Source organism: Medicago truncatula, chromosome 6 (genome assembly GCF_003473485.1).
Source record: "Medicago truncatula cultivar Jemalong A17 chromosome 6, MtrunA17r5.0-ANR, whole genome shotgun sequence".
In the NCBI taxonomy this organism is placed as follows: domain Eukaryota; kingdom Viridiplantae; phylum Streptophyta; class Magnoliopsida; order Fabales; family Fabaceae; genus Medicago; species Medicago truncatula.
In genome coordinates, this window is record NC_053047.1 from 34,137,912 (window position 1) to 34,198,859 (window position 60,948).

The following is a 60,948-nucleotide window of genomic DNA, read 5'->3' on the forward strand; positions in this document are numbered from 1 at the left end:
TAACAAAATCATCAAAATCCATTGAAATTTCCGCAAATCTCAGAAGATTTGTCAAAGAATCATCATCATCGACTTGTTCCTTTCGCAATACGAGTGCGAATCCGTCACCGGACTCCAGCACGATCACGAAAGGTGTGCGAATCCGAGAAGAAGAGGAACAGCGCGAATCTGAGAAGAAGAGAGAAAGCACGCAAGGCGCAAATCAGAAAGAAGAAACACGATCAAGAACAGTGCGAGCTTAGAACGAGGCCAAAGCCGTGAGTGTCGCGAATCCAAGTCGTGCAAACGACGGCTCCAACGACAACGGTTTCAACAACGCCGAAGAGGTATCCTCCTTCGTCTCCTGTTCCTTTTTTTTCCAAAATTTCATCGAAGTTCAAACTCAGATCTACTCCGATTCAAACTTTCTTTGAAAAATCTAAGCTCGGATTCGAGAAGTACGTAAAAAAGGATGTTTAAAAACGTAAAAAAAATTTGAATCGGAGAAGTTTCGAACTCCGGCGCGGAGGCGCCACCGCCGTCCGCCGCGCCGGAAAAGCCATGCAAATCGGAGAAGATGATCGGAAAGTTAGAGAGAAGAAAGAGAAAGAGGAGTAACAAATAAAAAAAAAACCGGATTTCACAGATATATATAGAGATTTGAACCGGTCCGGTTTATTTTCGGTTTTACTCTCTCATTCTCAGCCTTCAGATCAATCTAACGCTCCCTGATGCTCCAGATTTTCTTGTCATGGTTTGGGCCTTTCATTTTCGTTTTTGCTTCTTTTTTTTGCTATCTGCACCCTGTTTCTTTGTTATTGGAACCTCTGCATGCTTAAATTTTCTTAATAAAATTTCTAAAAATTATCACATGTTTCTTGATGTATTTTCATGCTTTTGTGATACTTTTCAATAGTTTTAAAAATGATAAAAAAATGCATGTGATATTTTTCGTTTAATTAGGTATTTTGATACAAATTTGTGCATTTTTTTTAGTAGTGCATTTTCTCAAAAGATGATGGCATATGTTGTGAATGATTAATAGGCAATTTTATGATAAATTTGTTGCTGATCCTATGTGTGGCTTGCTGCTTGTGGATATGAATCTTATTTTTCTTCTTGCCTTGCAATTAGTATGTGTTTTAATAATAAATAAGGTGCAAAGTGTCTTAAAAATGTGCCATGAGTTTTAGCTTGAATATGTCCTATTAATTCTCACCTTATGGCACAAAGCAAGACTTCTAAAAATTTGCCATAATGAAGGGATCATAGGCCATACACATGCTAGAGTTTTATGGCCACTTTCAGGCACATTTTGTCACTTTATTAGTCTCTTTTATGTCTTTCCTCTTAATATTTTTGTGCACTTCTTTTATTCTATGCTTTATTTTATTAATCATCTCACTTCTTTTGTTCCATTCATTTCATGAGCATTTCTCCATTTCACCACTATCTCCTCCACTTTCTTTAGCTTAGCATTTATTTTTGCAAATTTTAATTCATTTGGTGATGTAATTTGTTATCATTGGTATGTAGCTTGGCAAAGGGGCCATAGAATGTATTTAGGCAATTTTTGTAATATGGACTATGGACACTATGACGCACCGGCACGCACATACTCACCCTAGATGTATGCCTAGGATTGTATGTGTAGATGTATGGCTAAGATTGCATGGTTAGATAAACGCTTAGGTTTAAACACTTAGAGAAAATCCAACTTTTTCCAAAACATGCAAATAACCTCACTTGAAAACCTTTTTGAAAATAAGATAGGAGTCAAAACTCCTTATTTCCCTTTTATTTTCTTAAGTAAAATTTCTAATAAATTTTAACTATACTTGGACTTCATTTTGAAAAAGTTAAATCCACCTCACCTTTTTCCAAATCTCATGCCTTTGAGGCCTCTCATCTCTATTCTTCAAAATCTCTTTTCAAACTTAAAATCAACCAACAAAAACAAAAGCCATTTTTGAGAATGAACTACGATCGGTTTTGATCCCTTAAAAGGGTACGTAGGCAATGAGTCAAAACTCCTCCAAGCCGAAATAAAAATCCAATTCTACTTCTTCTCACCCCCATTCTTCACTAATCATACCTTCCCTTTTTTACAAATAGTCTCTAAAACTAAAGCGTAGAAATAAACTTAGGAGAGCGGTTCTTATGGAATACCATAATCGCTCCGGGTGCCTAACACCTTCCCGTAGTGAAAACGACCCCCGAACTTAGAACTTTTTAAGGGTTTTTCTCCTTTTACCCTTCCCAAGAAAAAAGAGATATCAACGGTCAAAAGGTTCAAGTCCAATTAATGGCTTGGCACCCAAAAACCATGATAACACATTATGAAAATGATTTTGAGTATGGTTTGACACTTAATTTGATTCATACTAAATATAAATATACTTGATTCATACAACATATAAATACTTGATTCATGTTAGTAGAAAATCACACACTCCAACAGCTGGAAGCCTCACAAATTCATGATGAATTTGTTCCTTAATTTCAATTTGTTCCTTTTTGTCCATTTTCATATGAATTTTTAAGCTTAAAATTCATGATTTTATTTTCTTATGGTCTTTCAATCTTCAAATTTATGATCCTCGTCTATGTTTGCATAAGAATATTAGATTTGAAGCTTAAAAATGTATATAAAAATGGACAAAAAGGACCAAATTGAAATGAAAAAAAAAAAGATAAAGGACAAAACTATTACTTGAAATTAAGTTAAGGAACTAAAAGTGTAATTTTACCAATTAGTTAATACCTTTGTTTTTGAAAGATTAAAGAATTAGAATTGATTTAAACATGCATCAAAATAAATTAAGAACAAAATATTTAATGGAAGCAAATGAAACAACATGAATTAAAAAATAGAGTAAAAAAAGTTGCACCGTTGTTTAAAGGTTGCACCATTTTGATCCCTCATTTCTATTTCAAGGTTCATATTGGTTCATTAACTCAAAAAATGTGCATATTAGTCCTTTAAATTGATTAAATGGTATCACCTTAGTCCTTTCCATCCATTCGTATAGTCAAATAAACAAAATTAACAGTTGAAACCATGTGGCATTGATCTTCTGAGATACAAAATAGGAAAATGAAAGGACTCATAAGCGTTTTTATCTTTCAAAATCAATCGTTGATTAAGACGATGGTGGAAAAATATTAAATCGTTGGCTTCCTAAAGAATTGTTGCCGATCTTTTTTTTGTTTGTTTTGGATTCGAGTGTTTAATAGTATATCGTTGTCTGATATTCATTTTTCTTCTCCGTTTTTAGGGTTTGTAAATGTTTTATTGTTTGTGAACATTTTTAAAATGAAAAACAACACAGTATATTGCATTTCTTGAAACGGATTTGAATATAATGTGTGTCTTAGTTTTTGTTTTTGTTTTTTTTGTTTTAGGGTTTAGGTTTTACAACGGATGAAAAACAATGACAGTCAAGATGAAATTTGTAATCAAGATAACACAATGTATATAGACTGTAACTAGCATTTCAGTAAGACCTACAATTGGCCTAGCACCTAATTTTGTTTCTCCTTATTCTTTGGTTGCAATAAAAACTATATAAATAAAATACAACGATCTCTATGAAGTAATGATAAAGAACTCGTTTTAGATTATGTTCCCTCAAGTTTTATTTATCTAATGATATTAGAGGTAGGTTATGAATTTGAATTTGCATAATATTTTTTTATCTCCATTTAGTATTTATTTATGAGAGAGATAGACAATATGATTGAATAATGAACTTCATTTTAATAAATAAATCACTAGTGATTTTAACTAACCTTTCATTTCTAATTCTACATATCTTTCTCGTAAATAGCAATAAATTAAAGATAGATAAATTGAGTAGATTCAAACTCGTAAATTGCATTGTGGTTCTTAGTTTTTCCTTTTCGTTTCTTATAAAAAAAAAAGTAAGTAGTTTACTTTAGATATAAAAAAAACTAGTGGTTATCTTTATCTTTATTATATATATTTGCCTTAATTTTTTTTGATAGTACACGTGTCATTCTCTCTATGCTAATTGTCATTAAATGTTTTAATTTGGGTATATGTCATGGTAGTATCATTCATGTGTTTGATGATTGATTTTATTAAGAAATGATTTTAATTTGTGAATTCTTATAAAGGTACCAGCTTGATCATTGATTTTATTAAGAAATAATTTTAATTTTTGAATTCTTAAAAAGGTGTATAAGGGATACAAAATCGGTACAATAATTATATCATTAATTAAAAATTATCTTATTTGGTATCATGCTTTCACAATCTCTAGAGTTTTGATCAATTATTGATTTAAATCAAATTGTAACCAAAACTCATTTGTGGTTGAAAATTCTTAATCATGTCTTTAAAAAATTATCATTCAATGATATTTTGACGTGTGTCATTATTGTGTAGTTGAATCAATCATATTGCATCGTTTTGTCTTTTTTGCATCATATTACTTATTTTTATATTGCTTTGCATAATATTTCATTTATATTGTTTACCTATATATACTCCGTTCTTATTCAATTGTCTCATTCATCTATTCCTCCTCCCCATCAATCTAAAAAACGAGATTATAATGGCATCAAGATCTGATAACATCTCAGAGATCAGCCTTGAGAAGGAATCATAGATCATGGTTGTTCGGATTATCCGTGTTTTGTTTGTTTGTGATGTCTCTCTAGATATTTTTAGGTTGTAAGCCAATCAAGCATTTTAGGATTAGCCAATTTTGTATCATATTTTTTATTTGTTCATGATGTCATTTGCTTTTATTATTTTTCCTATACATAGTATATGTTTCTTTCATCATTTCCACTTGCACATTTCTTCCAAATAGTGTTGTCAAACTCCAAAAGATTGTCATGACACCAATATTTGATAACATCTATGAAATCAACTCGATCAAAGAATCATGAAGTGAGTTGTTCGAATAATTCATGTTTGGTTTGTTAATAATATCAACTGTGATAGACACCCGTTCTATGTAGATATGATTCCCATTGATGCACCTATTTGTATATAATGAATGTAAAAAAACGACATTTTAAATTAATCTAATTTTTGTATATAATTCATGCCATTATGAGTAACTTGGGTGGTGATGTAAATCTTAGGATTGTATCAAACTAAAGAGAATGAATACAAACTCAATTGTATAAGTTTTCCAAGACTTTTTTTGATTTTCATTTGAATTTCAATATGGATGAATAATAACTATATTGTGTTTGACAAATTATGTATTTTAAAATCTCTTCTTTGTCTTCTCATTTTAATAATAAATTATAATTATATTGATACATTAATACATTGATATACGTAAACATCACTAATACGTGCGTACACGTTACCATCTAAATATATTTTGCTTATTCGCTATTGCCTAATCACATCCACATTGACACATATACATCTTAATCTCTATCTCTATCTTTATCTTTATTATATACATTTGCACTATTTTTTTTTTTTGTTGAAAAGTACACGTGTCACTCCTTCTTGCTTCCTCTCATTAATTGCTCGATCAAATATTCAAATCATCACATATTTACTCACATGCTATTTATGTCATTTGCATCACTCACACAAAATTGATTTATTTCAATTAATTTATTAAAAACAAAAATGGAAATTATAACATTTTAATAGCTTATCATGAATAAATTTTGTATTATCAGCCAATAAAAATTGAGATGATTTAAATTATTAGCCAATCATGATTCATGATTGAAATTACTAACCAATCAAAATTGAGATTGTAACGCCCACTTTCGTTTAATCGTTATTTAATCGAGTTTAGGCAATTATATTATAATTATATAATATATACATGATTTTGATATATTTTGATGATTTGTGGTGATTTTGATGATTTGATTGATGACGTGTTAAGTTATGAGTTTTGGAGAATTTGATAAGATTAGAGAATATATTTTATTGTTAAATAAAATAAAGATTTGAAAATAATATAAAATATTTAGTTGAGGGTTGTTTTGATATTTTAGATAGTTTTGGGGGAGAAAGTGAGATAAAATAAGTAATTGGAAAAAGATATAAATAGGAGAAGACCTAATATTTTAGAAACTTATTGTACGGGAAAACTTTTGGAAAAGGGAGAAAAAGCTTAGAGAGGAGCAAGAGACCAAGAGGGCTGCGATTTTCTTCATAACCAGGTAAGGGTGGGACTAATAACTCAGTAGCATTAACCTCTGTAATTCTGATGATTAGTTGACAAAGTTAGGATTGATTTAGAGAAGTTTTGGAATTAGGTCAAAACCCTAAAATTTGAGAATAAACGGTAAAACTTGTTTAGATTGATGTAAGAATTGCCCTGTAACCTTAGAATATGTTTAGGATGAATTCTGGAACCAAAACCAAGCTTAGAACCATGTGAAACGTCAGATTTTTGTGATTTTAGGGAGCCTGGCCGTAGCGACATTCATCGCTCGCCACGGCGAGCTAAGATCCTCGCCTCGCGAGTGATGATCTTCATCGCTCGCCACGCGAGCCCCTTTTCTTCGCCTCGCGAGTTGTTTGGTCCAACTCGCCATGGCGAGCAACCCTTTCTCGCCTCGCGAGCTCAGGCAGAGTGCATGTCATATTTTGTATTTTTGACTTTTTAGTTGGACCTTGAGTGCCTTTAAGTGCCTAGACATACCTAGAGATGATTAGGAATGATTTTAGGACAGGATTGAACCCAGAACAACATCAGTTTGGGAGATTAGTGTTACTCGCCATGGCGAGTAAGTACTCTCGCCTCGCGAGTACAACCAGAATGTAGTTGCTTGAGTGGTTGTGCGATCTGTGTCGCATGTGTTGATCAAGAGTGAACCCCTAAGTGGTGTTGAGACCTAGTGGAGACGTTTAATGCAGCCTGTAGAGTTGTTTAAGTTATGTTGATATTAAATGGACATGAACTAATGTATTGTACATTCATGCAAGATATGAAAACTTGATAATGATGTAATTTATGTGCTATTGATATAATGATATCATTTTGTTTATGTGATCTGTTTATGCTGCTTCCGTTGTTTAACTAAGTGCATAAGTATAAGATGAAGTTTAGCTCCAAATTATTGGATGCATGTTGATAAGTCGATTACGTTGTTTTGTTCATATGTGTCCATGCATAGCATAACATTGAGCTTTGTCCTCACCACGAAAATTAGGAGCTTTGTCCTCCGCACGTTTTATAGGAGCTTTGTCCTCCGCACGATTAAAGTATATTAATACTTATGATGACGATTGGTACCACATGCATATATGGAGTCTAGGAGCATTGTCACATTGTCATGATTAAGATGCCTTGTTGATAATGATTGAATATGTGATTACGTGATACGTGCTTATTGATTATGTTATGTTATCCCTAATTAATGGATACATGGTTACGTGTTAAAAGTTTAGCAATTATGCAAAGTTAATTAATGAAATGACCATGTTGTTAACTTATGATTCTTAATTGCATTGTTTAATGTTAATCTGTTATGAAATCTCACCCCTTCTGTTTGAATGTTACCTCGACCGTGGGTAACGTGCAGGTGACCGAGCTTAGTGTGCTGTTTCCGTCGTGAGTGGCCTTGCCTTCACTGTGTCTTCTAGGTCGCTCTGATACGTAACGGGATGGGGCTTTATGAATTATGCATGCTTCATTCTATTACGTGACTTTTATGCTATTTATGATTATGAACTGATTTCTTTTAAGAATTATGATGAGGCCTGCGTGCCAAAACCGGATTATGGATTACGAACTAAATTCCGCTGCAATGTTAAGGATATTATGTTAAATCATTATTTAACCGTCTTGGATTATGTTATATGTGATATCCCGTTGTTTATGATGCTACTCTGATAAATGCTATGTTTTTTTTAAAGAAATTTTGATGTTGGGAAAACGGGGTGTTACAGAGATAACATGTCATCGTTATAACATTTACTTTGTTAGTCAATATGTTTGTCATCATTTTCATCATCTCTCTCTCTCATATGTTTTTAATTCTATTTGTTTTCGTTTTCTTTATTCATCTATTGTGTTTTAATTTTGTTTTTGTTTTCGTTTTCTTTATTTTTGTTTTTGTTTTCTTTTTAAATATTTCAACGAAGGGAAAGCTCTCTAAATTTTTGTAATGTCTTCCATAATATGTTTATACACATTTTTAGTTTTTTTTTTTACACATTTAAATTAAATAAAAATATATTTGGTCAAAAAATAGTGTGTGTAAATGTCAAATACATGTTATCAATTGGTTTTGTAAAAAAAAATAAAAAAATCAATTGGTTTGAATTACTGCGATTTTGTTTCTAAGATCAAATGTATCGATTGATGAATATTAATGTACAATATTATTTTTTTCGTTATTGTTTGCATGAATCAAGCACTTGATTATTTTGTTTATTTTATGTCTTTGGTTATAAATATCGATTTTGACTCCCACACTTTTCACACCACTCTATATTCACAATTCATATTATTAATGCACATATAAATATCGATTTTGAAGTCGTATGTCACTATATGATTCTAAATCTCATTATAATGGCTATTACACTAATCTACATCATCATGTTTTTAAATTGTTTTGTTCAACAAGATTAATGGGAATTATAGCCTATCAACATTTCAAAAAACAATGGTCAACTTTTAAATATTAATTTTTATTAAGAATTTTAAATTTCAAAATAATCTCTCCTAATTTATGTCTTTTATGGCTATATATTCCCCCATGATTTTTCTCAGTTTCGTTCATTACGTGGATCTCGCTCCTTCATCATTTTCTTCGTTTTTGGTCACTTTCACAATGTTTAACTTCACTACTTTAATCTTTTTCTCTTAGTATTTAATTTTACATATCAATAATCATCATTCATGATTTATTTGTGGTGAAAGGTTATCTATGCGATGAAGATATCAAACACATATTTTGTCAATCATGTCAATTTGATACATCTATATGGCAATATAATGTTTTGAACAATTATTTGAGTGTATTTGGGTTTTTTTTTTTTTTTTTTTTGTGGACAAACCTTATTTATGGGTGTTGTAATGTTTATCAAGCCAATACATGGTTTTCAATTTTGATTGCATTTATGTTGTTGTATATAGTAAATATTTGGTGTGATCAAAAGATGATAACATTATAATTCAAGATTTGAACGATTATATGGTTTGAATAAAATCATCGACAACCAGAATTGAAATTCTTCCCTTTGATTTAAAAGCAAAATCATTGCCTTTTGAGGTGTATAATGTCATTTCTTTTACTTAACTAATCTCAAACTATGTAAAATCTATTGTGGTCTCCTACTTGAATCAATGAGATATTTACTTTATATTTTTTTTTATAGGATAGCTCAATATAATTATGAGGCATTATATCTAAATCATATAATTGTATTAAGATGGATCATTTTTATGTTGAAATAAGAAATGTTAAAATCCAACAAAATACCATCAATCTAAACGTTTTGATATTGAAATAATTTCTTTATATTACCAATTGATTCATGTGTCATTTGTGGTGGTAATTGTGACAAACATTGAAAGAGCTATCATGATAGAATGATACAGCTAGGAGGACTCATGAAAATAAAACAGGTTTATTTCCCTTTGTAAAAATAACATTTTTAAAATAGCATATAAGACAAAACAATTAAGAAAATAGCATAAAAAACCAAAATATTTCATCATAATGTTGGGACTTCGGCAAATGGGTGGGGTGGGGGCTCAACTGAGTTGGATAATCGCATTATGCTAAGAGCAACCACAATTAAATTGACAACACACATTCAACCAAAACCATAAGGCATTACGTATATCAATCATCTCACTTTGCTCAACATCTATTTTTGCATTTAATGTGGAACTTTAACCCACACTTGATACATCTAAATAAGGTCAAACAGATGCACAACATGCTAAAAAAGGTGGATTTGTGGTGGTTTCATACAAGGAGGTTTTTTTTTTTCATTTGTTTTAAGAAAAGAGAGAAAGGGAATTAGAAAACGAAAAAGATGAGAAAAGGGATTTGAAAATGATAGAAATTATAAGGGAAAAAAATAAGTATTGTGTACTTTGTCCGTGAGAGTATAAGAAATATAATGAATTGTAGGTAATTTGATGAGTTTGTTGAAGGAGTTCAAGATTTTTGGCTAATTATTTTACCAAAAAATTATACCCACTATTACAAAAAGCTACATCATTTTAAAATGTCTAATAAGTATGTATTTCTTCAACTCAGTATAACGCATGCATTTTTCCATTTTCATATTCAATCCAACACCAAATGTATTGAAATTTAAAATGATAGAGGTCGAATAAAAAAATTGCATGAAAGAAAATGATAGCAAAAAAACTAAATTTTAGGATAAGAAATTAAAAAAATGACATGAAAACACTAACAAAGATTTGTTCATCATAGTGTTTGGACTTTCAGATGGGAGCCTACACTGGGTTGAATTATCACATTATGATAAAAGCAACCACACAAATGAGATTTATACCACATCTTCACTTAAAATGTTTAATAAACATGTATTTTGTTAGCTCAATATAACATGTATATTTTGCCAATGTCATATCCCACAAAACACTAAAGTGAATGAATTTGAAATGACATATAAATACTAAAATTCAAGATGAAATAACTAAGTAGATAACATCTAAAAATGAAAAACAAATAGTTCATCATGATGTTGAGATTTCCCATGGGGTTAAAGTGGGTTAGATAATCACATTTAGGCTAAGAGAAACCACATAAGTGAGATTGACACCCCAATATTTAACCAAGACCTTAAAGCATTAGGTATTATGGTCATCTTACTATATGTTGCTCAACATCTATATTTGCATCTAATGTAAATCTTTAACTCACATTTGACACATTAACATCTCTCCCTTAAGCGTGAAACTCTCTGCATGCATGTGTAATAAAGAGACATAGCCAAATAAGATCAAAAGAAATGACATTTAAAAATTAAAATATAAGATAAAAGAATCAAGTAAATGACATTCAAAAACGAAGAAAACTACTCATCAAAATATTGAGACTTTTAGGGGGATGAGGGATGGCTAAACTGGGTTGGATAATCACATCTATATTATCACAATATACACATGCATCCAACGTGTAACTTTAATGGGTAGAATGCATTTAATTGGACTAAGACCAACCACACAAGTGAAATGGATATCAATCTTTCAATGAAAATCTTAAGACATTAGATATACGGACCACCTCACTATATGTTTCTCAATATTACTCTTGCATATAATGTGAAATTTTTACTCACACTTGACACAGTATCTGTGTTCCCCCACCAAGAACTGCTCCCCCACAATTTTGAATCGGGATATCATATCATCGTTATACTTTTTGTTGGAGCCAACATTTATGTGGATCGACACATTGGAGAAGGAACAACCACACAAGTGCGAATGCTACTACATCTTCATCCCAAATTTTAATGCTTACGTACGATTTTTTTTCCACTTATTTGTTAATCAACCTCCACTATTTTATCCAATGTTTGGTTTTAACTGATGCTCAATACATCATAATATTCTCTCCCTACACTATAATGTATTTTGTCAATTCAGCATAACAAATGACATCCAAAAGCTGACATAACACTTCATCCTAATTTTGAAACCTTCGAGGGATCATAGTCTAAGTTTGATCACCATATTCGACTAAGAAAAACCACACATGTCTGACTGATATCAAATTTTTGTCCTAAACCTTAAGGCATCAGATATATATGTCATCTCACTTATATGTTGTTTAAAATTTACCATATATCCCATCCTAACATAGAACTTTGACTCACACTAGACACACTAATATTTCTTAACCAACTGGGCAACTATTTGTGTTCGTAATCACGTGACATAGTAAAATAAGGTCAAGCGGAGGAACACCATGTTCCAGAAGGTTGGTTGGTGATTGTTTCATGAAGAGAGTTTTATATTCCTTTCTTTTATGTGAAGAAAAAAAGGAAATTAGAAGGAAAAGTAACGGATTTGAAAAAGGAATTTGAACATGAGAGAAGATAAGGGAAAAATAATTATTGTGCGTTATGTTTGTGAGAGTATAGAGAGTAGTGTGAGTTATCGGTGATTTTAGGAGTTTGTTAAAGGAGTTGGAGATTTTTGGGTAATTATTTTACTAAAAAAATTGATTCAATTAAGAAATGCCACATAATTTTTAATGTCTAATAAACATGTATTTTGTGAACTCAACATAACACATCTGCAATTTTCCATTGCCACTTGCCGCCAAAGTCCAAAAGTTGATGAATTTAAATTAATAGAGGTTGAATGAAAAAATTCAGATGAAAAACAATGACATTTAAAAACTAAATTTTAAGATAAAAAATGCAAACAAACGACATCAAAAAATTAAAAGACAAATTATTTGTGACTTTCGGGAGATTATGCATCGAGTTTGATAATCACATTAAACAAAGAGAACAATACACGTGAGTTTGAAAACACATCTTCACCCAAACCTTATGAAATTAGGTATATGGATCATAACACTTATATCTTACTCAACATCTATTCTTACATCCAATGTGACTTTAACTCACATTTGACACGTTAACATTTCTCCCTCAAGTACGAGACTCTCCGCATATGAGATCTACCACCATAAACCAATTCTGCTTTTCCACATAGTCGATCTGAGCTATGATATCATTGTTAGGCCTTACGAGGGAGCCAACACTGGCATGGATTGACCCATTGCACAGAGAACAACCAGACAAATAAGAATGATATCAAATCTTTACTTAATATTTTAAATATCACGAAATTCTAGCCCGTGCTTGGCACGGGTTTCTAAGCTAGTATATAACTAAATAACTATGGTTAGAATAATAAACTTTCCTAATCAGACATAGTGTATATTAATTATTGGCGGAAGGATATCACATCTTCCATAGTAGCTCACCAGACCAATTCAGTTGTGTCATACTCCAATTTTTGACCTAAGAACCTACATTCATACACCCTTTGATCCAGAATATTCACTGGCTTTTTAGAGAAAAATTCGGCAGAAAGGTATTTTAAAGTACCTCATCTTTGTACGGATTCCGACCTCTCTTCTCACTTTTTATTTTCTTAGTCTTTTAGTTTTATCTTGCCTTTTATTTTCCATCAATAAATTTTATTTTACTTTACATAATTTATTTTAATTTGTTTTTATTTTATTTTGTATTAGATTTATTTTATTTCTTTTTTAATTAATTAGTGTCCAAAAAAAACAAAGTGTCAATAGGTCCAAAAATAAAATGTCCAAGGTCTAAAAAAAATTTCAAGTCAAGTGTCAACTTTAACATTCATTTTTCAAAAGTCATCATAATTGTCCATCATTTCCATTAAACCAATTTTCCATTTTCATCAACCTCCTCACCTATAAATAGAGCCCTCATTCCTCACAATTTCACACACCAAAAGTTCTCTTGAGTTGTCAAAGAACTTTTCTCTCTTCTCCATGTTTAGCTTGTGTTGACGAGCTATTATTTTCTTCTCCCTCTTTTTTCTGTCCCTTCGGAAAAGTCTGTTCGAAATTTTGTCCCTTCGGTTGTCCCTTTCTTTTATTTTCTTGAATTTTATTTCTTTTTAGCATTTTAGCATTTTATTTTATTTCTATTTAGCATTTTAATTATTGTTATTTATTTTTCAGCAATTAGAATGTATTTAGATCCAATGTAAATATAAATGAGAAAAGTGTGCGTGTGTGTGTCCTTTTATTTCTTTACGGCCTTATATATATCCAATAATGCAAAAAAAAAAATTAGATTGGGGATTTTGTGGTGATCCAATGTCACTACAAAAATCCACGCGCTTTAATTTTTATTGCTCCGTTAGTTTAATTTTCATTTATTATTCCAAAAACAACAAAAACATGCAAATAATCAAAATCACAAAAATATTTTCATAATAAAACTTGATTCCAAAATCAGGTGATCTTTTTTTTTTTTTTTTTTTTAATCAAACTTTCAATCAATTTAATCATACCTTGAGTCCATTTTCTTTTAAATTAAAAAATACAAACCAAATCTTATTTTTCACTTGGCTTTTCTTTTAAAACCTTTTTCAAAACTAATAAAAATCACAAAACCAATCAAACGTTAATTTGTACCCCAAACTACGATGTTTTGTTCCCTCACGGGTACGTAGGCAAAGGACACTCGTCCTTCCAAATCATAAAAAATGTAGATAAATTAGGTCTCACTTTCTTTTTCTTTTAATCACCACTTTTAAATTCCTTCTTTTAAGCAAAAAAACAAGCATGTTAAAGTACGAAAAATAAATAAAATCAAGAGGTTCTCGTAGAGTACTACGAATATTTAGAGTGCTAATACCTTTCCTAAATATAACCAACCCCCGAACCTTAAATCTCTCAATATGGGGTGTTTTGAACTTTTTCCCCTTTTTCTTAAAAAATCAAATGTTCAGTCGTGAAATTTAGTGAGTCAAAAGCTAATCAAATAGCCTTGATCTCCGAAAAATGACGCGGCAAGTTGATATGATTTCCGGGTTTGATTCCCAGCTGAGGAATTGTTTTTTGCAATCTTTATTTTTTTATTATTTTAATACATACCCTTCTGTTCTATTATTTTTTCTTTGTGAGGAAATGTCCCTTATTTTTTTCTTGTGCGAGTACAATATCCCTTCTTTTTCCGTCAAAAATGAATCACCTTTTTTTTTTGTTGTTGAAAGGGACACTTAGGAGGTGTTTGGATGGAGGGTTTAGGATGGGAGGGTAGGGCTGGACATCGGTCGGTTTCGGCCGAAATTCGGTGCCAAAATCCGTAACCGACTCAACCGACGGTTGGAATATCTCAAGCCATTTCCGCCCATATGAGACTTTCAGTTTCGGCAGTCTCGGTTCAACAATTATCACGGGTGAAACAGTCGATAGTACCGGTTTGGCATTAAACAAAAGTTTGATATAAAAAGTTCACACTTCGAACAATAAAATTCTCCAGAAACAAGAAACAGAACAAACGAAAAAATATCAAAAATTAGAGTCAAATCAGATCTATTCTTGAAGAAGGAAGAAGGAAGAAGTGATACAGATAGATATGGGTTGAGAATGATGAATATGAAGATCATCAAGTATAAACAATGGTTGGATTAAATTTTGTTTACTTTGTTGAAACAACAGTCATGTAAAAAAACATGTATGTGTGGAGAAGAAAGATTGTGGGAGATGGGAGAGTGAAGAGAGAGCAAGGAGTGTAAAACTACGGATGTAGAGATTGAAAGTATCCATGGAGGTTGGATTGTTGAAAGTGTTGTGCGACAGAGAAAGAGGCTGCCCACGGCACAATATTGTTGCTGTGTTAGACTGCGAGGGAGAAAATGGAATGAAAATAAGGTTTTGTTCTAATTGTTGGGCTGAACTTAGCATTGAGCCTTAGTAAAAAAACATATAAACGGTCGGTCCAGTTTTCGACGAGTCTATCCACACAACCCGAAATCGACCAACCCAAACCAATTAATTTGAACCGCTTAACCCGGTTTGACCGTGTAACCCAAACCGACATGCTTCGAGCCAAACGGGTCGGCCAATTTGGGCCGGTTTGGTGTTTTATGTCCAGCCCTAGGGGAGAGATTGCTTTTCTTTTTTAAATTACAGACAATATAAGATGATTTTTAGAAAACTTAATTAACAACATGATAAGTGATCATATAACACTTCAAAAACACTTGATTTATTTTAAAAAAACATTTTACATTGTTCGTAATTTAAAAAATAAAAGTGAGCCCTCCCCTTCCTTGCCCTCCTAAATCCTCAATTCAAACGCACCCTTAGGTTTTGTGAGTTTGGAGGGGAGGAGAATGAAAGACTTTGAGGGGTAGAAAATATGAGGGAGAATTGAGAAATCTTTTAAATTTTTTAAAAGAGTAGTTTTTTTAGAGAATGATAAATTAATGCATATGATTACTATATTTTTAATTTTAAAAATAATATAACAACATATATTAAATTTGAAGAATTCATATAAACCCTCCAAAATCTCTCAAAACCCTCATTCAATACAATTTTTTTAGTTCCCCAAATGATGAGGGTTTAGCATTATGAATATAAGTTAACCCCCCAAAGTCCTCTTCTTCCATTTTCCTCGATTTCTTCCACTTGCTCATTCATTTTTTTTTCCAAGTCTTTCCTTTCTTTCCCCTCCAAACTTGCAAACAAAGCCCTTGGTCACTAATGCCTCTATATACTCTTGAAAAGTGAAAATTTAAATATTTGACAATTATTAATATGAAACTTTAAAAGATTGTTAGCACAACCATCATATCTTCCTCTCTTCACAAACTTTTATCAATGGACTAGTAACTTCTTCGTTTATTTTGTCATTAACTCTATCACATATCATAATCAAATATGGGGTGATTTATCTTTCAAAATAGTCTATATCCATTGAAAGCAAGACCAAAGTGCTAGTTACAGTCTATCTTCCAAGTAATGATGATATTGATGATGATTTTTCTAAGTTGATCAACCTTTTGATTTGGAGTTAGGTAAGTTGTTTCCCACTATGGGAAAACTAATTTTGACTGTTAGATAACATACTTCTACCATAGACACTCAACACCAGATTTTTTCTCGCACTCACTACTCAACAACATACGACTGCTCCAACTCTCTTTCTTCCTCTTCTTCAAGCCTTGTCATCACATAAAATTGATTTTCTAAAAACCATTCCATTGTCTCCGTCACTGCAATTTCACAATTAAAATGAGTATGAGGTAGTAGATCCCCTTTTCTAGAGGAACAAAATTTCCTTGGACACGTGATTCTCTACTTCAGCCTACATTCACATAGTGGTCTTCAACGACAAAAGTGTATGAAGTCCTTTAAATTGAGATCACCTTATTGCATAAACACCTTGTGTAAAGTCCTCTAATTGAAATTATAAAATGTAGAGAAAAAAAATAGCATAAAGGTCAAAAGGATTGTAATACTACCATTTAAGGATTGATACATATTTATATCTTGAACAATGTTGTTATCTACACTAAAAAGCCAATTGCCTATGAACGAGGCTTCATTATTTTTCCCATTTCCTATCTAAAACGATGCTATCGTTTGATAAATTGTTGTTGTAATGGACGTGCAAAGCATATAAATGGATGTGACAGATCTAATTTCTCTTTATTTTGCGATTCGTTTTGGGATTTTGGGGCATTTTGTGATACATATTTATATTTTGAACAATGTTGTTATCTACACTAAAAAAGCCAATTGCCTATGAATGAGGCTTCATTATTTTTCCCATTTCATATCTAAAACGATGCAACCGTTTAATAAATTGTTGTTGTAATGGACGTGCAAAGCATATAAATGGATGTGACAGATCTAATTTCTCTTTATTTTGCGATTCGTTTTGGGATTTTGGGGCATTTTGTTATTTTTATTTATTTGGTTTATTCTTAAACAAAGCACTGTTGCCCTAATTCCACCTAATATTTAACCTAAAAAATTGTAGCCACTTTTGCAACTATTCCTTATGAACACTTCAAGATAGGAGGGCGTTGGAAAAGGTTTGTGGAAGCTCGCAAACTCGCAAGATTTCATCCACATCTCTAAAATATGTTTTGGGTGGAAACAAACTAAAATCCTAATCTTAATTTCTCTCATTCAAGTAACTAAGAGATTTCATCCACATCTCTAAAGTATCTTTTGGGTGGAAACAAACTAAAATCCTTATTTCTCTCATTTAAATAAGTAAGAGATTTCATCTACATCTCTAAAATATATTTTGGGTGGAAACAAACTAAAAATCCTAATTCCTGTCATTCAAATAACTACTACATTTCACCCGAGTCAACTATCGTAATCATTTGTTTTGCGCCCCCTCCCTATTTACATGCCAATTCTTAAGTCAAACAAAGTGCCCCATCAACAATATTAATTTCATTTGATTCATATTAATCTTTATCCTAAAATGTTGGTCATTTCCTAATTTTGTTCCACTATTTTGTGCTTATCGTGATAAGTAATACTCTTTATTACTCAACCATCATATCCTACTCACACGTATTGCACTTTTTTCCTATAAATACATCATAACCTATTAGCCAGACCATCTCAATCTAAATAAGCATCCTCTTTCTTGGAAAGAAAAAAATCGGCCAATGATGTCTGCCAAATACACTCCAATCTCAGCTGTTTCTGGAGGAAGAAAAAACCTTAAGATGCGTGTGCGAGTTGCTCACATTTTGTTGATTTGAGAGAAGAAGGTCCCCACTAGCATCATTTTCATGAACATGTTACTGGTCGATGAAAAGGTTTCTACATGTTTGCACTCTTAACTTTAAAATTAAACTAATGTCATTGTTGTTTTTTAGTTATGTAATTTAACCAGCTGTTTACTGATGTTGTTGTCGTCAATAGGGTGGACGTATTCACGCCACAGCTAGAAAAGATTTGGTGGCAAAGTTCAGGTCCATGGGTGAAGAGGGGGGTACATATCAGCTTGAAAATGCAATCATAGGGAAATCAAATGTGTAGGAGTTTTTTGTGTACTATTCATTTTCTTACTTATTGAAACTATTTGCATGTCAACGAACTTCAGTTTCCCTTTTAAAATTAAATGTTATGTTAAAGTAACAGGAACTACGTACTAGAATTATGGAACAATAACAAAGTCTATGGTAATTGACATTATGCTTTGATTCACAACAATTTTTACATTCAAGCGAACTACATTGTTTTATTTTGCCAGTGAATATTAACTTCTTAAAATGACCCGTGCGTTAGCACGGGTCAATTGTCTAGTTTAAGTGTGGAGAAGTGAGGTGTCCAAAGTTCGAACCCCGATCCATGTATATAATATGTCATATCTCTACCAGCTAAGCTCACGGGAATGAAAACATTTAATTTTTTGATAATTTTTTTAATCCCAAACAAACATTAAAAAAAGTAGATTTGTTTTTTTTTTTAAAGAAAAAAAACCTACATTGGGTTTTTACTTTATACCACCCACATCGTTGCACTATTTGTTGTAGTTGATTAGAAATTACGACTGCGCGATTCCCAAACGAAACGACAACCCATCTCTCTGCAACTTCTCTTCACACTCCGCCATGTATGTATCTAAGCTTCTCTATTTCTTTCATTTTTCATCTCTTTCATCCACTATTTATATTCGATTCGAATGCAAATACTTCTTATTCCCCTAATTTTTAAATCTAGGGTTTTGAAACCTTGCTCCGATTAGATGTTGTTTAAATCTAGAAATTGATGATCTGAATCTGTCTGATTATGTGCTTGTTGTTGATTTAGTGAATATTAATCTAGGAAAAAATTATTATGAATTTCATTTAATCATTTTGACACCCCTTGTTTAACGTGTATATGCTTTTATTTTATTTTATTTTATTATTATTCTTTGTATTAAGGTATGTTTGGATTTTATTGTGAATTCAGGGCTGACGAGGAACCTGTTGATCAGAAGAGATTTTTTGAAGACTCTTGCAAACCAAAATGTGTCAGGCCGTTGATTGAATATCAGGTTTCTAAATTTTTATTCACTAATATATCATCACTTTTACATTCGTAAAATTTATTAAGATATGGTTTATTCAAAGAAAAATATGATCGGAGAAATAGTAGCATTAAGGTCAAACAAAGAAATTCAATGTAGCGAAGGTAATGTTTTAGGAATCATCTGGCTAGATAGTGATGAAACTAAACTTTTATTACAGTCTAACTTCTTACTGCCTTTCCTTAAGATTAAAGACCCAATTTTGTTGCGGCCCAATTTACTCAGACAAAAAATAATACCAAACTAGTCCCTGACGTTTTCAAATTCGGGATAAAAATTAGTCCTTTTGTCCGGGGCTAAATTGAACCTTGAGAAAATATTGAGGGAATAAATTGAAAATGCAGGTAGATTGATTATGTCCGTGTGAGAGTGTTTTCTATATTCTGTTGGAAATCTGACTTAATGGATCGTGATATAAACAAGGCTAGTATGACTACAAATTTGTTATTATTTGTTGAATATAATTCAAACCAGTATTCTAAAATCTGAGCCGTTTATCAACCCAGATAAAGTACAAGATAATTGATCGAACAACTAGGTCATTGAACCTAATGACTGAATTAAATGACTCTACTTCAATAAACAGATGTATAGGTATTAAATCGAATTGAATCAAACAAATGAGTAAAAAAAAAAGTTAAAATAAAACTCATGACATATATAGTAATGTAAAAAAAATCATTACATAAGAAAATATACTTATAATCAAGTACAATAATGAAATATATTTTAATTTAATAAAGAATATAGTATTTTTTTACCTAAAAAATAGTGTTTATACAATTAAATATTTTAATGATATCATGTTTTTTAAGGATATTTTAACATTTATGTTATATTTTATGCGTTATAAAAGATAGTTGAGGTCCTCTTTTATATAAAAAATATGTTATGTGTTTTAAAAGAGAATTTTTTTGACAAAAAAAGAGTTGAAGTCCCTTTGTATAAAAAAAAAGAGTAAGGAGACAGTTGTACCCAAGAATAAGAGTAAGGAAGATTATATTAAATTGAATAAAGGAGTTATGTTTTATTAAAGAAAGAAGGATGATTTTAACAATTATGAATTATGTTTTTTTTTTTTTTTTTTTTTATACAAAAGAAAATAAAAGACTAAATGAAAATGACTTTAGCAGGAGTTGAACCTAGCACATAAGACTTGGCAAAAAGGCTCTTAACCACTACAGCATGCTACAAAACATTGTAATATTACAAAACATAATATATAATAAGAATTTGTTTTTTGGGGGTGGGCCATGGCCCATGAGGGGCTCCGCCTCTGAATGTGGCCTTCCCTCCATTGCACATGCGTTCTCCAAACATCCCACACTGCCTCACCTTCTCTGTCTGTCCTAGTCCCATGCAACCACGCTTTTTACAACTTAGTTGTTCTATTCTGTCTTGGATGGGTGGCTATGGAAGTCACGGCTTGTGAGTAGCAGAAAGTGGGTTTTTTGGGGGGCGGTGTTGTGGAAATTTGGCCTTTGGATGTCAGAGATTATGGTAGATTTTTATGGTCTCTCTCTCTATTTCTCTCTGGTTTGGGATAGATGCAGTAGAGAGGTTGAGTTATGGGGAAAAAATGCAATTCTCTTCTGTTTTTTCTTTAAAAGCTGAACCGACCACCTAAACCTAATGAACCCGTATTTCATCAGGTTAGCTTGGTTCGGGTCCAGTCACATTAATAGTGTAAAACCGAACCAAACCAACATGTACATATTTGATTTATTTGGGTTTCCTATGTATATGGATGGAGAGACGATGGTATCAGCTGTGTGTTGAATTGAAGTTAATTTTAGCAGGGGTTGCGTTTTACATCCCCTTCCTTCTTTTGAGTTGAGAGAACCAACATTGTATGAAATTAGTGGGAAAACCGTAGGTTCTGACTTGTTTAGCTAAATTGATACCCTGAGTGAGTATTAATGGACAAAATATAGAGAAGCTCTATTGTGGGTCTGGGGAAGGGTAGGCCCAATGTGTGTCTATTGCAGGTTGTCTTATCTTACATTTTGGCTGATTCCACTCAAACTCACAAGATAGCCACTCCAATTGTTATGCCTAGACAAATTTAAAATAAAGAATAAGTGTTGGCAAATATTTGTTCCGCCTTATTTTTGTTTATGAAAGAAGGTCTTGCAAAGAAAAGTAATTCTCTAAATTGCTACAGGCATGCATGAAAAGGATACATGGTGATGATTCTGGGCAGAAACACTGCACTGGACAATATTTCGATTATTGGTATTGTGTTGACAAATGTGTAAGTATTGATGTTTAGTTTGTAAATAACCATTTAGCTACTTGATTTTCTTTTGTATTCCCTGATAAATTATAATCTTGCAATGCAGGTTGCACCAAAGCTATTCACCAAATTGAAGTAATAGGGTAGAATGTTTTGGTATTATAATACCGTTCTGTTTTATCTTCATTCCCAAATAACTGCTCCTAAACATGTGATTTTGTAACCAAAACTCATGCCCTGTATGGTTATTTATTTTGCTCATTGGGAAATTTTGATCCCATGGAGACATTAGATGATTATGAATGAATAATTACATTATGCCAATTTGGCAGTCATTTCCTTCATGAGTACCGCTATTTATTACGAAACAAATCACACACGAAACACAAGAATGTGAAATTTGTTACTAGTATTGTTCATAATTTCATCTGCTTGTATTATACATGCACTCGTATTGCCGAATACAAAGCTTTATATTAGGTTTTTTTTTAATAGAAAATTAACAAATATTGTTCAGTGTAGCATTTGACACGATACAAGAGTAGTAGACAAGCAGTGGGTGAAATAGCATAATACAAAAGCAGGAGGTAATATGTTAACATAGAATCAATGTGTACATATCCTAAGTGAGCGTGTATTCTTTAAACTTTCATCCAATATAATTTCAGGTTCCATTGTATTACATGCCACTTGTGATATGTATTGTAAATTTAGGAAATCATGAACCAGAAGGAAAATAAAGACTTCAAGTCTAAACCTTCCCAGCCCAGTAAATGTATCCCAAATAATAATGCTTGAAAAATAATTAGTTATTCAATAGTAATACATTAAGCTAGTTTATTGCATGGAATTGATTAACATCATTAAGATTGGATATGAGCAATTTTTTTATAATGGTGGGACCCCTTCCCGGATCCTGTGTATGCGGGAGCTTTTAGTGCACCGGATTGCCCTTTGTTTTTTGTGTACTTTGCGGCTGATCAACTAACGGTAAGCCAAACTCTTGTAAAAAAAACAAACTCCAAATAATTCAACACTTATAACAGTCCTAAAAAACAATGTTGACAATTGATCTATTTCAAGACTATCGTTGAATTGTTTCTCACCTATTAAAATCAAAATAAAATAGTGAAAGGTAATGATTCTTTTTGTCACAAAAAGGAAATAAAATAGCTCAGATCTTTTTCTCCCATCCTATTCTCATCATTATTACTATTTTTCAAGAATGGTTTTGAGAATGGTAAGAAGATCAAGAACAACTTTAGTTCTTACAATTTCATCAAATTTTATTGTTGATTGCATTAGACCGTTCCCCTTCATCATGTTTTGTTATCATAGTTTAGGGTTTTATAGCTAATAGTTGGATATTTAGCTGCACAGGAGAAAATAAGAGGAGAAGGTTAGTTATCACAATGATTTATATTAATTGCTCCTCGTGTTTTAGAGGTATAAATATTTGTCTACTAAATATCAATTTTGAAAATGCTTCATTTGTTTGAGTCATTATTTTCATCAGATAACGAGATCATCTTATTCATTAAACTTCTTTTGCTATTAACGTTCAAAATATTTATTTTCCCATATATTTGTTTGTGGAAGACCATATTGCTACTCAATGTTCCACAAATTTATGAAGAAATTATCGGATTTATACATTAAAGTATATCTCAGCTTTATCAACTTTAACACCTTCCAGTTTGTCTACTAAATATCATTTTTGTGCATTTATCTATTTATTTTATTTTTAAACTGAACCTCCACTAGATAGAACTAAAAAATTAAGTGTAGAACATAGTGGCTAGATCTGTGGTTTTTTAGAATATACCTTTAACATATAACTTATGAATGAATTTGGTCATTCATTTGCATGTTTGAGGTTTCATGTGGGGTGAAAAAATTTTGAGTGGTGCGTGGAAATGCTTGATTAAGTTTGATGAATATCATAATTAGTGCAGCTCCATCCATATTATTATTTTTATTATTCAATTTTTCTCTTTGATTTGTATTTTTTTGTTTGTTTCTGAGCATCGATTTCTCTCTATTATTAATTAATTTTTATTTGATTTCTTAAAGAAAAATCAGTGTTATTATGTTAAAAAGAGATGCTTGATATGTGCATATTTTCTCAAGTGTTGAATATTAATGCTTGATATGCTCCAAATTTGTTGGTAAATGTTAAAGAGCATATTAATGCTCTTTCTTGATTAAAATTTGAAGATTGGAGCATACCTGGTTTGAAGATGGTACATTTCAACCGTATTGCATAGCATCAGATGTAGGTGAAAACAGTTGCCTATGTGCTCAGCATATTATGCTTTCAATTCAATTATAAATTTGTTAACATTTTCAGTCATTTAAGTATATTAGTTTATATTAATTTTTTGCATATTTAAATATATTACTATAGTATAATTGAAATATAATATCATATGAATTGTATTTTCTAAACTATCATTCAAAATGGAACTAGTTTTTTTTTTCGGTACAAAAAATGGATCGAGCTTAATCTCACTGATCAATTAGTTTGTTGTTCTATTTAATCATATGTTAGGATACTCATTTAAATACATTCATGAAAAATAAATCTTTAAATAAACTAACAAATCAAACTAAACTTTCAAAAAGGTCACACTTATGTTTAAAAATTAACATGTCCGGCTAAGTCTAGAACTTGAAATTTTCAACCAAATCAGCTTTACAAAGTCTAGCTCGATCTGCAATTTTTTTTTATTAATCCTCTAATTCTTAGAGGAATCAGCTTTCCATAAGCAGATGCTTATCGTAGCTGTCATTCATATTAAGCAAACGAAACTTGCTGCTATGGTCTAATCATAGTATTTATACTCATGGAGTTAAAGGTCCAGGGGTGGATACTTTTAAAAAAGTTCTATAACCATAGTGTGTTGAGAATCTCAACAAAATCACCATTTCTTGGGCCTCAATTTAGTCCTTCTGTAAAAGTTTTGATGTAATATATATAGGTTATGTTTTTATTGGTGTACTTCTTGTATTTACTCCATATTTGCACATCTGTTTCATGTGGGTCTAGGCAATTCAATAAAATCCATTCTTTACTTTGCAAAAAAATTGATACGACAGAAAATGAATAATAAAAACTCTCTTTTAGCGATATTCCTTTCACATGCTTTGCACTTATTTAACTTTAGCTTTATTAAAAAAGAAGTTAATAAAAGAAAAAAAAAATCATTAAAAAATATTGAACCATATGAGGTATTCAATTTGAAAAGAAAGATTAGTCGGTATAAAGAGATAAATTACCATCCAAATTAAAATCAAAGTATGAACGCATTAGATTCCAAATTAAAAGTTATTAAAGTGGTCTAGAAGTCCTAGCTCAACTGGCAAATACCGAAATTGCAAGGCCGGACGTTGTGATCCGGGTTCGAACCCGGGACCTCACAGTTGTGTGTGAGTTTATTTTCAGTGGATTACCACTTCATCTAAGACCAAAAAAAAAAAAAAAAGTTATTAAAGTGTATACGTTGAGTTTTCACGCGTGGCACCCACTAATTTAATTCTATAAATACCTTTATCCGAAGGCGTGTGTCTTCCACACTTCAATATCCAATATTCACAACTCATATAGTTTCATTTCACATATTTAGATCTATGGCAGAAATTCAGCACCACCATGCAGCTACACTAGCACGTAGTGAATCAAAAGTGTACAGCATGGATGTTGAAAAAAAAGGAGAAGAAGAAAATGATGAAAAAGATTATACACAAAGAGCACAATGGCTTAGGGCAGCTGTTTTAGGTGCTAATGATGGTTTACTCTCAACAGCATCCCTAATGATGGGTGTTGGTGCCGTTACAAAAGATGTTAAGACAATGATTCTAACTGGAATTGCTGGTCTTGTAGCTGGTGCATGTAGCATGGCAATTGGTGAATTTGTGTCTGTCTATTCACAATATGATATTGAATTTGCACAAATGAAAAGACAAGGAAACATTTCTCAAAAAGATAAATTGCCTAACCCTTATTATGCTGCTTTTGCTTCGGCCATCGCTTTTGCGGTCGGCGCCTTTGTGCCGCTACTCGGCGCGGCGTTTGTGAAAGATTATAAGGTGAGGTTGGGAGTAGTGGTTGGTGTTGTTAGCCTTGCTTTGTTTGGCTTTGGATTGTTGAGTGCTGTTCTTGGGAAAGCACCCTTGGTGAAGTCTTCTTTGAGGGTTTTGATTGGTGGATGGCTTGCTATGTCTCTTACTTTTGGTTTAACTAAGCTTGTAAACCATGTTGTAGTTTGATCATTTTGATCAACTTTAAATCTTTCTTTCCATGGTACTTAATTTGTAATTTTATTCCACGTACATCTTCCTTTTGTTATAAGATAAGTTTAGTTTGATGATATGAACATTTCTTATTTTTGTTAATTAGATCTAAAGTTTGATGTATCCTTTATGGTCTCAAGATTTCATTTTGAATAGTTAAAGGTATAATTTCATGAATTAATAGTCTTCCAATTTACTAAATTATTTTATTTTGTTCCCAACTTAGTTCAGTTAGAAAATTGGTCTTTTTTTTAGTATAACTAAATTATAAGATAATTAATTTTACTATTAAATTTCTGATCTATATATTCCTTTCGGTTCTAATACATAAGAGAAAGTTGTGTCAACAAAATTAGTTGACGTATCTGATTCAAAATTTAGATCAATTCTAACGAGGCTAGAGGATGTTTAAAACTATAGATATTTCAAATTTAATTCCAATACAAAATTTATTCATTTTAAGTGTCCACTTTAGAGGTCTTGGATTTGAATTTATCCTAAAAAATATAGTATTAAATCTCTTGAGGGAGAGTTTAGCCATCAATTATGGTATTTTCTAACTCGAGATAGTCATTACAATTGCACGAAGATTATAACTGATTTACCCTAAAGAAATTATCTACCAAATACATTGATAAAAATAATATTCCTAATAATAATGTTTAGGCTTAAGTGCAATTTTGCCCCCCCTATTTTGACTGTATCGAAATTTTACCCCTCCAATTTAAATTTTTTCAGGAGTTGGCTGACGTGGCTTAAATAATATTAAAAAAAATATCCACCTATTTAAAATATTTATATAAAGTATTCTAAATTAAAAAAAAAGATAAAAAATAATAAATAAAAAATGTAACTTAAAATAATAATAATAATTTTCCGTATATTTCCTTCAAAATATCATTTTCCTTATATTTGCGTACAAAAATCCTTTCCGATCCTTTCTTCCTTTTTAAAATAATAATAATAATTTTCTTTTATTCTAATTTTTTCCCTACATTTTATCTCTATTTTCTAGTATTTTTTTTGCATTTTATGGTATTTTTTTAATGTTTTTTCGTTTTTAAAAAAAAATTAATTTTGTAATTAAAAAATATTTAATTTAAATAATTAATTATGTGGATGATAAAATAATATTTTAAAATCCATATGATCATTGTCACATCAGCCAAAATGCATTTTAATGTGTTGGGGAGGCAAAATTCCAAAAAAACATTAAATTGGGGGGGGGGGGGGGGGGGCGCGGTGGGTAATATTCCGAATTTAAAAATTGGGGGGTAAAATCCAGATTCAATCAAAATAGGGGACAAAACTGTACTTAAGCTTAATATTTAAAGGTATATAATAATTCCTGAATTGTGATTTTAAACTTTGAAACAAACACATCTTTAATATTTATTTTGAATATATCAAATTTAAACTTTGCAAAAATCATGGGAGACTCGCACAAACACAATCTATTCCACCTTTATATAGGAGACAAAGCCACAAAGGGAGTAATTCTTTTCACATCATACATGAATGCATATATTTATTTCAAGTAAAAAATCGTAAATGCAGCTGACTTTATTGAACTATATATTTAGCTAGTCAATACAAATATTGTGTAACATAAAGTCCCTCTCAAAATATATAAAGTAAAAAGGCTAAATATATGATTTTGGTCCATGTAAATATGTCTCGTTTTGGTTTTGGTTTTAGTCTTTGTATATTCTTTTTTGTTGTTTTTGGTCCCTGCAAAATATGTTGTTTTTGAAAATAGTCATTTTAGAGACTATTTTCAAAATTAAAATATTTTGCAGAGACCTTTTTAAAAATCAAAAGATTTTGCAGGGACTATTTTTCTAATAAATGGGTTCAGTCATCATGTGCCACATGTGCAAATCATCACAAAAGTGGAGTCAGGGACCAAAACCAAAATGAGACATATTTGCAGTGACAAAAAACAACTAAAAAAATTACAGGGACTAAAACCAAAACGAGATATATTTGCAGGGACCAAAATCATATTTTAGCCAAGTAAAAAATACTCTCAAACAAAGATTAAAAATATTCATGAAATATAATACGTATTACGATGGAATATTACAAGTATACAACTCTCTTTTTTCTATAAAAGTGAAAATTACAACGAATGTGAGAAAAAGACATCCTTCATCCCCTCAAAAAAGAAAAAAAGGTATACTTCTTTTTTTCGGTTACGAGTTAGATATAGGTTGGCTAACTTGTGAGCACACACACCGTGGTCTTGTCTTTGACAATCAAAGTTAGGCACTAAAACAAATCTTACATCATACATAAATAATTATTTATTTTATAAGATTTCCCTTCAATTATTGTGATTCATATTTTTTTTTTCACTGAATAAATTATTGTCCTAAGTTTTAAATAATTAATTTTTTCCTAAAAAAATAAATAAAATTTGTAAATCAACACTTGTTGGATTAGGGATCGGAACTTTTATAGTAGGACAGACAACGCTAAAAGCTGCGTCAAACAAAATGGCCAAACATGAGAAAACATGTTCTGACAATAAACATGTTTTTATACTTTTTTTTTTTTGAAGAAGTGTTTTTATGCCATTTTTTTTTACACTTTTGGTTTCCTAGCACCAAGGTTATTGACTTTCTACATAGAGTTCAAAGGGTCATGCATAGTAATATCATGTTTCCTGTGTCTATGAATTTTTTGTTTATGAGAATTGATTTTATAATCCAAAAAGGTCTAAAGATGCAGCTTGTTGTTTGTTTACCTTCCATTCATGTGAAAGTAATTATATATATATATATATATATATATATATAGGGGAGGGATATTTTGACTCCAAGAGTAAGTTTGTTATGTTACTCCACATCTTGGCCTTTAATTCTAATATCAATTAATGGTTAAGATTGATTAATAATAATTGTTATAGTGAGTTTAATACTTGTCCGTACTAGAAAATATGAAAACATCAAAAAACGCTAATCACGCACAAACACCCAAAACCCTTTTCACGATCAAACTCAGATTGGCAATTGGTTTGATAATTGGAAGAATACAAGTAATTCAGATTGGCTATTGAAGAATTACCAAGAATATATAAGAAGCATAGAAAATGAAAATGATAAAGAATCGTGTCAAATTAATGGTAGTTGTATTAAAAAAAACAATTATAGGTAGCAAAGGGAAGTAATCAATCAATGGAGTTTGATGTATCCTCCTTCAGTTTTTGCCGTGATAAGTGTTTTCATTGTTTCTGTATTTTTTCCGGTAAAGAGAAGAATTAAACCTCATTATAACAATTATTATTAATCAATCCTAGCCATTAATTCATATTAGAATTAAAGGCCAAGATGTGGAGTAACATAACAAACTTACTCTTAGAGTGAAAATATCTCTCCCCATATATATATATATATATATGGGCAATGCTACAACACATCCACCAATTTTGGTGAAGATGTGTTTTAACATTGAACACCTTCTTTATTTGGACAAAACACACCAACTTTCCTTTATTAAAATAAGTGAAACTAAAGGGCAAATATGTAAAACACAATTTATAATTAATATTTTTTTATTCTAGCTCTTCTTTCCCTTCAGAACAAAAAAAAATCTTTCCTCCCTAATCAAATACATTATGCAGAATTGGGGTTTCTAATCCATAGATATTGGCGATGTGTTCAATGCTAAAACACACCTTCATCAAAATTGATGGGTATAGGGATTTGATAGAACACACCAACTAGTTTTTATATGGAAGTGTTTTAGCAAGTTATAACTAAAAAGTTAATAAATACATCTTAAGATGTATGTTGTTATAACACACCTTCTAAAAAAAACAAGTGGGTGTGTTCTAGCAAATTCTATAGGCATTTGTTAGAATACACCCACTTATTTTTTAGAAGGAGTATTTTAGTAAGTGTATAACTAAAAAAGAGAAATAATTTAAGAAGAAAAAAAGAGAGACTTGCAAATCCTATAGGCATTTGTTAAAATACACCCACTTATATATATTAACATTAATACATCACATTTAATAATTAAGAGGAACAATTTAAGAAAAAAAGAGAGAGACTAATAATAGGAGAGGTGGAAATATATTTTATTCGGTGGTGGACAAGGAACCTATATTCTTCTTTAGTGTTCTTTAGTGAGCTCACAATAAAGCCATTAATTTTTAACATTTTCTTTTTTAAAGCAACAATGCTAACTTTTAAGCTAGGTAGGTTAGTGCGTATAAAGTATAAACTGCTCAATATCTATTTTTGCTTCATCAATGTCGGCTAGCTAATAGCTTATGCATATTTATGCTAATAAGATATGTCTCAAAAACTCAATCTTAATTAAAGTGGGAGAGTAGTGGAATGATTGATTTCTTACTATAAAAAAGAGAATAATTTAAAGAGAAATGATATTTGTACAATCATTTTGCTATAATTTTTTGATAATTTTCTCTCTTATACTCACATCATGTTATTATCCTCTCTCTTCCTTTTTCTCTTTTTATTATTTTTGATCAATCAAAAGAGAGGAAAACAAAGTTGTCTAATTCAAAACTTTGGTTAAAATTTCTACTTAATTTTTCAATTATACATGTACTAATATCTTGGATGTTGGGGAGATAATCAACTAAATTAATTGGATGGACTCAAATTCAAAGCTTTAGCTAAACTAAGTGGAACCAACCATTAAAGTATTGGTATGTTCTGTCACTAATCCAACTATAGATAGATAATGGAGATTAAATAAACTATTGTCCTGTTCGTTATGACCAAACCATTACACATGCATAAAACAATGAATGGGAAATTAAATTGTGATTTCTAAACTGAGCCGACGATTTGGAAAGCAAATAAGCAAAGTAAAGGAGTGTGTCCTCCACACGAATCAACTAAGCCATTCATGTATTTCAAACGGTATTCCCTCCGTTTTAAAATGAGTGTCGCTTTAGGCTTTAGCACAAAGATTAAGAAATATAATGAAATAATTATTGGATATAACGTTTTTACTAAATTGCCCTTACTTTATAAGAAAAAGACAAAATTAAAGTTGCATTGAAAATTATGTGAGAGAAAAGTTGGAGATTTTATTGAGGATAAAGTTGGATGACAAAAATTAAAGTTGTATTGGAAATATAAAGTGACATTCATTTTGACTTTTTTTGTTTGTTAAAGCGACACTCATTTTAAAACGGATGGAGTAAATTTTTAATGAAAAGTTATGTATTAAATACAGTGAAAATTGTAATAGTTGACTTTTTAAAAGAATAATTATTAAATATGAAGTGCTTAAAGAGTGTCCTAAACACCCGTTAACAAAACCCATTTTATTATTATCTTGAATCTTTGATATAAGCCGTTAACAAGACCCATTTTATTATTATCTTGAATCTTTGATATAAGTAAATATAAGATAACCACAAAGATAATATTTTACACCACTTGTATTGATCTCCATCTCAATTGAGAGGAGATATCACACTTTTAGTCCCATAATTTGGACTATTAAATTTTGTGGTTCCTCAATTTTTTTTTTTTTTTTTGTCAAGTAGTTTAGTGGCTAGAATTCACCTTTTTCAAGGTGAATAAGTGGGGTGTCTGGGGTTCGAACCCCAGCCCCTACATATAATTATGCATGTCCCTACCAACTGAGCTATGCTCACGGGGACTCAACTTTTTTTATTTTTCCAGATAATTAATGGTAAAGTGCTCTACTAAAAATTAAGCAAATATATGGGTCGTTACAATAGACTTGAGTTAGTACAGTACAGTTGACCCACCATGGTTAGATCCCTAAAACAAGTTTTACAATATTTTTTTAAAAGAGCGGTGATATATGTACCACCTCATGTGGCAATACACCCTTTACACCCACACAAAATTCTGACACGTGGCAACCTGGACTCCACACAAATAGAAGATAAAGTGTGGTTGTGAGATGAACTTACCAAAATATCCCTAATACATGAGGTGTACAATGAGGTGTAGGAATAAAGGGTGTTCATGTAACATTTTCCTTTTTAAAATTAGAAGAAAAAAAATTAACACACGTATAAAACCAGAGGAGAGCTAAATATCGCGACAAAGTGTATCGCGAAGCACCCATGAATTCTATTCTATGTAACTTAATTGAATAAGTTTATGGCCGAAAAACACACTAGAGGATGTCGTTCTCATGCCTTCGTGATCAATTTCCTATCCCATTTGTTGTTATATGTATATATTTATATCATTTTCCATATAACTTATAAAGTCAGGTTTTGTTGAGTTTAAGGTTTGAATTTGGATCATTTGATGTTCAACATTTTTATGTGCAACGTCGGCTTAGTTTAGTGTCCATTGTATGTATTTAGTACTCCTATTAAAGAATGTAGATTATATTATATCAATAAATAAAGATTTCTACATAAATCACTCCAAATAGTTATTTTGCAATTTGGGTAAGTGTTGTAAACTTTTAAATATCATGTTTTTTAATATCCGACCTGTTTAATGTTACTCCTCACCCCTAGTAACCTATTAGCTAATGAGAAAATTACACTCACCTCCCTTGAGGTTTATTAAAATGACACACACCCCTTCTAGTTTCAAAACTAACGGTAACCTCCCTAATGTTCTAATGAAATAGACAAACACCTCCCTTCTTTATTAACACCGTTAACTTTCAATCAATTTTCTTTTTTCGATCGGTTTCATGGATCCCTCGGTCACGGTAAAATAGAAAACAACCACCATCGAAGACAACGAACAACAAACCTCAATCATTGCTCACCATTTCGTCCTCTTTCCATTCCATCAACAAGGTGGTCTTGTTCTTGTTCATTGTTGACAAGGTATTTCTAGATCAACCTCTTTTGTCATTGCTTATCTCTGTAGAGAAAAGGACAAATATTTGAAGATGCTTTTCAATTTCAATATTATGTGAAGAATGCTCGTGTTACAAATCCTAACATGGATTTTGCTTGTCAAATTTTACAAGTGTCAGAAAAGAGTTGTAAATGTAAATTCAAATGCAAATGTTAATGCTAGCCTTCAAGTCCTATTTATGTTCTTGGGATGTTATAAAATGGCTCCTCATTCACCTAATGGCCCTCTTAATTTGGTGCCTAAAATGGTGATAAGCCAATAAAACATCAAATGCAAAGCGTTTGTTTCTCGTGGTTCTTTTACTGTTCATGTTTCTTCTGCTACATACGTAAGTTTGTATTGTAAAAATTGTAGTTCTGTTATGCAAGATCAGCAGCTACGTTGATCGTTCATTATGAGAAATAAATGCTTCAAATCACAACATATGTGTAAATGATGAGCCAGTTGACTTTTTGGTTGCTCGCTCTAAAAACAAACAATTTGACGGAGAATCAAGGGTGTTAATATAAAAGAGAGGTATTTTGTTTATTTGATAGAAATTTAAGGGGGTTAGTGTTGGTTTTAAAACTAGAGGGGGTCTAACTGTCATTTTAATAAACTTTAGGGGAGGTAAATGTAATTTTCCCTTAACCAATTTGCGAGATTGTCTTTTACATGAGTTGGGACCACTATCAAGATTGGTAGTCGAGTTCAGCTCCCACATAAGGTGGCGAGCATTACAATGAGTAGGTTCAACTCCTGGTTTTGAATCTCTTCTCACTTTTTCTTTGACTCAGAAACCAATGAAAGATAAAAATCATAGTGACTCTAAGAAAGCTTTCTTTTCCACAAGTTTTCATCCATCCGTTTTTTTAACTAACTTGGTAATTGCAGCTTTCGCTGTGGAAACTGAACAATATATGATCAATAACAAGCCAAGTAATGGCTATTTGACCAAATTTATAAGTACTAACAATATAAGGCCAAGTAAGTACGATAGCAAAGACGATTCTAAATCTTATATAAGTGCATCACAGTGCTGATAAAACACAGCACATAAAAAACTCGAAACAAACAACTACCGTTGTAAACTCTAGCTAGGTTCTATTAGATGCTACAATTACTTATGCTGAGCACATAGGCAACTGTTTTCACCTACATCTGATGCTATGCAATACGGTTGAAATGTACCATCTTCAAACCAGGTAGCACGCTTCTGCACAAGCTCGTTTAGAAAATCATCAAGCTTCTCAATAGTGACGTTTGGCATCACCACCACATGAGCGATGTTCCCCTTGCATGCTAACTGCCACTTGCGTATAAATTCTTCATCATGTGGTCGCTCAAATACAACCGTGCTGCTAAGCTCATTAAGCATTGCACCAATCCCAGCCTCGATAAGGCGGTCTTTGAAGTAGTATGCATTCCGCAAGCATTTCTGCACTTCTTTCTGAAAGCCTCTGTATCCTTTCCGGTTCAAGGTATACCAAAGGAATATGGGAGCATGGCCATTTCGACTACCCATGATCGATAGTCGCATCCCTAGAAGCAAGGTATTCCACATTCCTGGAAAGACCATTAATATGCTCCAATCTTGTTATCTGCACACCACAAGGCATTGGGCACCCCACAAATTTGTGGCCAGAAACACTGACACTGCCAATAGGCTTCTTAAAAGTAACTTTTGGAGCCTGACAAAGCACAATTTATTTTTTATTAAATAAAATATTATAAATATCAACTCTGTCGATGCATATGAAATGGATACAAAATAACAGAATATGGCACGATCCAAGAAACTACAGGAATAGTTCTCATTTTATAAAGCTAGCAGCCAAACAATCACATATCGTCCAACATAGATGTATTGACAAAGAAGCAACAAACTTAATATTCTCTATTTTTTAAATATAACCAGGTCAGAATAAAGACAAAATTCTCAGACTTAAATTTGAAATAAGGGGTGCCATTTCTTCTGAATGTAAATAGTCACCAATAGTAATGATCATATTTGTATAAATTAGGCTAATCAATAAGCATTAGAAAAGCAACTCAACTATCATATATGAACAAAGTTTGATCATATAATAATTGGAATAAGGTCTACGAATATGACCTTATTGCTAAAGTGAAAATGCAGAACAAGCTGGGTAAGATAGAAAGGGCATGCATGGAAGAACCAAAATGCAGTGTGCAAATATCAAATATGCAAACAACCAAAACAAATGGCAATGACACATAAGCATTCCCTATCAGAACATATGGAGATAGCAGATGGAGGTTTCAGCATTATATCTCACATGTTACATGATTTATTCATGGTAACATTAGCACTTACTCGTTTCACAAAAGGCATCATGAGACCAAACAAAGCTCCATCAACGTGGATGTAGAACCTGTCCTGTGAAAATCCAGCTTCTTCAAGTTTTTGTATGACCAGATCAAGATCATCCACAGCTCCTTTCACAGTTGTACCTGCAAAATTTCAGTTCTATGAGCCAGAACCAAAAGAATGAAGATGAGGGGAGGCATGGGACTATTGGAGAGACAGTGTGGAGAAACTTACCGATGTTCACATTTATAATTGCTGGTTTGTCCTGGTGGCGAAGAAGTTTGGCCTTGAAATCATCACAATCAATCTCGCCAGAACTAAGAGTCTCAACCTTTTCACATTCCATTCTGTACATACGGGCAGCTTTAAAAATTGAAAGGATCTCCAAGGTTGTTTATGGAAAAGTGCTGAAGTTGAGAGAGTGCGCCATAATCGAAATCCAAATTGTAGGGGTAGCCTGCAATAGATTTTTCATAAATTAAATGAGATGCTAGGCCGAATTAACTACAGAGATTAGTTGAAGAAATGAGCTTCAACGGATACACAAACAACAACCAAGTCATATCTCACCATGTACATGGATCAAATGCCGCCATAATGTTCTATAATATAGCATATCCCTATCCAACTCATTAATTAATCTCTAGATCTTTCTCAATGGTTACACAAAATCCTAGTAAAATAAAGTTACTTCAAAAATGGAAATGGAAATAAAAATCATTTAAATGCACTGTTAGAGATTCCAAAAATATATGCAAGACTACAATTTTTTTTAAATTCCCTCTTGTATATAGAACATCTTATGTGTCTTTTCGAATGTTTTTGTATTGTATAAATCTACTTTCTCACATGCACAACTTTCAAAGGGGTCTTTTTGTGAATCAAGGCAACATCCACTGAAATTGTAATAGCGCCGACGCAGTTGCAAATTCATTCTGAACACAAGATAACATAATAAAACACTCAAGCGAAGTCTGGATGGAAAAAGGATTCAAATTATTTTCTTGATGTCAGCATGGAAAATATCAAAACTATATTTACTTTTTTTCCTAAGTAAAATGAGGTGCTATTCACCTCCAGGATAAGCCATAATACTTGGTAATAAAAGAACAAATAATCTGATAGACTCTGGTTCATAGCCCATACACTTGAGAAAGAATGAAAGAAACAAGATGATTTTATCAATAAGATCTTTCTTAGCTCTAGATCAATGACTAACCTGGTATCACTCCCCCTAAGACCAATTTCCAACCATACAATACACTACTTTACCCTGTCTTCCTAGTTCCTACATCTTAATATCCTATTTCTGACAGATTTTACAGAATTCTAATTAACAATGAAAACTGTAACTCCCTTTACGAACAGAAAGTAACCCGTTGAGTTATCTAGAACTTAAGCTGTCATTTCCTACAGACACAATTGAGCTTACTTCCTAATATGGGAATAAAGATTTGAAATAGAATGATCAAGGGAAATAAAGAACAAGAATGGAATACCCCACCAAAATGGTTATGGGTCCATTTACTGAAAAAATAATAAGAACTCCTCATGTCAAAATCTCCAAAATATAAAAATAAAAAAACAGGATTCTACATGATGTTCATTCACTAAAAGCTTCTTAAGGGTGTACATGGTTAACCAAATCAAGTGAACCAAACCACTTTATAATTCGGTTTTGATAAACCAAACCAAACCAAACCGTTTGTCACAAACCTTCTTCAGGGCATTGCATTTGCTGTTAGTAGTGCAAATCAGGTTTGCACAATCCTATATTGCCTACGGTGTTGCAACTGTCTACTGTGATGCGTTGCTTGTTTGGTCTCTTTTGTGCAGGGATTTTTTTTTTAGGGCTTGTAATTGGCTCGTTAGAATGAACATGAATACTTAAGTTTTAATAAATATTTCCTATGAGTAAACACTATTTTCTTCTATATCCAGAACTAGCACCTACAATACCCCCAGATACAACAATGACATCCATGTAATGTAATCAGCAAAGTAAAAGGATCAAGAGAGCAAGCATTGTCAAACCTAAATGATACTTTGTCCTTTCAGTTAAGGATTTTCTGTATCTGGCCAGCACACTTGCCATATGAGCATCACGATCGCCAGTAATTTCATCATCTGCTTCTGGCTCCGTGACTTCTAGACACGTGGTGTGAATATTTCTACCCAGAACTATTTCTCTTTTCTCTTTTCCTCCATTGATCTTTGCCTCCTCCTTGTCAATGCCGTTGTCTGCAACTACAGGAGGCACTGGATCTTTGATGATGGCTGACACATCAAAATCATCAGGCAATAGTTCGACTGCTCCATTAGTGCTCAAACCATTGACCAAAACATCAGCACTTCCAACCATTTTGTTATCCACAACAGAGGAACAGCTGACAAAAATTGGATTACACAATTAAGGGTAAATCATAAAAAATGGGAACCAAATCCAATTTTTTTTAAAGATATCCCAAAACGTCAGCAAAAGGAAAATGTTTCACTTCCACTATATATAGAGCCTGTTTGTAACAACTTTTTTCAAACAAAATAATCAATTATAAAAAATTCCATCCATTTGTTACGTATTTTCAAAAAATTGGGGAAAAAAATCTAAAAATTGCTTCAAACAAGAAGCTGTTTTGATCGATTTTTCTGAAAATCAATTTTTTTATACCTGACTTTATTTTTTAAAAAGTGATTTTCATTTTTATAAATAAACACAAAAACCTAGCCATTTCTATTCATTGTGTTAAGAAGAACATGACATAAAAATGCATAAATGCAAGCAAGAACACATAAAAGGAAGTGAAACAATACATCACACAAAATCTACGTAAATCTCCTTTAAATTCATAATAACTGTAAGTATGTTCAAGTGCATCTTTGGTTCCCCTTTTGGAGGAGATTTTGACATGTTTGATTACTCTGGATTAGAACTAGTTTTGCCTCTACTTGAAGCTAGAAATTGCTGCTTCTGATTCTATAATTGTAAGTAAAAATTCGTAGCTTCTGATTATTGAATTGATTTTTACAGTCAAGTTTATTGTTCAACTTGTATGTTTGGTTCCACTGTAACAAAAACTGATTATGTTTGAATTGATAATGTAAATCTGATTTAGGCAAATCTAAATAGAGTGTAAAAATGAATTATAGAATTAAAAGCTACAATTTATAGCTAGCATGCAAAATCAATTAGAATCAATTACATTCATATATTGTATCGAAACACAATAAATTCAATAAAAATGCATTAAAGTATATATAAAAATCAGATAAGCATAATGAAAATGCAAGAAGATGATAGAGATCTGAAAGAAACTTACAGAAGAATGAGATTTGGAAGAGAACAGTGGCAAAAGACGCGGAAACTTTATTTTTATTACATTCAAATTTGTACCCAAATACTTTTTTATCCTCTCTCTCTATTAATTCAAGATTCTTTTTAATACTTTTTTCCTATTCATTCACCAACTCATGTTAATCTTTCAATGATTTTTTGGTTACAATAATTTTTCAATGATTTGAATCTACTAATATATAACTCTCCTATCTTAAATGTAATAAATAAAAATGATAAAATTGTTAATAAAATAAAGGTGTTATGAATATTACAAGTGGATGTCCATGTAGCAATTGAGTTTTTTGATCATACTGTTAGTTTATTGGGCCTTATTGTGCTTGCTCCCAAGTCATTGTATTTCTCTATAAATAGAGCTCATATGTAACCTAATTATACATCACAAGAGAATAACATAATCCTCTTTCTTCTATCTCTATTCTCTCTGCTTCTCTTTATTCTTATTCTTATTCTAATAGTTTCATAACACGTTATTAGCACGAGCTTACCAACTGAGGTATGCAATTCTTCTTAATCTATTTTTTATGTAAATAAGTTTTAATTTTGTATCAATGATTACAGGATATACTGTTACAATTCCATCAATTAAATAAGTTTTAATTTTGTATCAATGATTATAGGCTATACTGTTACAATTCCATCAATTGAAATCAGTGCCTTATAGATACATTAAATCATTGTTATGTGAATTGTAATATATTATTGTGTTTATTTATTCCATATGCAATCATGAAGTATTGCATAAGAATTAATCTCATATTATAAAATCAAAGAGATCTATTATATGGTTCCTGAAAAACTCAATATTACTCTATGTGAATTTTGGAAGAATTCAAAAGCGTGGTTCCTGAAGAACTCACTATTATTCTTTGTGAATTCCTGAAGAATTCAAAACCGTAGTTCCTGAAGAACTAAATATTATTCTATGTGAATTTCTAAAGAATTCAACAACGTAGTTCCTGAAGAACTTAATATTTTTCTCTTTGAATTCCTGAAAAATTCAAAATCGTTAATCTATGAAGGAATGATTGCTTGGAGAATTATTTTATGGTTTAAATTTATTACATAGTTCTTGAAGAACTTAAAAATCAATCTTTATCCTCCACGAATTCCTGAAGAATTCAGTAGTGATACATCCATGAAGGATCGTACAAATAACATATTAGATCTGTTATATAGTTCTTGAAAAGCTTAAAAAAACTTAAAAATCAACCAATTTTATTCTCCATGAATTCCTGAAGAATTCAATAGTGATGCATGGATTGCACAAATAATTGATTTGATTGTGAGTAGTTCGTGAAAAAGTTCTTGAAAAAACTCATTTTTCTTTTGTGAATTGGTGTGTATTTTTTTTCCACCAAATTTCCATGTTTTATTGATTTAAGATTCAGTTGAAATTATCCCTTGATTTAATTATTATTTTATCTTTTTAATTTAATTTTAAAAATTAAGATTGTTTCCTTTAATTGTGGATTATTTCTAAAATTTTTGTTGAAACCAGTTTTGTTGGTTTAAAATAAACCAACTAGTTTTTATTTGGATCTAAGTTAAATATATATATATATATATATATTATAATTGATCTTAAATCTAAAATCAAATATATGTTTGACTAATTAAAACCAAACACATCATTAATCATATCATTAAAACCAAACACATCATTAATTATATCATCATAAATTATGATTTGTGGTTTTTGCTTTTTGTCTGCATTAATTTGAAGATTTTAAATGTAAAACCACATTAATCATTGATGATCTCGTCATACATGAACCTCCGTATCTCATGGTTAGGCAAATGTAAAATAAATTAATATGTAAAATGCTACCATATAGTATACTTTTCACTAAAAAAATATAATAATTTAATATGCCTAATCTATAAGTACTTTTCGGCTTAATCATAGCTTTAGCATGAGCCTATGCTTGCTACCATTCAAATTCAAATGGGATTTTATCTTTAGGATGAATTTGATCATTTTCTGGGGTATGAGGTATGAATATTTATGCTAGCCTGCACATGGGTCAGAATTAAAAGGAGTGTAATGAAAATTGGCCAACAAATCGATGTAAAACGCCAAATAATCACTAGAGTCTAGTTCCACTTGGAAAAGTTTACCACCGCCACACATAGTTTTATATAAAAAAAATGTATCTTGACATAGGAACATGATTGAACTTGCAATTTTTTCTTTTTTCTTTACAAAATGATTGAACTTGCAATTTGTTTCATCATTTCATGCTCTCAAATAAGCTCAAAGGCTTATTATTGGTGTTTAATCTTCAATTTCCTTTCAAATTCACATCAATGTTCCATCATATGTATTGATAGAACAATCATTTAAAATTAGGGTTAAATATGTTTTTGGTCCCTATAAATATACCAACTTTTCGTTTTAGTCCCTCTAAAATTTTCCTTCAAGTTTTAGTCCCTATAAAATTTTCAATCACTACTTTTGATCCCTATTTTTAAGTAAACTTTTGTATTTTTTAATGAAATTGTGCAGAAATGTATGGAATATTGTAAAAATCACTCCCAACAAAAAATTCATTTTTTAACAAAAACATGAATTAAATATAAATTGTTTACCTCCAAACATATAAAAATTCATATTTAATTCATGTTTTGGTAAAAAATTCTAATTTTTTTGGGAGAGATACTTATAATATTATGCATTTTTCTGCAAAATTTTATTTAAAAATATGAATTCTACATATGAGTTTACTTTAAACGGGGGACCAAAAATAAAAATTGAAAATTTTATAGGGACTAAAACTTGAAGGAAAATTTTAGAGGGACTAAAACAAAAAGTTGTTATATTTATAGGGACCAAAAACATATTTAACCCTTAAAATTATGACAAAGTTGTGTAGGACTTTGTAGTTTCCCTTAGGCTTTGTTTACGAGTTTGAAGAGAAAGGAAAGAGAGGTTTGAAAAAAAAAAAAAAAAAAAAAGGAGTAAGTGGAAGAAATAGATGACGGAGGAGGCTTTAGGGGGTCTTTTTTTTTTTTTTTTTTTCCATAATACAGAGGAGTGTTTTAGAGGGTTTACATGAATTCTTCAAATTTAATTTATATAATTATAAAATTCTTAAAATTAAAAATATATTAATCACAAGCATTAATTTATCATTCTCAAAAAATTACTCTTTCAAAAAATATGAAAGATTTATCATTTTCTCCTATATTTTCAACCCTCTAAAACTTTATCTTCCTCTCCCTCCAAAAAAAAAAAAGCCTTAGTAGTTAAACAACTTGAAGCACTTGGAATAATAAATTATCTCTTTCACCTATCTAAAATTTATGAGGGTTCCTGAATACCACTTCACTCCTCTGAGATTGAAAACAATTATTCATTACTTTCTTCTTCACCCATATATAACTTATGTCAATGCTGCTATATCTCAGCCAATCGAATAGGCTTGTTGTGACGGATTCTCATAGCAATGAAGCATGCATAAGGTAGGTCATACAATATCCTTTGAACACAATTGCAAGTTTTCTTGTGCATGCACAAGGTTTTCCTAGCACGCTCTTCTTCCAAAAAAATATTGTTCATGTCTTCTCTACGCATATTACCCTCAACCCAGAGTACAAAATGACATTTTTGTATCTATGTTCCAAGACAGCAACGCTCCTACCAAATGATGATTGTATCTCTCCAAACTCGATTACCAATATCTCATCTATTTTTTTTCCAACAAGTACCCAAATCACCCTTGGAGGTGGTCAAATATTCCTTCACTCTACCATGAGCCCCTTCAACTCTGTTCGTGGTCCTGCACCCAAGATGTAACACAAGGTCTGTCCATGCCCTCATTATTTTGTCCTTAACAGTGTCCAAAATGGTAGTTTGAACATAGTGAAGAAACTTTGGAAAAATACTTACAAGCATCTTGGAATTCCATAACATTACTTGCATATAACTCTTGAGTAGGAGATTCAACCACTTTTTCCCATGTATCAAATATGGTATCAACTATCTCACTAGGCTTCATCCCGTCGACAAGCTTTTCTTTCCCATCCACTCTATGACAACCTTTGCTTTCACTCTACAATCGTTGATGATTTTTGCTCTAACATTTTTACCAACATGGAAATAACAAAGTATTGCACTACTATCAGGGAGAACAGTTGCTACGACATTCATCAAAGTCGTGTCTCTGTCAGTCATTACCACCTTAGACATATCACTATTTGGTTTAAGAAGTTTAAGCAACATTTGTAAAGTCCAAGTAAAGTTATTCTCCTTCTCCGTCGTCATAAATGCAAAACCAACCTAATATGTCATATCGGTTGAGGTGACTCCAACTATTTCAAACAATGACATCTTGTACAAGTTGATTTTGTAAGTGGAATCCATTATCAAAACAGTCGGGAAATTGTTGAACAACTTTACCGATTGTGGATGAGTATAAAATATGTCTTGAATAGTATGATTGTCACATTTTTTTCTTATGAAATAAACATATTTATTCCCTTCCAACTTTGAGATTAGAAACTACATCTCCATCAAATCGTCCCTTTTTGCCTTTTTGAGTTTATGACGTTCATTGTAAACTTGTTTTATATTTGTCATGGACTCTTGTCTTTTCTTCTTCAAATTTGTCAAAATATTTTTTGGTTTTCAGAACTATTGATCAAGTCATGTACAATCGTCTTGTCGTCCTCCATTAATCTTCCCGCAAGAAGGTGCCCTGCTACATATGACAACATATCATGGTTGTGAACACCATTAAGAATAGCCAACTTCCAAGCATTTCCTTCTTTAACAACATATCCTCGCAACTTGAACAAATACCCACATTTTCTTGACCCCGTTGCTTCGTGCTTCAATTTTTTCATCGGTACTTTGTGATCGCCGCTCCTTTCATAAACCAACTCCAACATTGGATTTCTTATTGCACAAGATCTTTTTATGATAAACGTAAATTCAGCCATATTTACTTGTCGACGTATCCAACCAAACAATTCGTCTTTATCTTTCCATGTCTCTCGGCTCAAAAAAAATGAGATGTGTCCACTTCGCTGTCACAAAGTTTGGACACATCGAAATTGACGCTCGAAGAAACCGAAGTCAATAAAAGCAATTTTCTTCATGTTAATGCTAAATAATCACTAAATTCTAGTCCCCTGGCCATAGGTGTGGCTATGTGAGTTTAAAAAAATTATATGAAAGTGAGTCTGAATCTGAACTGACATTAGTTAAAAATATATTGAAAAAGTTTTCCACCACCACATATAGTTGTATGTCAAAATGTAACTTGACATAGTAACATGATTGAACTTGACTAGTGGAACATGGGACTTGAAAATATTGATTTGGCTTCTTATAAAGGTAACTCCCAAATAGACTTCAATGAAAGTGACGTAGATTCAAAGTATACTACATATTACTATATTTGGAAAAATAGTCTAATCAAATTCTAAATTCAATAATCCATCCAATTTCATTTAAGCAAAAAAAAAAGTCTTGAGAAAAATAGAGACGTTTTAATTTTGAAAGGACCGAACCAAACTTGGAACTATTTTGAACAAAAACAAATATTTGAAGGACTAATTAAAATGAAAAAACATGGTTTGGTCATAAAAAAAAATATTAAGCAATTAAATAACAGGAATGATTAAACTATTCATAATTTTTTAAATAAAATAGTATATATATAGGGCAAGGATTCTCTAACATTAAAGAGGAAAAATCACCTACATTTCTTTCTATCATTCACCTCATATTTTCTCTCTCATCTTTTTCTCCATATTTCTTTACATTTTTTCACATTATCTTTTCATTTTTAACCTAAAGTAACTCTCATATTTTCTCTCTCATCTTTTTCTCCATATTTCTCTAAAAATTTCCACATTATCTTTTCATTTTTAACTTAAACTCACTCGTAGTTAGAGAATCTAAATATATTGAATAATTGAATGCTATGTCAAATAATAACACATTGTCATTCCATAGTTTATACTATCACGTCATAATTATTTCACTTTGATAAAAGCATAGTAGTGTAAAATAATTTTACACAAAACAAGAAATATTGAAACAAGCTAAGCATATGACAAAAATATTCCTCCATAGACCAAACAAGCATATGAAAAAGACATCAGGTTTTTTCTGTTTGTCCCTAGCTAGATAGCTAGACCTATAACTTGTCATAAAAAATTGTCAATCAATTCAAATTCAATCATGATACTCATTTGCATGTGCCTATAAGTCCCTTTCCTCCTCCATTGATCCATTCCTCTTGATATCTTGTTCAAGTCTCTTTCTTCCTAGCCATTCTTTAGTTTGGTATATACATTTATTTATTAGTACTATAGTAGAAAATCACTGGTGAGAGAGTAAAGATTGCTATTAACAACAAGTAAGTATCTCTTTTCTTCTATTAGTCTCATTTAGGTAGTCTTTACATGATTCAGATCTTCTTCTACGATACAGCGATGTAGGAAAAAGAAAGTGGATGCATCGCTGCAGCGTAAAAGAAGATTTGAATCCGTCTTTTTAGTGTTAATTACTTCTTCCTCTTTCTATTTTGATTTTTATTTATATATCAATGTTTATAAAAACTAGACTGAACCGGCCAGTTCAACCGTTTGAACAAGTAACTCACTAGTCCAACAGTTGATTTGATCTTTGTTACATACGATCTATAGTTGAACCAAATTGGACCAAAGTTGAATCAGATTAAACCGGTTCAACTTGCTTCAACCGGTTTCATTTTTTACATTCTTTTTGTTTATTAATACGCATTTATTTATTTGTCATCTGGTTGAATCGTGATTGAACCATGAGTCGGAGGTCTCATCAGTTCGGTCTAACATTACTATTAAATGCATCATGAGTGTATATTTTGTCCAAAGATCATGCAGGGCATCAAGCTTAGTGAGAGCAAGATCCTAAGGAAGATACTAAGCAGGAACTCATCAGAGACCAAGCAGGAAACTACTAGTTTGAATCAAGCATCTGAAAACTCAACAAGACAATTCTATCATCAAACCAAAAAGTATGAGATCATATAATATCATACATTCTTTTGAACAATTGTTTATGTAACTTTTTGTAATATATTTTTATTACCTTGAAAGTAACTTTGATATGGATATTATTTTGAATTAGGATCTTTGTTGGTTCCTGGAATATTGGAGGCATTGCACCACCTCATAATTTGGACATTGAAGATTGGCTTGACACACAAAATGATTCTGCAGATATTTATGTTTTGGGGTAAAATTTTCTCTTATTACTTTACATTATTTGTAAGAATCAACTTCATAGACACTAAATTGTTGTAAGATTGATTCCTTTGGCGATTAGATCCTATACAAGTGCTTCTGCATCTCCGACAAAATCCTAACCCTTAGATTAATCTAATATCTCAAACAGTTAGACTAACGGTTGAGAGATCAACACACTCATCAGATCCCAATAAATCTCAACGGTTAGATTAATCTGGTGATTAAGATTTGGTTTGAGGATCAAAGAGGATCAAAGCCTATAAAGTCCCTCCTTTTCACTACAATCATTGACTAGGGATTTAGATTTGATGTAGTCACAAATCTCACCGTTTACATAGTCAACACATCGATGACCGTAGGATTAAGATCAAATGATCCATATTTCAAGTTCAGTATTTTAGAGTTTTAAAAAAAAATCAAAATTAGTTTATTTTATACATCATCCGATCTCGATTCATCGATGTTTTGACTTCATGAATTTGTGACCACAGAAAATCCAAATGCATTGATTAGTTTAGTAGTATTTGATGTGATAAACTTGTAGCAGGTTCCAAGAAATTGTACCTCTAAATGCAGCAAATGTATTAGGTCCTCAAAACAAGAAAATTTCCATGAAGTGGAATTCCCTCATTGGGGCAACCCTTAACAATAAAAGACCTATGAAGGTAGTTGAAGAAGACAAAAAGGCAGAACCTCAAAAGATATATCCATTGAAGGAACAAACTTGTGAAGAGGTTGAAAATGTTGATGATTTTCAATGCATCATAAGTAGGCAATTGGTAGGAATGTTCATTACTATTTGGGCAAGATGTGACCTTTATCAATCTATCAAGCACTTGAATGTCTCATCTGTTGGATGTGGAGTCCTGGGTTGCTTGGCGAACAAGGTCAGTTTCGGCATAGCATATAGAAATTAATGTTTTAAAAACTGAATCGCCGATTAGATCGTGAATTTGGTACCGTCAACGATTTGGTTATTTGAGCAGTTCGATCGCAGTTTCATTCCGGTTCGATCATGATTTAGAAGTCTCGCAAGCTCGATTAAGTTTTTAAAACATTGAGAGAAATAGAAAGCATATTTTTTTTTAAAAAATAAGTTAAGGTTTGAGAATTTAGTTGCTAGTTTTAAAATTTGAAAAGAATTATTAAATATTTTGTTGATCTTAAAATGCAGGGTTCAATATCAATTAGATTTTTCTTGCATGAAACAAGCTTCTGCTTTATATGCAGCCATCTAGCTTCAGGTGGGAAAGAAGAAGACAAGAGACAAAGAAATGCTAATGCAGCTGATATTTTGTCCCAAACAAACTTCCCTGTTGGTCCTCTGCATGATCTGCCTCAGAAAATTATTGATCATGAGTAAGATATATATTTCAATTATATGTACAACTTTAATCATGCACAATTTCATATATTGAGTTATACAAAATTAAAAGATATCATTTAGAAATTAAGGAATAAGCCACTAACTAGAAGATATGTGTTTGATTACAATTACAATGAAAACCTAACACTTCCCTTAATCCCCCTAGTTGTTGGATTTAAGATCATGGTTTCAAAGTTTTTTTGGAATAACAAATTCTTAAAAGTTGTGAGTTTTTTTTTATTTATTTAATACGACTTGCATACTAAAATAACTTGGTGAATATTTGGATTGACGGTAAGTTTGGTCAAATCACATTCTGTCGCCAAAATTTTGACAAAAGCTACACTTTAGAGTCTTAACAATTTTGCGTCATTGTGGTTTTGTTAAACTCACCGACAATTTATACATGCACTTAGACCATTATATAAGTTTGGTAAATTTCATTTCATTGAACTTCATCTGAAATGGGTACTTGGTAAAACATGCAGCCGAGTTGTGTGGCTAGGAGACTTGAACTACAGGATAGATATGTCACATTCTGCAACACAGTCCTTGATCAAGAAAAGAGAATGGGAAACCTTATTGAAACATGATCAAGTAAGGTTTATAAGTTTTGTTTTTGCATAGCAATATTTTTAGATGTATTTGCACTTTTATTCCCTCTTATTAGTACGATGAAGGCTCAACGGTATTATCATATCCAGATTCAACATTGTGGAAGAGAAGAAGCGGTTCTTACTGTGGACCATAGACACATAGAGTGATTTTGGTCTCTCAAGATTTTTGAACAAATTAATCTCTATTTTTAAAGTATAAGTCGGTCGCATATCCAAATACAATGTTTTAAAATAAGATTGAATCGGTCAATTCAACCTTTAAAATGAGTAATTCACCATTTGATTTGATTTCAGTTGTATTTTAATTTGATTGAGCTGAATTACGTAGTGTTAAACTGGTTGAACCAATTATTATTTACTTTTTATATTTATTTATTTGTAATCCGATTCAACCATGTTTAAATCTATTGAACCATTACTTGGAGGCCACACTGGTTCGATCTCTGGTCCAAATTCATTTTTTAAAAATATTTAGAGGGACTAAGGGGGAATCAATATTATTTTATTTACCACAATTGTATTCATAATTTGAAACTCTTTCCAAATTATATAGCTAAAGATGGAGCTGAAAGAGGGTCGTGTATTCCAAGGTTGGCATGAAGGATCTATAGAATTTCCACCTACATACAAATACCATCCAAATTCTGATGATTATATAGGTTGTAATCAGCAACACATGAGCAAAAAGAGACGTTCCCCAGCATGGTAATCAACTAATCATAGTAACATATTTTCAATATATGCATTTTTTTTTTCTCAGCTTTAGTCTAACTTAGGTTTGAAGGCATCATCATTTGCCTAGCAGTAATTGTTCCTGAAATATCAAGGTTTGAGTAAAGGTTCAGAAGCTCTCCTTAAAATCTCCAACAGGTTGATCTACTTACAAAGACGCATAGCCTGTTTGGAGTCACAGTAGGAATGTGGCCTGACGAACGGTAGCTTCCAAGTGAAAGTGAATTGTCACCATAGTTTGTTACTTTTCCGAAGTATGTTTGATTCTGAGTTCTCTCTCAGCCAAAAAATCGAAGCTAAATACATGTTTTGTAACTTAAATACTTGCAAATTTTCTCATACAATTTTTTTCATGTACGAATTGGATTGTCTTCAGTATATACACCACTAACAATCCATTGAAAGCTTGAAGAAGAGCTTTTTCACCTTTACTCAAACTTGTGTTTCAGGAAGAAACAATAATCAAACATTTGTATTTTTATTTTAATCATGTCTAACTAGGGAAAAATAAAATATATTATCCTCCACCGTGAAACCAACCAAACACACATATAATGAACAAATTCATGCTTCAAATGCTTTCTTTTCAACTATTAACACACAATGATATACTCTAACCACAAGAAAGTACTACTGCAGGTGTGATAGAATAATATGGTTTGGAAAGGGAATGAGGCAAATTCAATACAACAGGAGTGAGTCAAAACTTTCCGATCATAGACCAGTACAAGCAATGTTCACAGCTGATATCAAGGTGGCAGCAACGAATTATAAATGATTCAAAGTACTACAAAGGCATTTCATCCAAGAGATTTTAGTTCTCATTGTATACCATTCTTGAAAGAGGTTTTAGAATCTAAGAAAGGCATGTATATGGCTGAAATCTTTGAGTGATGTGATTCTTTTGCCTTTAAGGATAAACATTACTATTTGTGTTTTCCCGCTTCTTGTAATAGAGAATACATAGGGGAGCAGCAGAAAGAATGATTTTCTCTATTTTTTGAGAGGGTTGTTGTGATTTATGAAACATTCCCCTCAAATTGTTACTTGGTGATGCATGTGTTTTACTCAAATGTAATAAGTTATGGTATCAGAACAAACTCATCAAAATTTAATATCCTTTATGTAGTTAGTATTAAAATGTAAGAAGTTCTGGTATCAGAACAATAAAGAACATATTAAAAAAGTTAGTAGTAATGCTCAGAAAGTGCAGACACCTATATGAAAGTTGTTTGGCCGAGCAAGCTAAATCAGACTTCAATGCGAATTGTTAAACACCACAAACAGAAATAAGATAGATATCAGTAGCTCCTCTGCTGTTGCAAAAGCAAAGCGTGTCGTTTCAATATCACATTGCGGAAAATCTTAACATGTCATTGGAAAAGTGAAAATATGATTTGTGTGAACATCAAGGGATTGCGATTGTCGATAACCACAACGAGTGAAAAGTTATCTTCATCATATCTTTCATGTAACAGGAGAATGTTGTCAATCTAACCTATAACAAAATAAATACAAGTCTTCCTATTTAATAACTAATACTGGTGGTGGGGAAAATCCAGGCCAGCTTACTACTTACAACATACGATGGCTGCATGCAACAGTACTAGGTGGCTAAGAAGTAGGTTCAAATGCAGCTTGTTGATGCCAAACACCGTTGAGATTAGACTGCCATAATCGGACCATTCCATCGTTACCTGTAGTAGCCAACGTCATTCCACTCATATCCCACTCCATTTGCCACACCTGAACAACATTTAATGAAACTTTAATTCAAGCATCTATATGATGTTTGAAAGAAGACAACGTGAAAAGTAGACTTGAACCAAAAAATATAGTCAAAATCATACCGCGCCTTCATGACCAGATAACACTGCAACTCTATCTACTGGAAGTCTCCCATTATGATCAGGATTCAATCCTAGTTGCCATATTCCAATTCCCTTGTGAGTTGCAACAGCTATGATCTCATAGGGTCTACAAGAAATTCATATTAGTAAGTAACAACTCATCTTTCTTTGACTACATAAGAAAATAGTGCTAGAGTTAATTACAGCCTATGCAGTGCATAACCGCATACTTCCTTGTGTTGATGTGTAATTGGTTTTACAATATGACAAAAATTTATTTAAACAGAATTGATTTTGTAAAATAGATTTTGGCAAAAAGTGAGTTGAATATAAACTGGTTTATGTGTAGATACATTCATATAAACGTGGGTGAAACAATAAATTTGAGGGTAAAAATTAATTGATTGTAAAGCTCAAATTAGAATAAATCCTGGAGGCAAGATTAAATTTACACCCCTAGAATCCATTTTGCCTCCACTTAACTGACACGAAATCATGTCTACACAGCAGTGCAACATTTTGATGCCGGCAGCAATGCTATATAAGGAAGTGAAACTAATAGATATGACAGAAATGTTTCTAACTTTATGCAACTTTTACCTGCCAATATTTGGTGCCCATGCGACGGCATAAACCTGATCACCCTTGTCCTCGGGCAGTGATAATTCTGCCACGGGAAGCCATCTTTGATGAGCTTGATCAAACTCCCATACCTGCGCAAAAAACATACTATACGTCAGAGATGTGGAAATAGCCCAAACCTAGAAAGAGAAGGTTGGGGAGAACATTCTTTGGTGATTTGTTCAGACTATTTGCAAGTTCAGACTTAAACATAGATGGCGAGACGATAGCCATACCAAGGAAATTTAAGATATGCGGCTCAAATAAAATTGAAATAAACAGTGTTATCAATCACAGATCGCAGAAAATAGCGATTTGTTCGGGACTCTGCTACACTATAGTGCTATAATGCTGCTATTGTTGTTATGAAACAACACTTTGTACTAAATAGCATATTATGGAACAATAGCGATTTGTTTAAATTCCCCTACGACGAAGGCACTATTTGACAACACTGGAAATAACAGAGACAAAATTCGGACTAGGGTTTACCTTGGAAGAATTAAGCTCGGGTGTATTTGAGTTGAAACCTACAAGGAAGCAGGATTCCTGGCTTCCACCCTTCTGTGGATTCAAGGTTATGGACGCAGAGAGACACAAAGCCTTTCCAAATGAAGATACTGATTCAATAACATTTTGAAATTCAGCCTAACAGAAAGAAAAGTAATAATATGTTAGTTTATTGTAAGAAGAACATTAAGTATCACATTTCATGAATTGGAGAGAGAAGGTAGAAGAAGCCAGTTTCACCTGAAGCTGCCAGTTTGTCAGTTCCAAAGGATCCAAGAGTTCAAAAACTCGCATATGACCATCTGAATATGCAGCAACCTATGGTGTTCATAAAAATGTAAACCAGTGTAAATCAATAGTATTTACTTTCAAGCATTCTTACAGGATTTAATGTGAAAAGTATGGCACATAGATGTAAAATGTTACGATCAATCAAATATATGTTATTACTAATGGTCATTGGCTACATTTGAAATTTGTTTTTTTTTTTTAAATAAAAACTTAAAAAACTAACCATTTTCAAACGAGTCGAAGAGATTCCAAATTGAACATCAAGGACTTTGCTCGCACTGCTTCCTAAGGTTTTGCGAACTTTCCACTGAAGAGGCTGTGAATCTATTTAAACAAATTTAAAATTTAGGTTTTCAGCATTGACGGAATAAAATTTATGAAAAGCTGAGAGCTTTTTAACTGAAATGTTAATGAAGAAAATGTGACACAAGACAAGTAAATGAAGAAACCGAATCAATGATACCTTCCACAATCTCTTCCAACAATGAGACAATTCCATCAGCGGAAACACATGCAACTGCATCACCATACTCTGGTGGAAACCAAACTATCTTCACAATGTTTCCTTCATGAACCTTGACAGTTTAAGAAGAAAAAAATATAAATGTAAAAATCACTGAGAGAAGCACAAGAGCTGAGCAACTTAGGCACTGTTTGGATAAACAGTTTAATTAAGCGCTTACAGAATAATCCTATATCATATAAGACCTGTTTGATACAGCTCTTTCTTAAAAATAAAAAAAGAAAAAAAAAAAAAAAAAACACTCAAAAAAAATATGCTCACTTTAGAAAGTTTTCATCTCTTTGTTAAGGCTTTTTGAAAAGATGATAAACTGAAAGAAATAAATCTAAAAGGTGCTTCAAATGAGAAGTTGCTTTTAGAAGCATTTCATGAAAATCATTTCTGTGAAGTGTTTTTTTTTTTTAAAAGAAGTGATTTTCACTACGGTAGACAAACACGAAACAGCTTCTGCTTTTCCTAAAAATATCTTATGAATAATTTCTAAATAATTATTGAATATCAATAGATAAGCTCAAATAAGTTCATCCAAGCATGAGCTGAGCAGCTCAAATAAAGACTTAGGCATTGCTTTGAATCTTGATAGACAATTTAAGTAAACACTTATAGCATAAACACTTATCATATGAGTCGTTAGGTGAGCTATTTTTATAACAAAACATAAAATAAAGACCGTGTATGGATAAACAGCTTATTTGCAGCTTAGCACAAACATTTATCATGATAATTCCTCAGTATATCAACTGTTTCTATAGCATAAGATAAAAAAAAAAAGTTAAATTGTTTCCGTATATGTTATAAATTGTTTTCATAAACTATCTTGAAGAACTTATGAAAATAAGCTGAAAACTGTTTATTATCATGAAAATAAAAAAAATAAAAAAAAATAGAATTGAATTGAATATGAAAGTGACCTTAGATTTGAAAGAAGAGCGAAGAGAGTTAGAAGAAGAAGAAGGAGGATCCTTAAAATCGAATATTTGAAAAGTGGCATCAGTGGAACCAGTAGCGAGTCTCGTAGAAGAGTAATTCCATGATGAACAAGTTGTGCCGTTATCAAGACTCAACAATTCCTTCGCCATAGTTAAGAAGTTAAGAACAAATTTCAAATCAAGTTATTGGTTGCAACACATTTATGACAAAATTAGAGTGGTGGTTGAAGAGGGTTCGCACTTCGCAGGTTGGAGGCTGAACGGTGCAGATTTTGAAAAGGGGTTTTGGGTTTGAACGAACACTTGAACTCAGTTAGGATTTTTTGTTAGAGTTTTTTTCTAACAAATGGGTCAACCCGGCCCGAGAATATTTTATTGGAGTTTCCTTTTACATTTTTTATATATATATGTTGGTTAGAGCTCACACATTTTAAACGAAGAGAAGTGGAGTGCCCGGAATTCGTACCCCTACCCCATATAATATGTAATATCCTACCAACTGAACTAAATTCAAGGAAATATATATTTTTTTAATTAAATAAATCATCCAATAAATATTTATAATTTCGTTTTTAGTCTCTGAAAAAATTGCTCTTTTTAATTGGTAACATTTTTCTTTAGCATTTTAAGGATAAAAAAATGTTCAGGGTGATATTTACAGGGATTAAAAATATTAATGGAAAATTTTACATGAATTAAAAAGTATGATTTTGTTGGAACTAAGAACAAAATTTTAATAATTCTTTTATCATACTATGGATTCTTGAAAATAACTTTTTATGAATTTATCTATTAAGACCGTTTGTTTTGTCCTGATTTTACCAATTTGAAGTGTTTTTCTCGATCTAGATTGGTAAATCTTAAGAGGAGTAATTTAAGTTCGATTAATATGTGAAAGTGTCTTAGAAAATATAAGTTAAAAGTGTGTTGACCACACTCCACTATAGAGTAAGTCATACTTATTATAGATAAGTGATCAAATATCTCAAGGCATAATCATGATTGAAATCATTATAGAGAAAGTCAAACAACTCTTGTAGAAACAATAGCAGTATTTTAAGTCTTTTAAGCAAAAATATGTGTTTTTGGGAAAATCCAAATGATTAATTACATAAATAGTATAATTCAAGTTATCTAGAGCGATGTACTATATCAAAAAGCTCAATATCAAAAGACCCACACTCTTCAACATCCCAAGCTTCTTACAATTATTGACTTTGGTACTGAACTTACACACTGCCTCAATAACTTGTGAGGAAAGTCACAATTTACAAGTTAAAACCATGACTTCCAATTCACAATGTTAGGAAAGCAGATGTTCCTCAAATGTAGTTCTCTGTTACAAACAATATAAATGCTCAAAATTGGCATAGCTGCTGAAACTATACTTGATGCTAGTTATACCAAAACGAAAATGAGAGCAATAAGATAACATCAGAAGACGATTTTTGCTTCTTCCATTTGTAACTTGTAAACAGCTTCCAAAAATCTCGTGATTGGTTGTCTAAGTTTCCACAGCGGATAGATAGTCTGTAAATTCTTCAAGTCTGCAAATCAAATTGAGAATAATGAAGTAAGATGCAAAAAATATTGCGAAAAATTCTGTTGATTCACAATTTGACAGCAAGACAGACATAGACAACTAACTGGCTAAAGTCAACTGCTTAATGTCGAATGTGTTATGTTATGTGTGGACATCAGGAAGAAATTCCAGAGAAAGCAATGACTAGGTTGCAAACAAAATAAGCTTCTAGAAACACCCCTAGTATAGGAACAAAACAAAATGCAAAGGGAATCATAAAATTATTCCAATGAAGTTCAAACTTAAACCATACAATCATGACAATAGCATATGAACATAAAATTGGGATCACATACTTCTGGTACGATGAATGCATTGCTGATTTTGTTCTTGTTCTGATAAGTTTAAACTCTCGTCATCAATTTCTGTCAAGTTAAGAATTTAACATCTTGGATCGAACAAACGGTGGCACATTCTTGACCAGACACCACCAACCCAATCATTACAATATTATGAACATCTCTTTCACTCCAAAACACTTGCCATTTCTGTAGGAATTGAGACATTGAGGAAAGAAACTAAATGGCCCTTGTCAGCATATATGCTGCCTTGACAAGTTTTTAATAGCTTTCTTCTTGGTGAGTACCTGCAAAAATGGACCTAATTAATTTTTTGTTCAATAACTACAATCAGGAATTTGGGCCAAAAGCTGAAATGATGGATTTTCACCTTTCCTCAATGCATTTCAGCTTCTTCCCTCTAATAAGGGCATTGTTGCTCAAACTGCTTGGAAAGAGCATATTTCGTGGTAGTAAAAGACGTAAACATTAGATAACTTGAAAAAGAATAGGGCAAAGATAAAATAAACATTGTCAATTTCTACTGGCTTGTTGGGCTATTAATTATTGAATTATGCTAGCAACACACTCTTATTAACATACACGCTCTCTAATTGGTTGAAAATCAAATGAGACCCGCTAAATCTATGTGGGGCCAACATGATTTAGTGGGACCCATTTAAATTTCAATCAATTAGAGAGTGTGTGTTGAAAAGAGCTGTGTTAGAGAGTGTGTTGTTACCACTCCTCTTAATTATTTATTCGACCAAATAACAAAAGGTTACTTGCATCCTATTCATATAGCAGAAACACTAATCGTGGGTCTGTTAGTAATACAGTGGAAATGAATAAGGATCAAAGTTGTGTCAAGGTTAAAAATATTAACGGCAAACATTAACAAAAAGTCAAAAACACACTTCAACAATATAAAGGTCATTGCAGTCCAACTTTTCTGACAGACGGAAAAGAAGCATTTGCCAAACATTCTAACTAGTTCAACATTAACCACTATATTTGAAATCAAAACAAAAGTAATTGGACCTCATTGTATCTTCTTACATTACCTCTAGAGACCAATTCATGAATAAGTTTCTCTACTTAATATTCTTATTTTGTTTTCAGAAGAGCTAGAATTACTTTCTTGAAATTTTTTAGCATTTCAGAAGCAGACATTTTACAACCTTTTAAAGCATGGCCATTGCTTCATTGGTCGTGGTGTCATATCTTGACGGTCAGGGATTTATAAAAACCTAGTTCCTTTGGAACACAACAAACACAATGACAAATCCATTGAACAATTGTTACTGTCATTATACTGACATATATTGGTTAAAAATTGCAATTATTTAGCTCAACCATTTAATATTTCTTAAAATGTCCTGGGTCTCTTTTCTCGATTGAATGGTGGATACACTACTATAGATTGCCCATAAGTGTAAAGTGAGACCCAGATCTTCGTAAGCAAGTATATGAGCACAGTAAGATGAAGCTGAAATCAATCTTAAACTTTGATTTGCATTATATCACTACAGAAAAAGGAAATAGCAGCCATGGGGAGCTGATACTGATAGCTCATGTAACATGGTATTTACGTATGCTACTAAGCTTAATATCATAGATACAGTCCCTGCCTTTCCCTCTTCCCTGATCTATAAGGCCCATTACATAATAAAAGGAAAAGGATACAATAGTTTTAATACTATGTATTTTGAATTCTAAAGTAAGAACCAAAAAGTACCTTTCATCCGAAAAAAATTGCATATGCTGCACTAGTACTTCGTTCCTGGCAGTCCGTTGCACGAAGGTGATAATCATAAAGGCCGAACTGGGTGAATAGCCAGACAGTGCATATACATCATTTCCATTGTTGCTTTTCTGCATTTGTCAAACAGATAATTATAAATATGAAGCTATTATAAAAGGTTAAGCAGTGTCAAAAGAAATGACGATCTGAAATTAGATGTAGTATGTCGAACCCCAAGCATGTGTTGACTAACTGATGTCTGCAGAGATCCTGCGTAAGATGCGAACTCCTTCAGAAAACTTTCATCATTTCAATAATGGAAGACTTTAACAGCTCAAATAGATAACAAAATATTAAGTTTTGCCTTGTGTTCAATTTGTGCTGCATTCTTCACAGTTATCTAGATCTGGAAAAGTCACCTACATTCAATAACAGGTTGCTGTCAGAATTGAACACAGCAAAAAAGCAGGATGCTTGAATCATACCAGAAAGAAAAAAAAAAAAAAAAAAAAAAAAAAAAGGATTTATAGAGCCAAATTAATAATAAAAAAATGATTTGAGAAAGTAGGAAGGACGCAGTGGCAAGGCATATAGCATGTAGCTTAAACATAATATAAAAAACAGTCATTGGATCCTATCAAGAAATGTATAGTTTTGTTACAAAAGATAAATCAAATGCAAGGGAGGGACTTATAATTTCAATCTACAATTGACGAAGTGCGCAATTTTCCTATCAAAATGGTTCATTTCAAAAAAATGGTTGCAGGTCTTTAAGTTACATTACATTTAAGGCCAAACTTGATGGTGCCAAACTTTATGTGCAGAGATGGACCACTCATTTGACATCAACTATAACTGGAATAAACTTATGTGTCCCTACATGTTTGTTAACTGCATTAAGCATGTATGAAAAATCTCAGTACGGTATTTAGTATGACAAGTTGACAACATCCTTCAATCAGAAGATGCATAGAAAATCATGTGCACTTTATATTCCAACTTCATACATAAAATCAGTAAGTACTTACAATAACAAATTCCTCTGCTAACAATTGGCTGAAGCAAGGCACTTGTAGTCAAGATGCTCACTTTTGCAAAGTGCGGCTAGGTATTTGAGAACACGAGGAGGTGGATTAATGTCACGAATCACATTAACAAACTTCCATTCATACGAGTTGCTCCCAGATTTGAACACAGCATTGAAAAGTATTGTGTAAGTTACAATATCAGGAACCAAATTTTTCATATGCATTTCTCTGAAAAGGTTTATTGCTTCATCTATCCTCTCACTCTTGCAATATCCATCAATCATGATAGTATAACACATAACGTCAGGTTCCAAACCCCTTTTAATCATTTGGTTAAATAAGAAAACTGCCTCGTCAAGATGTTGCTTTTTCCATAAAGCATCTAACAAGATACTGTAAGTTATAGTATCTGGGAGTGGACCTTTAACATGCATCTCGTTAAGAAGCCTCCATGCATTTGAGATTCTCCCAGATCTGCACAAGCCATCAATAAGACAACTATAAGTTACAATATGAGGAACCAAATTCTTAAGATGCATATCTCTCAATAAATTCATGGCCTCACCCATTCTTCGACTCGTACAACACCCATGAATCAAAATGGTATAACTCCAAACATCAGGTGTCAAGCCACTTTCAACCAGTTGATTAAATAACAAAATCGCTTGGTCAAGACGCTTGCTTTTACACAAACCATCTAACAAGATACAACAAGTAACAATATCTGGCGTCAAACCGCTCCTATGCATTGTCTTTACGATCTCCCAAGCACCTGAGACTTCCCCAGCTTTACACAAGCAGTCAATCAAAGAATTATAAGTAACAATGTTCGGAACCACACCCTCACGACACATTTCATCAAAAACTCTCACAGCATCACGCACTCTCCCAACCTTACAATATCCATGAATAAAAACATTATACGTCCAAACATCACGCTTAAAACCCCACTCACCAATCGCATCAAACAACTCCCTCGCCATATCCACATTCCCCTTCAAACAATACCCACCCATCAAAGCGGTACACGTTACAATATTCGGCTCATAACCTCTGTTCACCATTTCATCAAACATCTCACGAGCTTCCACCAACATCCCATTTTTACACAACCCGTCAATCAAAACAGTAAAAACATAAACACTAACATCCAAACCCCTTCGAATCATCTCATCCACCAATCCAAAACCCTCCAAAAATTTCCCAACACCACACAATCCACGTATCAACGAACCATACGTAAATTCGTTCGGACAAACCCCATTTCCCATCATCTCATTATAAAACTCAAAACCCTCATCAACAAATCCATTTCTACACAAACAATCAATCACAATACTATACATAACAACATTTCCTTTCACAAAAAAACCATCCTTTTCCTTCTCCTTCTCCTTCTCAATCATTCTCAACAAATTCACAGCTTCATTCACCCTCCCGTTTTCACATAACCCATTAATCAAAATCCCATAACTAACCTCATTCAAACTAAACCCATTATTCACAATCTCATCATGAAACTCCAATGCTTTCAAAACACCACCATTAACACATAAACCTTTAAGAACAGTGTTTAATGCCACAGTATCTAAACCATAACCGCGTTTAAGTATCTTACCGAATATCGAAAAAGAAAAAGAGACATGACCCAGATGGAAAAAACATGTGATAATAATAGTGAGAGTGATAATACAAGGTGTAATGAAGTTATTGTATTCATTCTGGTTGAAAAGTGCAATGGCGGTTGAATGTTGATTGGTTTTCATTAAGCATGTAAGGTGTTTGTTGAAATGAGCGAGTGAAGAATGAGAATGGAATGAATTTATGAAGCGAGGGAGAGAAGAGGTTTTTGCAGCGGTTGATCGATGGAAGAGTGTTGTGTGGCGTAATAACATTCTCTTCATGTTTTGGTGAAACATGAAGAGAATGGAGAATGGAGAACGGTTTTATGTTATGTGTTATTGAAGAAGGAAGTGGATGAAGATGAGTTTGAATGATTCGGCGGCGGGGTGGGGACTTGGAAGGTTTCCATGGCTGGTTTGGGGTTTTTTTACAGCTTATTTTCAACTTAGCCACTCAAGTATTACAACTTTTTTTTTTTTTTTTTTTTTTTAAATAATTTACCCATTTTTTCTAGAGGAAATTTGATGTTGACACATTTCATTAGGCTGAGGCACACAAATAAAATATGATTTTGCCCACTCGACAGTTAACTCTCGAGGAAAACCTCGTTAGTTAACTGCCGAAAATTATGTTTCATCAGATGAAACAGTCACCTGCTCCCCTACACAATATTTCATCATCAACTTTCATACCACTTTCATCCAAACCCCAAATCCAAAAAAAAAATTCATCAAATCTTGCTCCAAAATCATTCAAGCATCAAGCATAGGAGGTATCAACACACTTTTGACGTAAAAAACAGGTATTGAGCATTTTAATCTGTTCATTTTTTGGCTTTGTTATGGGTTTTTACGTCAATTTACGTAGAACTCTGTCATGGAAATCCTCGGTAGCCTACTACCGAAGTAAATTTCGGTAGTTTACTGCCGAGGAAAACTTGTGAAAAATTTTCACAACGAAAAAATGGCAGCATGCCATTTTTTTCCAATTTTTTTTTTTAATTCATTATGACATTGATGTTTATGCATTAGTTAGTTGTTAATTCATATTTTTGTGTTGTTTAATTATAGTAATGGTAGAGAACGCGGAAGATGTTCCGGGAGAGACAAAACAAAATTTTGTCGAAATTTTCGGAGATGTAAAACCGCCTAAGGTTGAAGCGGAAGATGTCATATTTTTGTGTTGTTTAATTATGGACACTTTGTAACGTTTTGATGAATTTCAAACTTTTGTGTAATTTGAACCAAATGTCGGTTTATTTAATTATGGACAATTGTAAAAGATATTGTATTTTTCTTGTTTATGACCGAATTTCTATGTTGTATGATTTATACTGCCTTTGGAAATGCTCTGATTTAATTACATGTAAAAATTGGTCGAAAAATGGGCTTTAGAATTATGCAGAACCCACTGTCTGCATAATTGT

The 60,948-nt window shown here is 32.0% G+C and overlaps 5 protein-coding genes and 1 pseudogene across 10 annotated transcripts; 3 read left to right on the plus strand and 3 right to left on the minus strand.

The window, feature by feature from the left end:
- The first annotated feature begins 18,935 nt into the window (after nt 1–18,935).
- LOC112418235 (cytochrome b-c1 complex subunit 6-1, mitochondrial) lies at nt 18,936–22,126 on the plus strand. Its single transcript, XM_039834976.1, has 4 exons — nt 18,936–19,087; nt 19,429–19,513; nt 21,711–21,800; nt 21,889–22,126. Coding segments are annotated over exons 1-4 (210 nt in total). The 5' UTR covers nt 18,936–19,085; the 3' UTR covers nt 21,922–22,126.
- A 3,210-nt stretch (nt 22,127–25,336) lies between these two features.
- On the plus strand, nt 25,337–26,177 carry LOC25480359 (vacuolar iron transporter homolog 4). Its single transcript, XM_013587191.3, has one exon. It carries the CDS (start codon nt 25,413–25,415, stop codon nt 26,049–26,051), a length of 639 nt encoding a protein of 212 aa, XP_013442645.1. The 5' UTR covers nt 25,337–25,412; the 3' UTR covers nt 26,052–26,177.
- A 7,626-nt stretch (nt 26,178–33,803) lies between these two features.
- Nucleotides 33,804–38,682, minus strand: LOC11413128 (serine decarboxylase-like; annotated as a pseudogene).
- Nucleotides 38,683–44,794: 6,112 nt separating this feature from the next.
- LOC11412656 (type IV inositol polyphosphate 5-phosphatase 9) lies at nt 44,795–49,655 on the plus strand. 2 transcript variants are annotated; one of them, XM_003619876.4, is made up of 8 exons: nt 44,795–44,957; nt 45,454–45,596; nt 45,710–45,817; nt 46,376–46,715; nt 47,003–47,187; nt 47,683–47,791; nt 48,365–48,516; nt 49,183–49,655. In XM_003619876.4, the coding sequence occupies exons 2-8, from the start codon at nt 45,457–45,459 to the stop codon at nt 49,319–49,321; spliced, it is 1,173 nt and encodes a 390-aa protein (XP_003619924.1). In that variant the 5' UTR covers nt 44,795–44,957; nt 45,454–45,456; the 3' UTR covers nt 49,322–49,655. The 2 variants fall into 2 exon arrangements, with proteins under 2 accessions (XP_003619924.1, XP_013452743.1); XM_013597289.3 differs by lacking the exon at nt 44,795–44,957 and having other exon boundaries at nt 45,041–45,596.
- A 183-nt stretch (nt 49,656–49,838) lies between these two features.
- LOC11419305 (protein SEH1) lies at nt 49,839–53,575 on the minus strand. The gene is made up of 8 exons (XM_003619877.4): nt 53,250–53,575; nt 52,279–52,390; nt 52,039–52,139; nt 51,765–51,842; nt 51,507–51,662; nt 50,994–51,106; nt 50,394–50,520; nt 49,839–50,289 (listed from the first exon to the last, which is right to left on the minus strand). The coding sequence occupies exons 1-8, from the start codon at nt 53,415–53,417 to the stop codon at nt 50,158–50,160; spliced, it is 987 nt and encodes a 328-aa protein (XP_003619925.2). The 5' UTR covers nt 53,418–53,575; the 3' UTR covers nt 49,839–50,157.
- Nucleotides 53,576–54,397: 822 nt separating this feature from the next.
- Nucleotides 54,398–59,960, minus strand: LOC25496655 (pentatricopeptide repeat-containing protein At3g22470, mitochondrial). 5 transcript variants are annotated; one of them, XM_024785380.2, is made up of 7 exons: nt 57,900–59,960; nt 57,236–57,290; nt 57,104–57,141; nt 56,866–57,002; nt 55,519–55,572; nt 55,146–55,435; nt 54,398–54,814 (listed from the first exon to the last, which is right to left on the minus strand). In XM_024785380.2, the coding sequence occupies exon 1, from the start codon at nt 59,816–59,818 to the stop codon at nt 57,917–57,919; it is 1,902 nt and encodes a 633-aa protein (XP_024641148.1). In that variant the 5' UTR covers nt 59,819–59,960; the 3' UTR covers nt 54,398–54,814; nt 55,146–55,435; nt 55,519–55,572; nt 56,866–57,002; nt 57,104–57,141; nt 57,236–57,290; nt 57,900–57,916. The 5 variants fall into 5 exon arrangements, with proteins under 5 accessions (XP_024641148.1, XP_024641147.1, XP_024641146.1 ...); XM_024785379.2 differs by adding an exon at nt 54,915–55,029 and having other exon boundaries at nt 57,104–57,290; XM_024785378.2 differs by having other exon boundaries at nt 57,104–57,290.
- Nucleotides 59,961–60,948: the final 988 nt, after the last annotated feature.

What these genes read in the sequence shown, in the direction of transcription:
- LOC112418235 (XM_039834976.1), top strand. An exon ending in GGCCGTTGATTGAATATCAG is followed by an intron (nt 19,514 to 21,710) that starts GTTTCTAAATTT and finishes AAATTGCTACAG; the next exon opens with GCATGCATGAAAAGGATACA. An exon ending in GGTATTGTGTTGACAAATGT is followed by an intron (nt 21,801 to 21,888) that starts GTAAGTATTGAT and finishes CTTGCAATGCAG; the next exon opens with GTTGCACCAAAGCTATTCAC.
- LOC25496655 (XM_024785380.2), bottom strand. Translation starts at nt 59,818, where the DNA reads ATGTTTCACCAAAACATGAAGAGAATGTTATTACGCCACACAACACTC.
- LOC25480359 (XM_013587191.3), top strand. Translation starts at nt 25,413, where the DNA reads ATGGCAGAAATTCAGCACCACCATGCAGCTACACTAGCACGTAGTGAA.
- LOC11412656 (XM_013597289.3), top strand. Translation starts at nt 45,424, where the DNA reads ATGCATCATGAGTGTATATTTTGTCCAAAGATCATGCAGGGCATCAAG. An exon ending in GCAGATATTTATGTTTTGGG is followed by an intron (nt 45,818 to 46,375) that starts GTAAAATTTTCT and finishes AACTTGTAGCAG; the next exon opens with GTTCCAAGAAATTGTACCTC. An exon ending in TGGGTTGCTTGGCGAACAAG is followed by an intron (nt 46,716 to 47,002) that starts GTCAGTTTCGGC and finishes CTTAAAATGCAG; the next exon opens with GGTTCAATATCAATTAGATT.
- LOC11419305 (XM_003619877.4), bottom strand. Translation starts at nt 53,417, where the DNA reads ATGGCGAAGGAATTGTTGAGTCTTGATAACGGCACAACTTGTTCATCA. An exon ending in TGACAAACTGGCAGCTTCAG is followed by an intron (nt 51,663 to 51,764) that starts GTGAAACTGGCT and finishes TCTTTCTGTTAG; the next exon opens with GCTGAATTTCAAAATGTTAT. An exon ending in TATCTGGTCATGAAGGCGCG is followed by an intron (nt 50,290 to 50,393) that starts GTATGATTTTGA and finishes AATGTTGTTCAG; the next exon opens with GTGTGGCAAATGGAGTGGGA.